The 57,701-nt window shown below is 35.7% G+C and overlaps 1 protein-coding gene across 1 annotated transcript; it reads left to right on the top strand.

The window, feature by feature from the left end:
* The first annotated feature begins 5,844 nt into the window (after window positions 1–5,844).
* Window positions 5,845–54,801, top strand: THOC2 (THO complex subunit 2). Its single transcript, XM_074147156.1, has 38 exons — window positions 5,845–6,036; window positions 12,413–12,471; window positions 14,645–14,736; window positions 15,928–15,979; window positions 18,164–18,234; window positions 18,970–19,091; window positions 19,905–20,038; window positions 21,694–21,860; window positions 22,508–22,600; window positions 25,221–25,376; window positions 27,363–27,535; window positions 27,684–27,879; window positions 30,360–30,401; window positions 31,402–31,532; window positions 31,620–31,721; window positions 32,997–33,081; window positions 34,099–34,192; window positions 34,678–34,758; window positions 35,036–35,132; window positions 36,952–37,069; window positions 37,845–38,024; window positions 38,552–38,716; window positions 39,380–39,655; window positions 40,092–40,233; window positions 41,899–42,056; window positions 43,320–43,448; window positions 43,955–44,086; window positions 44,173–44,357; window positions 45,083–45,267; window positions 45,574–45,676; window positions 46,058–46,494; window positions 47,353–47,411; window positions 48,926–48,961; window positions 53,174–53,311; window positions 53,640–53,709; window positions 53,784–53,941; window positions 54,595–54,671; window positions 54,774–54,801. Exons 1-38 carry the CDS (start codon window positions 5,846–5,848, stop codon window positions 54,799–54,801), a joined length of 4,914 nt encoding a protein of 1,637 aa, XP_074003257.1. The 5' UTR covers window position 5,845.
* Window positions 54,802–57,701: the final 2,900 nt, after the last annotated feature.

The raw sequence follows: 57,701 nt of genomic DNA, 5'->3' as shown, positions 1-57,701 counted from the left end.
CTTTATTCAGGCAGGAAGCACAGTAGGTGACTCAAGACTGCAGTGTGACATACCGTGCCTTTGCAGTCATTCTCATTTTTTCTTCTTTTAAAATTTTTATTTTATCCCAATATTAAAAAAGGTAAATGTCAACCTCTAGAAATAACAGAAGCAAACAAAAAGCCATTCTAGCTTTTAGCGAGGGTCTCTGACTCATTTATGGGAATCTTAGGATGCCCATGACACTTTTAGCACACAAAAGCCTCATGAAAAGATGGAAAATAATTTATAAATGCTGTTTTATAAAACTAAAATATACATCTTACTTTTTAACCTAGCAACTCCTCACAATTCACCTAACACCAGGTAGTACTAAGAAAGATGTCCACCACATAAGCAAGGATAAGACAAAATTAAATATGATTTTATAGACTAGGAGTGAATAGTACTCTGTCAATGATATATGAATCTGAAGAGGAATTGGTACGTGCTTATTTTCAAAATATTTTGCCTAGCCTATAATAACTTATTAAAATGTATGAGTGTCTATGTTTTAGAGGTTATATATTATGCATCTTTATTAAGTAGAGCATATGTTATATAAATCCTATCACAAAATGTTTTCTATAGTGCTATAGAAATATTGTGGAATCAGACTCTTCTCAGAGTAGACACAGGTTGCAGCAAGGAAAATTCTGGTTTGACTCAAGGAAAAAACACTTCAGTGCTCAAACACTGGGACAGTGAAATCACCTCCTTGAAAGTATTCCCAACTGTGAGATAAGGTGCTGAGCAACCTGGCTGAACTTTTTAGGCCCTGCTTCAAGCAGGGCTTTGGAGCAAGTGGCCACCAGAAGTCCCTTCCAACCTAGAAGTACTCTGTGATTCTGTGACTGTAAAAGCCACAAAAAATGTAAATGGCTGATATAAATATATATATATTTATACATAATAGCTAATAGGAAATGTGTAATAGCTAAAATATCTGCAAGAGAATTTCTGAAATATATCTAAAATACATTTTAGCCAAGTGCTAAATAACTACATTTAGATCCTTTATAAAGATCTATATCTGGGTTTTTTCCCCTTCATTTTTATCTTAAACTGTGCCACTAAAGTTAATGGAAAAGTAGCAAGCAAATTGAGTCTAGAATAAATATATCTCTAAAACTCAAGTATTTCATCCATAGTTATTTTTTTATATATGTTTTTCATTCCTTTTTTGTTATGCTGCAGTTCTAAATATGAAATTGGAATTATATAGTCTTTCATTTGATGATAAATTCTGAGGAAAGACTTCACTTCACGTGGACTTATAAGAAAACTCTTTCACTACCTATGCTTATTTAGTATTCTTAATTATTTTTATTTAAAACCTGAAAAGAATAATTTGGAACAGAGACTTGCAATGTGTTGAAAATTGTAAATAATTCTGAGCTACAAACCAATATATTTACATATGAAAAAAATGTAATATATTAGGATATGAGTTTTCAAACCTTTATATAAGAGAAAACTTTACTCATGTCTAGTCTGTGCAAGTCTCAGCAGGTAAAATTACTCACCAGCATAAATGTTCCCAAGAATAGGCTCTAAATGGATTGTAAATAACTTACAAAGTACCTACCACACAAAAGAATTGCAGCATATCAGCGCCCACAGCTAATGCATTTCATTTACTGTAAAAGTTTTACTATTCACCACAATTTCACTGTACCATTTAGTTAGTATAAATGAAATGTACAGACAATATAGAAAATGTAGTAATGCTGACTTGGTAAAATTGTTTGACAATAATTGACTGTACTTCAATCCCAGGCCTAGTTATTCAATAATTATTTAAGTATTTAATAAGCTATTTAATTAATAATCCAACACCTACAATAACAAAATACTCTTTTACTGAGTCACTGCTGAATGGTAGATGTACAACACTTACAGGTTTTCTAAAATTCCTTTTGGTGACATTCACTTTGTGAAGCTTTAGAAACCATGAAACCACTTAAAACTCTCATCCTTTAAAAGCTGTATCATACTTTAATGATATTTTAAGTGCGTATATTCTATGATTCAGACATCCAAATATATTTGTAGGCTCGAAGTTGCAGCTGGTGCCTGTGAGAGAAATGTACAGAAACTGGGTAGTTCTGAGAGACCCACTGAAAGTCATGGAGCCAGGCAGCCGATCTACTTATGAAAAATCTTATTATGGTCCCAACTGCATCTTAAACACCTTTGAAATTCTGTTCTTGTATCATTAATTCCTGTGATTGATAACTAAAATGTGAACATTACAGGATACCACTTCTTTATTAGGGCTACACGGCACTCTACTGCTGTGACAGACCCAGACCACAGGCATTTGCTACAAAAATCCACGGACTTTGAAACAGTAAAAATTGGCATTGCACTGTATTGACATGGTATGAAGTCAACATTTAAAAACATACAAGGTCTTTAAAAAGAAGTCTGTGGCTCTGGCAAAGACAGAAGGAAGGCAGTATTTTTAGTGAAACTGCTCTCGATGATGGTTGAGAGATCTAAGCATTTATTTGCAGAAGCAGTCAGTATTTTGCAAGAAGGTGCAACACTGAACATTTGTCTCTTTTCTACAACTGAGTAACTTATCCACTTGAAAACCAAATTCAATTAAGTAAGCCCATATTTCAGTTTACAATACTGAAAGGTTGTTAGGTTGTTTGACAACAATTGTTAGGCTGTTCCATTAATGAATTACAAAATCCAAATAAAAGAGAAGTTGGGGTTTATGCCGTCATGTTGTTTGCGTTACCATGTGAAGGTACAAGCATCCATGTGTTATAATGAAAAGTTGCTACATTGACCTGAAATTACTTTTCCTACACTTAGACCTCATAAGCAGTGACCTTTATAATGAAGTTATTATCTTCTAGCAAGAAACAGCAAGCAGAAGTACATGCTTCTCATACATTTGATAACTATTATTATTAGGCTATGCTCAATTAGATTTTCAAATTGTTTCTGTCACATATATTTCTACATTGCATGTAATTGTTCTCTTTATCTTCAGTCTGCTCCAGTCTGTACCCAATATACTTCACAAAAGAAGTGGTTTAGTTCTCTTTAACAAACTTGGGATCTATCCTTTTGGGCCTGCTATGACTTGATGGCTTTATTCTCCTGTGTTTCTCCACAAGTGTCTTTACATCCTCATCATGAAGGCAAAATTTCATATGCTCACATTCAGACCTTGCACAGCTCTGTGCCTACATAAGTCTTTGTTCCTAATTCCACTTGCTAGCTTCTTGTTTTCTGTTTATGCGTCTCTAAGGCTTATCTTTTAAATACACCTATTGCACTCTCTTGTAATACCTTCCCATGCTATTCCTTAGGCTTGCCATTCTGTGCCTCTTATCATTCGCGTCTGTTTTAAATATACTGATTTCACAAAACTTTTAAAAATGACCCATCATAAATATATTAGGCACTTTTAAACTGAGCTTATTTTTTATCACACTGCATAATATATGCCTGAAATGTAGTTTGTATGTAATTTAAAAGCTAAGTACTTGAGGCAGAGAATGTGTCTGCTTCTTTATTACTTGTGCCACCGCAGAGCTTAGGGGCTGTAACAGGTCCCTTTGGAGTAGGTGCTGCACATACAGATGAAGAACAGCAGCATTCTCTGTAGTATACAGCTTGCACAAGGACTGGCTGTGAATAGTAATTAAAACAACACTATTGTCTCACTCAGTCAGCAGTTACATGGATCTGCTGAGATTCTACAGACTATCTGATCAGGGCTATTTTCAAAGCAGAATAAGAGTTTTACACAAAGTGCTTGCAAGCTGGATGCTTCTGTCAAATGTGGGGCATACAGCGTGCGGCAGAGAAACCACAGCAGCGCTAGCACTGAAACAAGCACAAGTGCACTTAGGCCTCATCTTTTTTTTTCTTTTTTAATTTCAAATTCTCAATTTTCTTCAGTTTCATCATATTTGTGAAACGATTTACACTTCATTAGAGGAGGAAGCATGTACAAGACTGAGAAGGCAAATGAAATAATGACTTCTTGACAGGCAAGAGGAATTTCTGGAAAGACTGAAAACGTGCTGCCTGACCAAATGAAGTATTTTTTAACTCATATATCCTGATTAGCAACCGAAGGAAATTAAGAACAGCTTGGAGAGACTTAGGGAGATGAGTAACATGTAATAAGTTGGGCACGTGTGTTAGGGATGACAATCAGAAGACATCCTTAGAGTTGTTTGTCATAAGTGTTTATATCAGTAATCAAGAGGATGTACCATCTGCAAAAAGATCAAGTTTCAAACATAGTACAATGTATCACTGATACACTGAATTTCTATTGGAGGCTGTAATAGAATAAATAAAGTGATATAATCAATTAAAGAAATGTGTACTTACAGGTTTAGGGTTCAATACAGTATCTTATTTCATAAAAAATTACCTCACAGAATGTTACATTAGTGTGACCACGTTAAAAATGTCCAAGAAAGGTTAACATGTAATTACAGTTCAGATTTTTCATTACAATTTTTACCTAAACCCTTTCTTTAACAACTTTTATTAAGAGAATTTACCAAATTTACTAAATGCACTAAATTAATAATTTAATAAATAACATAAATTATTAAAATAATACTAACTTGTCAGAGGGTAATGAAAAATGTTTTAATTTTCCAAATATTACCTAAATTGCAATTGAAAAACTAATTTGATAACTTATTGGTAAAAACGCTGTCATAAAAGATGAAAAAAATCTGCTTTTTATTTTGAAAGCTAAAACCTCTCCATCTTGCAACATGGCTCACCAGGGATGCTGAGGCAGTTTGTCATCGTGGACAGGAGTATCTGGATTTTGAACCACCAGTGTTGTATTTTTTGCACTTCCAGGTATTTAGAACAACTGAACACGTGTGTGTGTGCACCCCTGCCTCACACGGTTTTGCTTAATGCTTTCCAAATATGCAAAACTTGAGTAAGGAATAAAATACCCCGAAGGACTACTTGAGGGCCACATGAGCTTCAGGTGGAGGACATTCTGAAAATCATACCATCTCATTTATTTCTCTTGAAAAGGCCTTTCTTTAAATTCCGGTGCATTAGGGGAAGAAGTTGCTTGCATAGGAAGGCAACATCTGAGAAGTTTATGTCTCTTCAGCCTTGCTTCATTAGCGGGGCGGTGGCTCGACAGAGGAGAGGCGCCTGCCATCCCCTCGCCTCCCGGCCAGCTCCCACCCTCGCCTGGGGTCTCCGTGGCCGGGGTGCTCCCCGCAGCCGGCAGTTCTGACGGGGTTTTGGCAAAGCGCCACGAGGTTTTGGGAGAGCACAGAGCTTTGTTCCCATTACAGAATCTGCTTTTTTTTTTCCCCAAAAAACTGTTGCTCTTTGCAAATGCCCATGATGGGATCCGAATTGTGAGCTCAAGATTTTGAAAGTGACAGAACGGTTTTCAACTGTCCGTAACTGTCAATGTCCTTGTAATGGATGAAATAGGATTAATGAAGGATGTTTTGTGTCACACACGCATTAAACACATCTGACACACTCAAGCTACCCCAGTGTGCTGCCTGAACTGTGTTTCTGCGTTTGTGAAACTCCTTGCTTGCAGCATTTTCACAAATTCGGTGAAGTGACCTGCATGACAAGATCACACCCGGCTCTAGGTTCAGTCTCCCGTTATAAATTACGAGCAGGTTGCCCTACTCCACAGGAGTTTTAATCCGCGGGCTGTGCTGACATCACCCCCCCTCCCCGGGGTGACCCACAGGCCTCCCCCGCCAGCCAGCCCCGGAAGTGGCGAGGGCCGGGTCCAGCGGGAGGGCGGGGCTACAGCGAGGGCCAGCGCTACCGCGCAGGCGCGATGGATCGGCGCGCGCCGTCTCCCAGGGTACGGCGCGTCCGCGTCCCGTCGTGCCTCGCGGGCCGTTGCGTCCCCTCTGACCCGGGGCCGTTGCTCCACCATCCGGGCTCTCGGCGCCACACGGGGAAGATGGCGGCGCTGCTCCCTGCCGAGTGGATAAAGAACTGGGAGAAAGGGGGCAAGAACGAGTTGTGAGTGCGGGGTCTTGGCGCGGGAAGGCGATGGGGTGCTGTAGGCCGCCGGCCTGCGGGAGGGAGGGGGGAGCCTGGGCCTCAAGGGTCGAGGAAGGCTAGCGGGGGTGGGGGGGTGGCGAAGAGGTGGGAGCGGGCGGGAAGGACGTCGCTCGGGTCTGCGTCCTTGCTGCTGGGGCTTAAGGACGAAGCCCTGGTCGGGCTAAGGGCCCACGCCGCCTTCCTGTCCGGCTCGGCCTCCCTTGTGGGTTGCTGACGACCTCCACCGAAACTCGGCCCCGGTAGTTGGGCCTAGCTCTCCTGGCGCCCGTTGCCCGTACCCCGAGCGCCCCCTTCCTGCCTCAGGGTCGGGTTTATCGGGTGTTGGGCTCCTCTTTAGCCAGCCCCCCGGGGTAATACGGAGCTCGGAGCCTTCTTGCTGTGTTGACCTTTGTGGCAGAGATCTCAGTACCCGTTCCTACCTTTTTACTTATTCCGAGGTGACTAGCGCTGTATTCCTTGATTCAGGTAAGGTAGGATCAGCTAGTCATTCCTCTTCGTCCTGTAAGGTATACTGAGGGGTCTGGTTCCAACTTTCCAAATCAATCCAGGTGTGCTGGGAGCTTTCCCTTTCAGGGCCTTCTGTGTATGTGTTTTAAGCAATCTTAACTTGGCAGGTTCACAGACTGTGCTGCCCACAGTGTTTCAGGAGCACATCAGTTCAGGGGCTTATTCATCAGTTTGTGCATTTCATGTTACTGTGTCATTTTGGAGAAGGGTGTCCTGTGTACTAACTGTATGTTTTAAAATGCCCTTATTTTAATTCTTCCACGCACTTCTGGTTTTTGTTGTAATTAAAAGAAATCCTGCAGTTTCAAGTATGGGTGTCTGGGGGATGACTTTGAGAAATGCTTCTTGATATTCACTCTTTTTGTTACTGTTTTTTGTTCATCTGTTTAAAAAGGTTGTGCAGCTATGGTAGTGATCTTCCCTGTGCACGAAGAAAAAGGTAGTGGGGTAGAGAATAGAAGGTATAGAGGCTCCTTGCACAAAACGCCATTCTCCCCAGACCCTCCTTTTTGTAGTGAAGTGGCCCCCCCTTTATAGTCATGTCATTTTTGGTTTTGGATTGTGCTAGAACCATTACCACATTAGCATGTAAGTTTAACGTATTTTGATGTGAATGATACAAAGCCAATGAAAATCTCTTCTGTACCTGTGTTGCCAACAATAATAAATGTTCAGGAGCCCCCAGACATTGCTGAGGTTTGCATTGCTTTTTTAATCTCTTGCTTAAGATTTTTATAGAAATAGCTTAATTTGCATCCAGCATGGCAATATTTTTGCGAGAAGCACAGAGACCTTTTTATTGAACTTCAATGTTTAGAAACGTCTATATGCATAAAAAAGAACACAAGGTATATTGATACCTTTCAGAAATGCACAAATGACTATAATAAAACAGATTGCCTTTTTGTACATAACATTATATACATGTAGTTGCACTTGCTAGCTTTTCTGTGATGGTTATTAAGTAATTTTTTGCTTGAAGTAGCCATAGATGACCATGGTTTTTGTAATTTACCCTATTATGATCAGTGAGATTGTATGGAGTTTACATGAGGACAGAAATTTCATAATAGATCATGTAATGGCAACTGTATTGTTTGCATTGAATTCTTGGACCTTTTAGCTGTGTACAAGACAAGTTAGCTTAACTTTTGACCATGATAAAACCTTTTATGATTGACCCCTCCCCCTAAAACATTATGTCTTAACCATGATGGAAGGAAATTTCTAATCTGCTGTTGGATGAACAAAACAAAATGATAGGCTAAATTCCTGGGTTTGTGGCATTTACACTTCATTTGGAATACTGCTTAAATGCAGTTCTGGGCATGATTTAAAGAGTAGGTTGCAAAAGAAGCCATACGTTTTTAAAACAATGTTTTTGGGTAGGTTTTTTTTTTTGTTTTTACTCTACGGAAGCCTGGTCTTATAAAGCCCATGCATGAAGTCAGAACTTTCACTCTTGTATGGAGCACTTTGTTTTGTTTTTAAACAGAGTGGTGGGCTTATTCAGAGTGAGACAAATACCAACTTTATTGAAAAGTGAGGATTACAGGAAAAACATTTACCAGAAAGAAAAGATTAGGTCTTATGGAAAAAAATATTTATTTGCTGGAACATGAAATGGCTTACGTGATCTGACTGGATTAGCCCAAGACAGTATTTTGGCAGTTATTAGTTACTCAAGTAACACCACAACTTTATGTTTTGGGGGAATAAGAAACTGTACTGACAGAAGTAAATGTTTTGGGTTTATTTGGCATTTCAACTTCTACTGTGATTAATAAGGGATGCCGAAGATGATTGCTGTATGTTTTCTTATGTAATCCTGGGTGGTATGGTAATGGTCTGCCTGTGCTTGGAAACATACAGGACTTGTAATATTGCTGCAGTCTGTGGGAGATACTGTTATTGGGGTGGGGGGGAGGGGGAAAAAATTAAAAAAAGAAAAAGTGTGATTGTTTTATAAAGAAAACAAAATATAGGGATGTTTTAAAGAAATTCAATAAGGAAATCAGTTTTAAACTGACCTTTTGCTGTGAAAAATAATGAACCTTATTTTTGTTGATGTGATCAGTTTGTCATGATATAACAGTAATACCCAAAAACCAGAAGGTAAGGATTTTGTATGTCTTAGAGTGTCGTAATGTTAATTAGTAAGGCAGCATCATAGAGCTTAGGTAGCAGTGACCATTCACTTCCTATAAATTGTTCAGAGACCTTGTTCAAAACAGTACATGCTTTGAATTTAATCCAGCTACTAATGTGCAATAATATGTAATACAAATATGTAAATGTCTATCATGTGGTAGTTTCAGGTATTCTTAACTGCCAAAACTATAAATTGGTCAGGATGTGGTCATCTCATCTGTCATTTTCTATTTTGTCCAGACCCTTCTCTGTCTAAATACAGTTTATTAAATTATGTGCATTAGTTTTGTTACTGCCAGATACTGTATAGAGATTGAGTTGGAATCGGTATGTGGCTGCTTATTATGCTGATCAGTCTAGACTCCTCGTAGGCCTATTTGTATGAACTTATACTGTCCTTTGTAGTGAAATTGTATTGTTTTGTGTAGTGTCTTCCACAATAATGTGCTGGTCTATGGCTGTAGACCATATGGACATTTGTAATATGCATACAATGGCAAGCACTTAGTATTAGACTGATACTTTACCTTGTTTTGTTATAGGTTAAACACATCGAGGACCCTCTAGTGGGGAAGTAGAGCTTTAATAATGTGCTTAGCTGGCAGTTTATGCAATATGTTAAGCCTCAAGATAAACTGAAGAAGCTTAACATTCTGTGAATGTGAAGTTTTGAGGCTCGATCTTTCAAGCGCTCCCAATGTGTTTGTTACTTTATTTGCAGGAGGAATGTTACAGTGTTGAGTTAAAGGGCTGAGACTCAGGAAAACAGAGTTTAGTTGTAGTTTTGCCATCCTGACTGCAAAATGCAATTGGCTGTACTTTGTCTCAACTAGAGAACTACCCAGATCAGTTAAGTTATGCGTACACATAAATGTTTGCAGGCACAGGCACTTTGTGGTAATTACTGCCTTATACTATGTGTGGGAGTGGAATTGAGGATATAGGACATTGCATGTGAATTGCGAGGGTTAGGTTCAGTTGCAGGCTCTGCCATGCAAACTTGTTTGATAGGTGCTCAACGCTCCTTTGGAATTTGTTGTTTAAGCAAATCCATCCCATATCAGTCCAAAACAAATTTAATTTTGAAACTTTGGTTTTCAGATGTGATTCTGTGATATTTTATTTAATTATTTTTACTTTCTAGGTCGTCCTATTTTTTTAATTGTATTTTACATGTACTACACAGTTTTATCTTTGGATGAAGGGATGTAGATTTCAGCAGAGTAGGGAAGTCCTCCATCCTAAGCTTGCAGCAGTGAACTATGAAATTACTGTAATAAAATTTCAAATGAACTCTTAACAGACAACAGGCAGTTTGGGTCTGTTGAACTGAAAAGTGGGCCTGATATACAATGCCTAGGACAATGGAAATGTAAGTGGGAAAGTATTTTTGTGGCTTTTTTCTGAATTGATTGATCATACTAATATTGGTGTTTTATTCTTGTGAATGCGCAGGCATTTTGATTTTAATTTATGATGCGCTTAGTTGAGAATAGATGAACTAATCTCACAGCTTGTTGATACTGGAAGGGAGGGCATCTGCCTTGTCTTCATTCACCGGGGCTCTCTTTACTCTGGTGCTTATTTGACCTCCTGGTAAGTTGCTTCAACTTGCAAAGCTGGCAGAAGACTTGTTTTTTGACCAGTTTTCTGCCAGGTTTGTCAGTTTATTTAACTGATATGAAGTCTAGAATTGTGCAGCCAAGAAGGGAAGAAGTATTGGTGAATGTGTCCGTTTCTGCAACAACAAGCCATTAAATCAGCTCAGCTGTACTGCCTGACAGCACCTTCTGAAAAAGTCATCCTTTGGAGATGGAGTTGTTGTGTGAAAGAGTATAAGCATGATTATTAATTTAGATCCAAAGAAAGATACCAGCATCTTCTTTTCTACTGTCAAAACTTACCCGTGTAGGTTTTCACAAAAATAAATTTTTACTTTTTTCCCCCCAAATTGAATAATTCAAGGGGTTTTAATTACAAATGTAAAACAAGCTGGTTTACAGACTGATCTTAAATAGGGTTTCTTGTTATATTGATCAACTAGACTTGTGTCTTAAAGTAAGGTGAAGTTGATAGTACTTATTTTTGCATTGCTGAAAAGGGAATTGGAAGAGGTTAAAACTCTTGTTTTGTATTAAGATGTCCTTAAGTGAACTTTTCAGTCCAAGCAGACAGGGTTGTTGCTCTTGTAACCTGGTTGATGATATCACCTTATGATATAGGGGTCAAAGTGAGCATCTCAGCAGATAACCTTTTGGAATCAGATGTTTCACTTTACTTTTATTTGTATACAGAGTTTAGAAAGTAGGGTAACTTCCTTATGGAGGAGTAGTAATTAAAATTTAAGAAAATCTGACTTGTATCAAATCGATACACTCTTAGGAGATGACTGGTAAAAAAAGAATAATCTATTATTTATTTTTAAAAAGTGCACTTACCACTCATGAAAAACAAAATAAATTGCCTATTCCCCTGTTTCCCTATCTCTGTTCTGGTTATTTCCAAATACATTGTATTCTCTTCAATAGCATTTACAACATCTTAACCATACCTTTGCTTTTTGCTGAGCTTGCATGTTTCTGCTGATTACGTTATATGTGAAACTGCCCTATTTTCAGCTGTCTTTAAAGGGTGAATGTACCTTGTATTTGCTAATTAGAATCCTTTGATTGCTAGAACAGCTGTTTAATGGTGCTAGGGAAGTAATAATCCATACAGGATAGAAATAGAGTGAGTAACGGATTGCTACAGAATCCTTTTTTACTGTTTATTTTTCATGATAAGCCTCTGTAATAATTGTACATACCTGCCTTATTTCAGAACGTGCTTGAAAATCACTCCCACAGGAAATTGTAGTGTTCCCATCTTATGTAGGAATACGATGTAGTGCTGATACCGTCATCAGTTTCTGCGTGTGAAAGACTTTTTGATGAAAAATGTGGTGTGTTTGAAAATTTGCAAGTGTGACGAAAATTCCTAAAATATTCATTGGTGTCTGTTATAATATAGATAAATCACTACCTTTTTAAAAATCTTTTAATTGATTTAAATCTTTTGATTTAAAAATCAGTCTTTACAGTGTTTAGTGTAGTTTATACATATGGCTAATTTGGTTGAGGGACCCTCAGGAGTGACTAAAGACAACATAACAAGGCAGGTCTCTGCATCCTATAGTGGAATCTTTTAGCGACTAGAATAGCTAAAATTCTGTGTTGCCATTGATAAAACATAGCATCAGTAAATCATGCACATAGTTTAATATTAAAAAACTTTTTACAAGCCAGAGTTTGAAAACTATCATAGTCATAGTATTTCTATGAGAAGCGTTTCCTCATTGCTTACAACAGTAGGTTAATGCTAGCACTTCTATGCTTCCTTTCACATATTGAAATTACTTAGTGTTATCCCTGTGTGTAAGCATATGTTAGGAAGAATATTTTTTTTAAGTATATGAGAGATCTATTGGGAGTCTTGCATTTCTTTGCTGCATAACTTTTGTGAATTAGTGTTTAATCTATGAAAATTAAAACGTAGTCAGCCATTTAAAGTGCTCAAATTTAAAGTTATTTTAGCCAGAGCAACAACAAAAGAAGAACCCCAAAGCATTTACGTGTGCATGCGAAGACCTAACTATTTTTATGTTTGTTCAATTTGTTTTATATTTCTTTTATTTCAGTGTGCAACTATGTCGTGTTCTCAGTGAAAACAGAAGCCATGATAATATGGGTTTCAGAGGTAAGTGTGTTTGTGTTTTGGTTGTTTTTAATTTGATTTAAAAAAAAGCCTGGAAACATTTGAACGTGGTACTTCGCATGTATTGACTTGAAACGTTCATATATGGTGACCATTAATGTGTGCTAAAGATCAGTACTACAAATAATAGGGCAGTACAAATGTCCACAACTAGGTTTATCTTCCGATGTCCAGCTGAGATGTCTTTGACAGTAGTAAGTAGTGTTGGGATAGTCCAGTATTTCATCTGTGCTCTAGAAGGTGGAATTCCATTTTAGAAACTCAACATACAACTAGATTTTTTCTAAAAGTTAAACATATGAACACTAATGTGTGCAAGTGTGGTTGTGTACCACAGAAAATAATTACAACAGTATATGAGTTATAGACCTTTTTCTCCTTTGTTAGTGAAAAGCACTGCTGTCTTTAAGTTTTAAATTCTCACTTTAAGAAATCTTTGGTGTTTAAAGAAGAATTATATTTTCATTTGCTTTGCAGAATCTGTTTGGAAAAAAGCTTCTCTATTATTAAGACCACAAATGTGCTGTGCTGCTTTGTGTTTTGGGTTCTTGCTAAAATAGTCATAATGGGCAATTGTAACAGCAGAAAAGATAAACCAAAATATTTCAATGTAAATGATAAGTAATATTACTAAGTAAGAAGAATTTTTTGTTCAACAAAGCAAAATCACTATTTCCCAAAGTTTTTGAAGAAAGGCCACGAGATGTTCTCTGTTTGAGACAGAGGTTGATAATTTCTATATGCTGTTTTCTTTTTCTTTGTTGTTGCTGTGAGGATATAAAAGATACAGTGGGAATGACTACATAGATACATGTAATGGCTGTATTGGGGGAATTAATAGACAGTATAAATAGTTGAAGTCCTTCTGGTGATGGAAAAAACCCTGAAAATAATCTGGAGTGAGGTACAGAGATGCTGACTGCTAAGAATTTGAGTCACATGATCTGGATCCTGTTCTGGAAACTGCACTGGCACTTGCATTTCTGCCTTTTAGTTCCAGAAAGACATATCTTGAAGTCCAATATACCACAAGCTTATGGAGACAGGTCAGATTTGGTGGTGTACCTGTGTAACAAGTTCTCCATAATGTAGAGAGCCACGTGCAGAGGCACGTCTGAGGCTATGCTTAAGGCTGGCTTGGGTTCATAACAAATCATTAAATTGGGTGCTGCACCAAATTGTACTGTTGAATTGGCCTTCAAAGTAGTAGAGTTCTGGTTTACATAGAATTGATGTCTAAATCAATCCTACTATATTCAGGTCTTTAGAGGTGAAGTTAACATGTCCATTTAAAAATATACTTATATTTAAAAAAATAAATCTACTTTGAATGCAGCTACAGTGGTCTGCAGTCACCAAGTTACTGAATACTTGGTTTAAGTCATTAAGATTTGTAACTTGTATACCCATTGCAAATATTGTTTGTTGAGTAAACCACATGGAACCAAGTGCAAGGTGAAAGCATGGAGTTTTATTTTTCATATAGCAACATTATGGTGTATTATCAATTCCTTACAAGTTTACCATAGCTATTTTTGCAACCACCATGCTTAACATTGCAAGATTTTTCTCAAATGCAGTACCTCTGTTCAGTGTTTCAGCTTAATATAAGCTTTTGTAAAACAGCATTCTTCGGTTATGGGAGACTTTCCTAAAAAAGGAAAAAAAAAAAAAAATCCTTGTTAAGCACTTTTTCTCCAATTAAATTTTATGTTCTCCTTTTTGAGAGCATGTCTATGATGAGACATGATGAAAAAAAAAAAGTACTGGAATGTTTTCTATGTATTGTATTCTTATATATGTGTATAATGTGATATTTATGAAAATTATAAGTTAAAGATGTCTTTGTTAAACCAACTGCCAAGACTCAAGTTATTATATACAGGACTATAGTTCTTTACCCCATTTGCTATTACTCTGTAAACTCTCTAGGGAAGGTGGATCATCTCTTACTATCTGCTTGTGTGAAGTCTTAGATGCTGCTCAAATTTTAATCTATCAGCAGTAATAAAGTAATCCCCCTCATTGGTAAGAGAAGCATATCCTTTTTACTTGTTGGGTGTCTGAGGTCTACAGTGTTAGTATAAACATTGCTTTAAAAGTTAGACCAAGGATTACCTAATATGTTCCTTAATCATCTGCTTGCTTTCAACAGATATCCAGCAGGCTTTGTATGAGCTTGCATACCATGTTGTCAGAGGAAACTTAAAGCATGATCAAGCTTCTAATGTTCTCGGTGATGTCATAGTAAGTATATATTTCTAATAATTGCATACTTATTTTTAGTTTGTTATAGAAGTCCAAATAAAAATCAAGCAGAATAATATGCAGCAGACTACTTTTTCTATATCCAAAAAGTCATTGTTGTCAAGTCCTTTTTCTTCAGTTGTGTGTACTTGGAATACATGTAGTCTGTTATGGTTTCGTTTTTTCCCCTACTTTTTGTGGTAAGGAATAGGTATATTCATTTTGGCATAAATTAAAAATGAAATAATTTTTAAGGGCATATGAAGACTGAAGTTTTTAATAAATGCTAAAAATAGATTTCACTTGCTTATGCAGCATGTCTGTAATGCCACCTACTGGTTTTTATAATTTACATCTTTCTTACAGTGTAACTGTGCCTGTCTGCCATTTTACTATTGAGATGTATAAATCCCATGACTGCCTTTAAAATAATGCATTAGGCTTATTTTAGTTTGAAAAGGTGTGTGTTTTTTTTTTTCCTTAAAATACTTTGAATAACTAGGGAAGGTAGGGAAAGGAGTATTTTCCTCTGAACTTCTCAGGTTACCAAATCTTGGTGTTCCTAAAAGACAAAAAATAAATTAAAAAATGCTCTAAAAATTATTTCTTATTCTTTCTAAGTTCTTAGATTGCTGTTTTGACGTGCATCGAACATTAAGAAAAAATACATTTTGCAGTCTATTCCAGGATAAGCTTTTTAGGTTTTCAGACTTATGCATTGGGTTAGAGAGAAGTCACGGCTGACTTTCTGTTCAGGTAGCATGTGATAATGTTTGATCTTTAGTTACTGTAGGAAATTGTAATTTGTTTAGTGCCTGAGAAAGTATAGTCTACTGTACAGGCTGGTACTGCTGTTCAGACTGGGAGTTCCATTGTTCTAGAGAAATGGAGGTAGTAACCAGAGGGTTTTGTCCCTGACCACAAGATACTTTTAAATTACATTAACATTATTTTAATTATTTCATTACATAACAAGAATTAGTACAGCATTTGTTAGTTATTAGTCAATAATTGAGCCTCTTCATTATTAATCAATTATGATGTTAATATAATTGGTATTAATAATCGCATTATTAATTAGTCTGAGCTTACTTTATGATGTAACGTTGGCTGATATAATGGAGTAAGAATTTCCTAAGTCTACATACTGGTATTTCTGTATTCACTAGGTGTGATCTTATTCCTTTTTAGGAATTTCGGGAAGACATGCCTTCCATCCTAGCTGATGTGTTCTGCATATTAGGTGAGTTGGGTTAGCTTCCTTTTCAGCATTGTGACAGACTTGGAGAAATCCATGCTTTGTGCATTTGCTTGTTGACTTCAGGAAATTTCATTAAATCTGTAAAGCATGACTTCTCTTTACGAAATTCGTGTTGATTTTTCCTCAATGTATCTGTGTTTCAGTTATTAATGTCTTTTCGTGCTGCTTTGTTCTGTTGTAATTACCAGAAGTTTACCTGTTAAAGGCAGTGGAAATTGATCTGCAAAGAATAGTTACAGGAGCCAGCTTGTAAGAATGTAGAATGTTAGCTAATGGAATCAGCAATGTAGTGTTGTTATCATTCTTAAAGTATTTTAAATAAAAGTTGACTTACTGGTAGGTAGATCCTCTGTTCCCAGAATGTGTTCTGTAAATATTTTTATCTCTACAGTCACTGTTAGTGAAGTGAAGCTTGTACCAATTGTCCAGAAATATAAAGACAAATGGCATCATTTGCCAAGTTACTGTCTGCCAACTGAGCAGGCTTTATAGATTTGTACTTTCTATTCTGGTAATAACTTCTGGATTTTTAAGTTATAATGTTGATCCAAAGCTGTTTCCCTCATGTTTTTTAACATTTTAATTCTGTATACTTTTTTCCAGATCATAGTTCTATCTGCTTGCAGTTTCAATCTTGTTCTATGTGTCTTTTTTTTCAAAAATTTTCAGCAAATTCTTTTGACAGTCAGCTCATCACAGATCCGGATTTCTTCCGTATACTTGAAGTAGTAGTAGTGTGGCAGCTTCTGTGTTGTGGCTGCCTGTGCAGAGATGCATCTAATTAAGTTTGCATATGCAGCCTCATTTCTGTAACATCTAAATGATGAATTATGACTTTGTTTTATTCATAATGTTTCATTCTGTGTACTTGAATCATTTTTTGGTAATTAGTTTTTATAATGCAGTATTATACTGATACCCTTTTGTTTTTTAAGCTGGGTTAGAAAACTTACATTAGTTGCTTCTTGAACTACTTAGACTAGTTTCAGTTATTCATCTGTATCTGTCTGCCTTTTTTTTTTTTCTTCTTCCCTTCAAGTTAGTACGTTGCCAAATGCCATGCCTCCAGTAGTAAGAGAGAGGTAGTATAGCTAAGGAGCTAGGTTTCAAACTCTAGAACAAAGGACATCTGACAATTTCTTACTTGTTTCTAGTGATTTTCCTCTAACAGTTTTTCCCTCTAACCAGTATTTGCTATTATTGGGATTTTTTTTTTTCCTAATGTCTTCATCTTACAGTTAACATGTTTCAGTATATGAGAATTTGATTTATTCACTTAATCCACTCATCCACATTCCCTGGACTAATGTTTTTGTGCAGATTCTTTGGCTGAGAGGCTTGGCTGCCAGGGTCCAGACTGATCTGGCGAGTCTGTTGCCTCCGCTGCCACCTTCCTACATCATTGATTTTCAGTCTGGGGGCTTCTTTCTCAGACTTTTGTTGTTGATGTTTTCTCTATGGGTCTAGTTTTTCTCTGTGTATGTATGGGGGTGGTTTTCTGGTTGGGTTTTCTTTTGGTAATGTCTGCCTTGCATTCTCTTGTTGAGTTTTCTACTCCTTCTACAGCTCCTCGCTTCCTTTAATGATGTGCTTTAGACAGGTGTGCTTCCTTGGCCATTGTTTTATGGCCTGTCTTCCTACAGGAGTGAATTTATGAATTGCATTCAGTAGTTGACAATGCAAAAGAAAAGAGTGGAAACACAGAATCATAGCTAGTAAAAGACTGCAGACCAGGCAGTAAACAGTAGTTACCCTGAAGATGCAGGGAAAGAGACTAGAACATTAAGACTAGGATCATGCAGTTCTTTTCAGCAATTCATATTTCTCTTCTTTTGTCCATATTACTGATTCTTAATGCTTGCTATAAACCTGATTGCAACAGAGAGAAGGGCAAGAAAAATTATCATGGCATTTCTCTGGTTTCTGTTTTACTTTCTGGTGAGGTTGGTGGATGTTTGAGAATTGTCTTCAAAATATTATGTGGACTGCAAAGTGGATGGGTAGGTGGAAAGTGACAAGAAGCTAGCACGTTAAAAACAAGCTACTTTGTATTGTGTTATCGTTAGCATTTGTCAGAATAGTTATTAAAAGAAGAAACTTACAAATTCAACAAGTAATGATTTCTTTTTTTTTTTTTTCCTTTTTCCCCGTGTTCTTTTTTACTAGATATTGAAACAAGTTGTTTAGAAGAAAAAAGTAAGAGGGATCATTTTACCCAACTGGTATTAGCCTGTTTGGTAAGTTGGACTTGGAAAGTCTTTTAGTAAAAATATATTCCAAAATCTGACAAGAAAAATCAGTGTGTTCTGAAGCTTGCTTTTATGCTTTCTTTTTTTTGAGGGAAAGACTATTGGAATGTCTTAACAAATTCCAAGATACTTTAAAAACGCATTTTCAAAGAGTTAGGGTAGACTAATATAGTTGTCCCTTGAATTCTTTAAAGACGTTTGAGAGAACTTAATTTTTTTTTTTCTCCTGTCAGTTCAACGGAAATTTTGCTTCGGAAGTATGTTTTGAGTTAGGCTTCTCCTTTATGCAACCTCCTCTCTCTTTAGAAGTGGTGTTCCTAACCATATGGAATAAGCTTGGTTTGTAGGAAAATTTATCACGTGAAAATAAGGCTTTACTCCCAGAATATGAGATGATGGGTATAAGCTTTGTAAATACTCGGTTCTTGGTGGTAATGTCCCTAAATGCTGTGCAATGTATGCTTTGTAACCAGCCTAGGGCTTGTTTCTTCAAGGTGTTCCTTGTATGTAAAATCTACCACTGTAAAATTCCAATTTCAGTTAAATTGTTTCTCAGTTCTATCTGCTTCTATGTTGAAGCAGAATGCATTTAGTATCATGCTATATGATGATATTTGAACTTTTTTTTGTAGTCAGACCATGTATGCAGCCTAAAGTAATAATCAGATGGTTTCTAGGTCTTTGTAATTCACAAATTTGATGTGTGTTTTTGGTGTTTTTTAGTATCTTGTATCTGACACGGTCCTAAAGGAGCGTTTAGATCCAGAGACACTGGAGTCATTAGGACTTATCAAGCAGTCTCAGCAGTTCAATCAGAAATCTGTTAAAATAAAGACAAAACTATTGTAAGTTTTGGGGCAAGGGTTGTTTGGGGAGTGGGTGGTGAGGGGCAATGGTAATTAGTCTAGTAAAAATGTTTTTTAACAGTGTGTAATGTTTCTTTTAATAAAAGTATTTTATTTTCTTTAGGAAATGTGTTTCATTGCATTTTAACTTGTCATTGACAAAAGAGCCTCGTTAGCCCTCTTAGTTCTCAAACTCTTGAGAAATGTAAAGACTTCTATGTCATCTATTGCTATGGCTTTTGCTACAGTGATTCCATATGTGCAGATTAAATACTTAATATTTAATTTTATTTGTGAAAAATGTCAAGTTACAAAGTATAAGAAAATGAATTCCTGCAGTTGTATCAGTTAAGCATAGCCATTTATTTTCATAAATAAGAAAATATAGTTATGTTAGTTTTGGCAACACAGGATATACTTTTGTGGTGTATGTTTGCTTTTTGTCTCTGCATCCAATGTTTCTGTCTCAATCTCAAAGAACAGCCCTTGAAACTAGAATAAGTCCTTAAGCATGGACTGTTACACAGCAGTTCTCCAGCACAGTGTGTAAGAACAAGTTTTACTGTTAAGTATAAACATAATCTTGCTTTTAAATGGTCTGCATTTGAAAAAAGAGCTGGATTTGCTTGGAGAATGCTCACTACCTTGCAGGTGTTCATTGTATAATTTTTGCAATAGCTCGGGTAAATTTTAAGTTCTTAAAAATGTGTTCAAAATTAGCATTTTGTATAACCAGTTTTAATATTGATGAGGGCATAAATAAGCTTCACTGTGGACATGTTACACAACTGTGTAACTTCTGTTTATTTGCAGTTATAAGCAACAGAAGTTTAATTTGTTAAGAGAGGAGAATGAAGGTTATGCAAAGCTCATTGCAGAACTTGGGCAAGACTTATCTGGAAATATCACTAGTGATTTAATCCTTGAAAACATCAAATCTTTAATAGGTAAGGAATCTGTTTAAAGAATGTGGGCACTGTTTTTCCTACATGGTCTTATAACTACACAGAGTGACCGCTGTTTGAGATCATCTGTGGATCAAATAATTTGCTGTGCAGGCATGTAGTGTGTGATAGTAACACGTATTGGTAGATCACCTTGGACAGGATTATGACATTTGGAAGTTCCTGTTTCTGTTAATTAGTTAAACTTAATTTAGATACTGAATTTATGGTACAGCCTTAAATATGCATGCTGTGATTTTGATTCATTTCAGCAGTATTTGTTGAGAATGTGCTTGTCATATCTTAGCAGGAAGATCAGAGTGTTACAAAGCAATGTGTTTTGCTATTTTAAGGTACTCAATTCAATGCATGAATATTCTTTTAGTCTTAAAGAAGTTGAACAATTGATTCCTTATGAAGACAAATGAAAAGTAGTAAATGTTCTTGCTTTATCTAGTTCTGTTTGTGATTTGTCCATATTTCTAAGTTAAGAGTCTGCAAGAGTGTCACAAAGTGCAAAATACACTAAAATCAGGAAATATCTATAATTCCCCATGTTTTAAATCTGTAATTTCCCTTTTTGAATAAAGAGTTTTAGACAATATATAGATGTTTGCCCTGTACCTTTTTCATATGGTAGCAGTGCAGTAATGGTCAAAAAGCTATGCTGCTATTTTATAAAAGATAATTTTTCATTTATCACAAAATTTTGCCTGAGACTTTGAAATCCCTGTAATAATACTACTTGTTTTGTTAGAGACCTAGAGAAGATGATGGTTTTGCTAGTTATTACAGTACAAAATACATGCTCAGTTTGAGGAGTTTTGTAACAAGACATTTTTCTGTCTTCTGGAATTTTAGGAATTGCAAATTGCAATAAATTTTCAATTCTTTTAAAGTACTGATTTGCAGTAGGTCCTGGTGTAGTGGAAATGGCTTTTGGGAAGGAAAGACTCATGCAACTATATATCTGCATAGTGGATGTGCCTCGATAAAAATTCTCATGGCACAATAAAGATAATAGTCTAGATGTGGATTCTTTTGATATAAGTAATATTTCTGTCTCGAGCGTGTATTCTGGAGTTTTGGTGGAAAAGGTTATGTAGTAAAATGCAGGCATGATTACAACAATGGCTTAAGCTGATCTATATCTTTAGTCTTCCTCTCCTCAAAATAAACAAACTGTTCTCCCTATTGCTAACAATAATACTGAATTGACAGGAAAATACAACAAACTGGATCAGGGTCTAGCTCAGATGAGATGAATTTTTGGGGTGTAAAATTTGTGCGACTGCATGAATAATGTGTGCTGGCACAAGGGGAGAGGAAGCAGCCCATGCCTTTTGCTGGCACTGTGGTATTAGAGAGGTTGGGTTTTTACTTACTAAATGCCTGCCTTAAAATGGTAATTTCTAGTCTTTCTGTAATCTGAGTTGAAAGTCCTGTTTAGTATCTTTGACTAGTTCAATATTCAACATAAGTCAAAATGATCAATGCTGTATTTACAGATGATGCAGATTATTTTGCTGTAGATAAATCCAGGCTCGGTTTTACCTGAAAAGAAATAGCTTAAAAATATAATGCATTTGTGGTTTAGTAACAGAATGAAGATAAAAAGTAGCTATGTTAAGCGTTTCTTCTCTGTTCTTCTCCACTAGGATGTTTCAACCTTGATCCTAACAGAGTTTTGGATATTATCCTAGAAGTCTATGAGTGCAGGCCTGAGTATGATGACTTCTTTGTACCACTGATAGAGTCTTACATGTACATGTGTGAACCTCAAACTCTATGCCATATCCTTGGGTTCAAATTCAAATTTTATCAGGTAATGTATTTCCATTCTTAATTTTTGGTTTTGGTGGTTGGTTGGTACTCAGTGTTGAACTGCAGTCAATGATAACAGATTTTTGCTGCAAATATTTTGGGTTTTTTACATAAAAATTAATTTCTAAATTGTAAAATTCCAGTATTGAGAGAAATAATTTAACAATTTGAGTGGAAATCTCTGACATATATTAGAGAAGAATGCTTAGCACTCTTCAAGTCAGACAGCTGAAAACAATCCTGATACCTTCCATTTGAACTTGGGTAATTATATAAGGACTGGCATTAAAGAAGAGATTGTACCTTATAAACGAAAGAATTGTCCCCAGGAGTGAATAGCATGTTTGCAAGGGAGTCATGGTTCACATTCGGTAAAATATTAAAGGATTTTTTTTAAATGTATGGTTAGTAATTGCATGCAAGCACCATAAGGTGTAGAGATAATTTAATGTTTTTTTTCTCAGAATCCTGATTGTGTATTGCAGTTAAGTCTAGTGGCTTTGGAGTAATAGCAGTTAGATAACATGGTAACACGAACTGTGGGTTAATATATTTCATCTGAACTTTGAGAAGTTTCTTTTCTGTTTCATGACCTTCTGCAGTGGTCTGTTTGCTTTTTTCTTAAATTTGCAATCTTGTCTCTCTTAGGATCCAAGTGGTGAGACACCTTCCTCCTTATACAGAGTTGCTGCTGTCCTTTTGCAACATAATCTCATAGATTTGGAAGATCTTTATGTTCATGTAAGTGACAGTGCTATTTTGTCAAATACCAAAACTAAAAAAATTTTGAAAAGAAAGCCAGATATTTTACCCTATTCCTAAAGCTTCAGGCTCAGGACATAGTGTGTAATACCTGTATATGTACATGTTTTTATGTCTTTTTAAAATTTCCAGCACTTTCTAATGCCCCATATTCAAATAAACACACACTGAAATGTAAATGCTGTAAGACTTTTTGAATTATCTGTGTAACATCTTCCAGATTGTTTACCTCCTGCCTGAATAGGAAGTAGGAGGCGAATGCCTGAGTATGTGTTAAAATGCCCAAGTAACCTTCCTTAATAAGAACTCAAGCCTTTGAGTGTTTTGCTTTACAAGATCAATTTTTGAAAAAATTGGTAGGACAGCCAGCTCGTAACGTTCTTTCCTTAGTTTAATAGTAGGATTTTTTTTTGTAACTCTTACATATTCCTGAATAGGCCTCTCATTCCATCTACAAGAATTCTGACCATTTGTTAGGTTGAAAGAGGAAAATGGAGTTACATGTTCAGATTTAATCTGAGATTTATCCTCTCTAGTCTGACAGTTTTACCAACCAACATACCAGTTTGGCAGGTGACAAACAGAATGTTGCAGTTACAAAAATATTTTTACATTATACACCAATTTTTAATTTCAGAATATCCAGAGATATTTTAAGACTCTTAACTCTTCCACTGAAATCAAGGAAATGAGCTCTAGTTACAGCTATGGAAGCTTTGGAATGTAGTCCTGCCATTAATTTTTGTGGCAGCTAATAACTTTAGTCATAATCTGACTTATCGATAACTGACTTCATAGGAGTATTTTGGCTAAAAATGTGTCGGATGGAGCAAGAGTAGGAGTGCATGTCTCAGGTAATTGGTGTGGAGGGAGGAATGCATGATAATAATACTAGTTTAAGGAACATCCGTAAGCTTACAAAACAAATGCTCAGACTTGGAATTACAACAGCCCATGCAATCTCAACTCAGACCTGTATAGGTATGGGCATGCTTTCTGAGAGTCTCACAGCTAGAATGGTCCCTGTGTTCATTTAGGCTGTTTAGCTTTGTCATTGTCATGGTTTGGGCTGGACCGACTGCTGAATGAACAACAGATGCTCTCTTTGTCCTCTCTCCCCTTCAGAGAGGAGAAAATGAGAGAGGGATTGAGACTTATGAGTTGAAAAGAAACTATTTTAATGAAATAATAATAAAAAAGATAAGAATATTAATAAGTCTCGTTTGTCTACTTTCATTCCAGAATATCTCTGCCAGTCTGTCTGTCTTTGCATGTTTGGGATGACATTTTGTGCCTCTTTTCAGGCTTAATTTAACTTGCTACGGGAGTTTCAAGAAAATAATTAGTGTGTAGGTGTTGTGTCTTAAGTGGTATATATTGTGCAGCTCCTGTACAAATGATAATCCTGACAGCTGCTATTGTATCAAGAATGTTCTTCCCTGCTTCGCTCCCACTTCCCCTTCCCAGCCTGTAAGAACCGTTCTCTATTTGTGTATATGTACACACAGCCGTACATAATGTGTATCGCATTTTAACAATGCCCCTTAAAATGCCCCTTACCCCTTAAAATTCCACACTAGGTATTTCTTGGCAAATCTTAGTAGCTTACTTGTGTTTTCAAATGAGAAAAGTGTAGCTCTAAACCTTTTACCTTTCCAAGTGGGATTCTTTCTTCCCCAAATTTCTATGAAATTGTGGGATTCTACTATTTTTTCTCTGAAGATGATGATACTTAGACTTTCCTCTTTCTACTGTCAGTTTGGGAGGATTAAAAACAGTAAAAATCTTCCCTTGTTAAAAACAATAGAAGAAAAGATTACTGTATCAAAGAGGTCACGATCCTTCAATATTACTTATTTGCAGTTAAATTTTGAGCATGGAATTAAATTGAAGTTTGGCTTTGTCAGAAAAAGTTTTTCTTCAGTCTCACAGCTTGGCCTTTTAATTTTTTGAGTGTAGGGTTATTTTCCTCACCCTGATGGTTCTTAGTACAAAATCTCTGAGATTTTATCATACTAGATATCTCTTAATATAAGATGGTTTGTAAGGAACAAATGTTACATATATATAACCCACATTACTGATAAACAGGAAATTTGGTAAGCTTTAAATGGTATTCCTTTAAAATAAAGTGCAATCAAAATGTGTATCTGAGTAGGCTAACTGTTTTTCCTTGGTGATTAATTTTTTCCCTTTAGATGAGCCAGTAAAAATTTGTGCTTTTGAATATTCAATTTGTTTTAAAGCACTGAATTTTGTAAATTCAAAGTATTGAAAAGTATGTGTGTAATAGTCACCATATAGCTACAGCTGAATGGTAAATTGAAAGAGGGGAAGGGGAGCTTATATAACTAATGGTTGTGAGGAAGTAGAACACTTATTTCTCAGGAGTCCTTGATTTCAGAATAGTCTGTTAGTAGTACACTTCCTTGTTGGGATGATGGTAGCAAGGAAAAGAATCTTCAAGGGAGTAGGTTTATCTGATTAGGAACAAGGAAGGACAAACTTCTGCTTCAAGCTCAAGTGATCAAAAGTAGCAGTAGGTCAATTTGATTTTCAGATATGATGTTTGTTCTGTTTTTTTTTTTTTTTTTTTTAGCTTCTTCCAGGGGATAATGCCATCATTGAGGAACACAAACGAGAGATAGTAGAAGCTAAGCAAATTGTCAGAAAACTTACAATGGTTGTCTTATCCTCTGAAAAGACTGAGGAAAAGGAGAAGGAAAAAGAAAAAGAAGAGGAGAAAACTGAAAAGGTGTGTGTGAATATTTTCCTTTCCAGGAAAACTGTTTTAAATTATTTTAAAGTAAACATAGTAATTGTTATGAAAACATGTTTAAATTTATTTGAAACATAAACAGGTTTGTACTTCTTAGAAGGCTTGTGTCTATTGTCTGATTGCGCTCCTCTTGTACTGAATGTGCAAGAATGTGTGGTTTGGGGGTTATTCTGGATTTCTGTGGGTTTAGTGTTCTTGGTTCAATGGCTAACTAATTTCTCTCCTGCTTTTATTGTATCATCTCCATTAAGTATGTCCCAGCATTCATATTCTTCACAATCTTTAACATAGATTTTCTAGGATCTGTGATAGTATAATCCTAGTTGATTTCTTAAATATAAGGACATCAGTAAGAGTTCATTTCTTACGTCTCCCAATCAAGAATTGGGACATAAAGAGTTGTTTTATGAATGTTGGTATAATTATCCTGCATTGTAGGAGAAGGTTTTAATTGAACATTTTTAATTGCAACTGTCTGCTTTGCTTTCCATTAGATCTGTATCTTTGTATGTGTAAATGTATACTCTTTATTTAAGGTGCTGTCATGTCATACATTGTTCATGTTGCCCTGGGTCTAATTTGTTTCAGTGTGTCCAAGCCTTACTTTAAAAGCAAAGTTATTTAATCTCTTAGCAGCCTTTCTGTTGTGATCTTCATTTGAGTGTCTTAAGTATTGCTCAAACATCTTGTTTAAAACAAACAAACAAAAAATAAAAAATAAAGTGGAGTGCTGTAGAGGGGGGAGAGATCCATCAATCTTGACAGCTTCTTTTTGTAATTTTCTGTATCCTCCTGGGTTCATTATATCAATCTGCTTTTGTCTACTTACTCCTGTTTCTTCTACCCCACCTTGATTCTGTGCATCTCTTGACTTTCCTTACTCCTTCCAGTTTTCTTGCCTACCTTGAAAAAAAATCTAATTCTTCCTTCAGGCAGCTGACATAGTCACTGCTCTGTGGCGCTCAACTGCAGCCGTATCTGCTGCTTACACTGATTCCTTTCACTAGCTTTAAGTTTCTGACCTCCCTTCCGCTTGTTATTTCAATATCCCTCTGGATTATACCACATTGCTTTGGTCCACCTTCTCTGCAGTCAGATGAGGCTGCCTGCTATTCTCTGAAGTGTGCATGTCATTACGTTCTAATGGAAAACCAAACTCCTGATGGGACGTGGGGAGTGTGTATGTTACAAGTAATGTCAGAAGAATTAAGTCAGTTTTTACAGCTAAGCTTTAGAACTAGGGAATTTTAAGCTCTAGCAGAAACTGCAACATTTTTCAGAAGGATTACAGTGACAAATGAAGTCTGAGCCTGGGTGAGGGAGAATGGAGAGCCGTACTTAACAAAAAAATTTCTGTGAGTCTTTGTACAGTTATGCAATGAATGCTGTTTCTTGAAAAGCTTGTTTCTGTGTTAATGTTTTTGTCTGTGATGAGCTGTGCAATTCATAGCAATTAGTAGAGTAACTACATGTGAAAGCTGTTGACAGTCTAAATTTGAGTACTTTGGATGTTAAAACTGCATACTGGATACAATTTTTGATACAGTACCATGGAATAAATGCCTGGATAAAGAAAATAGTGTTTAAGAGTTACTGACAACTTTTTCTACGCACAACATTCTTAAATGCTTGCATTGTTCTTAAAATGTCATGTAAAGAAATAAGCTGCAATAGATTGTGACATTTTGAAAAGTACCTGATCAGACATAAGTCAGACAACTTTATAAACCTTTGTTTTTAACTTTTTTAATTGATCCATGTGTTAGATTGTACGTGGACTGATTTATTATTGCTTTTGAAGTGTGCTTACTGTCTAGCTGGTTTTTACTTTACATATTTTTTTTTTAGCACATAGTTGAAATACTAGTTTTTTCTGTGGATTACAGCTGCATACTACTTAAGGAGAAATAATAATAAGACTTTATGAATACACTTTCTCATTAATTGTTTGTTATTTTGCAGCCTCCTGATAATCAAAAGCTTGGTTTGTTGGAAGCTTTATTAAAAATTGGTGATTGGCAGCATGCACAAAGTATTATGGATCAGATGCCTCCGTTTTATGCTACTTCACACAAGCCTATTGCAATTGCCCTTTGCCAGCTTGTGCATGTGACAATTGAACCACTGTACCGCAGGTAAAGTGAAAAGTAGAATTCTGTTGCTACATAGGGGAAAACTGCTTTTTATTTATAAGTATGAATTCAATAATAGGCCTAACTGTATTGACACTTTTCTAAAATTTTAATTTCTATCTCGTGAAATGCTGTACATCTTATTTTTCAGAGTTGGTGTACCTAAAGGAGCTAAAGGGTCACCAATTTCTTCTTTGCCAAACAAGAGAGCACCAAAACAAGCAGACAGCTTTGAGGACTTGAGAAAGGAAGTGTTCAACATGCTTTGTTACCTTGGTCCTCATCTCTCCCATGATCCCATTTTATTTGCGAAAGTGGTGCGCCTTGGAAAAGCATTTATGAAAGAGGTCGGTATGACAGAACAGCTTGTCAAAACTTGAAAAATACCAGTTCCTCTGATGTAAAAAAAATTCTCAAGTCTTACTAATTGTGAATATATTGAAATACTAAAACATAAAAAGTTCTTTGACTAAGGACAAATTTGGAGAATCTTATTTTAATTCTTAATTATTTTTATGATCAATAGACATAGTGTTTTTATGAGCAACTTAAGGCACTTTAGGTTTATAACCAGGAATACTTAGTGATAACTAATTTCTCGTTATAGTCATCTTTTAAAACATTATCTGTGTATGAATATATTTTTAAAAACACAGACATGTGATACTAATTGCATAGAAGCTTTATTATTACCAGATACACATTATCAGAGTGACAGCGTAGACAATGGAGAGCAATAACCTAATACACGTCCAGTACTTAAAATAGTGCTTTCTCTTCCATCTGTTACGTTACTTGTGAAGTGGGGGATGTTACGTATTTTTAATTAGTGGGGTGTCCCCTTGTTCTGCCAGTTAAAATGCTGCTATTCCTGAACTTGTCAGTGACAAATCTCTGGATGCCACTAAGGATGAGTTCAATGTGGAGATCTAAAACACCCTATAAATCTTCAGGTAGCCAACTTTAGAAATAAAATGGCCTCTTGATGTTTGTTTTTGTCTTTTGGCTGTATCTACCACGTATATATTGAAATACTGGTAGTATGACCTGTTTTAAAAGGCTGCAAGTTGAACTTCTATTATGAACTCCCTTTGAATGTACTCAGTAGCTCAGACTGAGGCTAGTGATTTCTTTTGTTGCTTTTCTGGGAATTTGCTATTTGACTAGCAGTTTTGGTTTTATTTTCAAGTCAACAATGGAGGGGGTTTAATTTTTTCTTTAAAATAACAGCTCAGAGAAACTTTGGAATTCATTGTCTTTGAATTTTTTTTTTAAATTATTAAAAGAAAACACACACCACGACTGCCTCCAACTTCAAAATCAATATTTTTGTTACCTAGCTTTTTATTTTAACTTATAACTGAAAGTTGGAGAGGTTGGTTGATCTGAATGGTACCAGAGGGGAGATTTTCAGTTTCAGAACTTTTTTTTCTTGCAAGTATTTTTTTGTTTCAACTACAACTAACAAATATTGGAATGTTCAAAATCTATGTACCACCTGAGGGGAAGCTTTCATGTCCAGCTGTGCTTGATGGTGCAGAGCTAAGAACACAGATAATTCTTGGGACTGAAGATTTTTTTGTCTTAACAGTCTTTTGGCAAGAGAACTTGCTCTCATCGGGTTCCAAGATGCAAAGATAGGGTGACAGAAGTTGCGCTAAGTTTGGATTCCGAGTAGTCTTTGTAATAAAATCATGGTAACTTATTTCCATCTTCCCTTGCTTCCATATCTGTGTAGGAGGTATAATTTCTCAATGTTTTCTCATCCAGAATGTTAAGCTTCCCAAAGGTTAATACTTTTGCTTTGTAGCATCCTTATTTCTTGCTGGCCTGTGAGAAGATTGATATTTGAGTGTTGCACTGACAGTGCAGTTAATTTGGAAATTACAATTTCAAGGGAGTACTTCATTTTACTGCTGTCAGCAGACTATTAGGACTACTCTGTAATTAGGTTCAAGTACTGAAGGTTTGTGAGAAAGCCCTTCTTTCTTTGTAGATATGTACAGTAGAATGCAGATCATTCGGTTATAGCAATCTCTCATGCAGTTTTACTATAAATATATGAATATAATAGTTGAATGTGTTTCTGACAAGAATGAGCAACATTTTAGCTATTTGCTTTAGGTTGGAACTATGAAGAAATTCGTCAGTGACAGAGTGGTTAAGGTAACATAGGGAAAGTTATTTTTACTGCACTATTGCCATCAGCATGTTCTAGTCATGAAACTACATTTAACACACAGTAGAAATACTTATAACTGGAGGTGATTTGACTGTAAGTTAACCCATACAGTAGTTTAAAAGTTAGACTACTAACATTGCACTGCAGCTTTCATGCTCAAGTGTACCTTTAATTGTGCACTTACTGGTGTGATTTAGCTTAATATGCTTTTCATGGTGAGTGGAACAAGAAGAGACAAAAGAAAGTAATTTAATAATGAAGACTAAAAGCTCAAGAGGGTATTATTGCGAGAGAAAGATGGGGAAAATAATCTGTGGCTGTTAATAAATGGGGTTGGAAGTCCTGGGTCTTTTTGTAGGTAGAAGGTGGATGCTTAGGGCATTTTTTTTCCTCTCAAGTTTCCTTGATATTTTCGTTATTACCTCTTTTTGAACAAAATTGTAGAAAGCCCTGATGTAATGCATTTCATCTCTGCATTTGAATTTCTGTTTAAAAAAAATATTTTAATGCTGACAAATCTGGAAAATTAAACATCTACTAGGCATGTGGCTCTTCAGGTTTATGCTTTTGCTGAGGTATCCTTGTTCTGAAGCTGTAACCATTACATTAATTATTCTACAATTAACATGATTATCTGTGTTACAGTTTCAATCTGATGGAAGCAAACAAGAAGATAAAGAGAAAATGGTGAGTTTATTTTGGAGGAAGGTGTTTTTATGTGAGATTGGTATAGAGACCAAATGTTTAATAACTGTACAACTCTTATTTCTCTGTAGAGTTTTATGCTTTATCAAGTATATGTTACAGACTTGTCTTGATTTTTTATAGGCAATTTTGAGCCAGTCATAGGTGGGGTGTTTTTGTATTCCTGTCCTTTTTTTTGGTCTTCTGCATTCCTCAAATCTAATCTTGTTCTTTTAATCCAATGCATTCTATTTCTTACTTGCTCAGAATCAGTTGGAATACCTTCAGCTAATTATTCTATAAATACATTTTTCATGGTGCCACCTTGTATCTGAAAGAATTTAGTAGGGAAAAGCATAGAGAAAAGGAAAAATTAGAAGTAGTGGAGATGTTTAATAGTAGGATGGCTAAGTTTTCTTTCTTGGCTAATTTTTTTCTTTCTCAATTTTCTAATTTATTGAATTATCGAGATCAGTCACAATGAAACCCAAGGAATGTTTAAGAAGGGGGGAGGATAGGATACTGAAAATATGGAAGTTGGTACTGTGCCTTGGGAACATGTATAAAGCCTTCAGGTTTTAATGTGGAATTTTGAAAATGGAAATAGTGGCAAGGAATACATGAATCCATTGGTAAGCAGTTGCCAAAATCTATTTTCTCTTGTTGCATTTCATGCGAGTCCACAGTATATCTTTTAAAATGATCTGAAAATATGAGTGCAACTTGCTGAAAACTTCAGCAACTTTGCTCAAATATCTTATATAGGCAAATGAAATAGTGACAGTATATATACGGTCCATAAATTTTATAATAAAATACTGATGATGGGAGATACTTTAAAAAACCTAAAGAGGACTTGAAAGTATTTTTAGTATTAATCTTGTGGCAAACTTGTATTTTATCAGTCTACTCAAATGTGCGTTTTGTGCGTATCTGCATAGCGTTGCTTTTGATGTTAGTACTTGATGGTCACCTTGATATTTTTTTTTTGTCTTCATCTCAGGAGATACTGTTTAGCTGTTTGTTGAGTATTACTGATCAAGTTTTACTTCCATCTCTTTCTTTGATGGACTGCAATGCATGCATGTCTGAGGAATTATGGGGAATGTTCAAAACTTTTCCATACCAGTACCGGTGAGTAGAATAATTTGTTTCCATTCTTTGGAAGTGGTCTTTTGAATTGTCAGTACTAAAAGTAGTTTTCCTTTATAATCTTTCAAGGTACCGTCTCTATGGGCAATGGAAGAATGAAACATACAATAGTCACCCACTTCTAGTGAAAGTTAAAGCTCAGACCATAGACCGAGCCAAATATATCATGAAGTAAGTTGTCTAATTCCATAAATAATTATCAGCTGGGATACAATCAATGTATTGCATGTTACCAACAGGAAAAAAAAAACTTGACAAATACAGTCCCTTTCTAATGACTCAGTAATTTCACTGATAATCCTTGTTCATGAAGTATTTTATGTACTGTGATTAAAAACTGTCAAATAAGTAAGGATTCAGACAAATTTGTCACCAACAATGGTATTTCATCTGTGGAAAATATCCCCTTAAATTATTTAAAACCTTTTCCATGGATATGCTGTTGCTTGATAAATTGCTTTGCTTATGGAAATATCGGAGTGCAACATATTTCCTCTAGGTATGGAGACTCTTTAATCTGAAGAGTCTCAAAAATCTTATTGCAATTTCTGTGGGTTTGAAAGTAGGGCAGGAGGTTGAATCGAATGAAATAATTCGTTCTCATCTTCAAGCGGGCCCACGAAAATTTCAGATTTACCTCAAATTTAACATCTCTGGCATCATTGTCAGTGATTTGGGTTCTTCATTTGTTGTTGCCAAAAGCAAATGCTATATTTTTATAGTGTGGGTAATTAGAACCTTTCTGTATAGGCAAGACAGAATAATTGTTACTGGGTAAAAGACTTTGGACTTGCAGCTGTGAAACCTACAAACAATGATTTTGATTCTTTCCTGACTTGCTCCATAGCTAGCATAGACCATAAAATTTTTCATCCCTTTTCTAGTTTGTACAGTGGATTTCAGTTGTGCAGCTGGGCCACAGTGCTGTCAGCTGTTGTGATTGTGTGTATGATTTACTTGTGTATCGACTTCAGGTTTCATGTTAAGCTCATATCTTCAGTAGGGAATGCTGTGGAAGTGTACCACAATGAAATTAACTTTGTTTTTCAATGAACAGAATGCAACAAATGCAAAATGACTAATCTGTGGCTAAATTAGGTTTGCAGGAGTGATTAACAGCATCACGTGTTATTTTTAGATGTGGTATAGGTCCCATTGACAACTTCCAAATGCAAAGTGCTCAAAGTTGAAACTAGAATACAGTGCATAGTAACATAGGGACAACTGGTTTGTTTGTACACTCTGCACATTATAGGTTTATAAATTTCAGATTCCCAGAGAAGTAATACTTCTATGCTTAGATTTCTTAAAAAAGTATCTGCTAGTGAGAATTTAATGTCTGCAAATAATAAAGGTGTTTCTTCACCTTTCAACAGCAGGAACTAACCTGCTGTTTCAGTATTCTTTTAGCTTGTCTGTTGGAATAAAATATGTTCTCTTTTACAGGCGTTTAACTAAGGAAAATGTGAAACCCTCTGGAAGACAAATTGGGAAGCTCAGCCACAGCAATCCTACAATTTTATTTGATTATGTATGTAGTTACATGTATTTCAGTATTATTTCATCCAAACAACAAATATTAAAGTATTGGAAGGGACCTGATGTCTTAGTCGGAGGGCAGTTCTAATTGCATTATTTTTTACTTTTGATGCAAATTTTAAAATATGGTAATTTGCTAGTAGTGCACAGGTCTGAGATTAACTATGACAATAGCTCTTTAATAACCACAACTGCACAGAAAATTATGTCCACTTACTTACAGGAGTAAAGTATTTAGTTTGAGATAGCTGAGGTGGGTCTCAGAGGCACAAGGATGTGGTGACCAGGTTATGCAAAATGCAAATTAGAGTTAGGTTGCTCTGGGCAGTTGTACATGTGTGTGGTGAAGATATGTCAGGGTTATTTAGAAGAAAATAAAGCTTTGAAGTCTGAAATACACCTACAAAGTCGGGGAGGATTTTTAAGATTACTTGATGCTACAGGGTGCTTGAGAGGTGTGAAAGTATATAGATGGACCTTCACCTTACTCACAAATGTGACTTGTGATTATTGATCTACCAGTTTTTAGATTTTACTTGAAGACATTAATACTGCAATAGACACGCACACACGCATGCATCATGTACCAAAGAACATTCTAAAATTTTGTTATTACAGTTTACTTACATTCTTTCATGACCTAGGTTCATTTTTTTAATAGTCTTATTATAAGCAGTAAGTTTCTGTTGCTACTAAGGTTTAGGATTCTTAAGAAATTTTAGAAAAAAAGTGAAATGTGTTTGCAGTTTTATTTTCTGATAATTGAAAAAAATAGTAATTATACAGCATTGATGTTAGAGGCATGTTTCATTGTTATCTCTAAGGCATTAGATAAATTAATGAGATATACTTATTACTTTGGAAGTGGTTTAGGACCTTCTGAAAAATTAATTCCAAAGGATGTTTTGTCTAGGTTTGAAGATGAACATTGTTAAAATGGTTTACATTTGTTATGTGAAAGACAAGGAATACTGTTCCTGTTCATCTGACTGTCTTTTGTCACTTCCAGATTTTATCACAAATACAAAAATATGATAACTTAATAACTCCGGTTGTTGATTCACTGAAATACCTCACTTCGCTGAACTATGATGTCTTGGCGTGTATCCTTTTATGTAAATCAATATGTCTAGTTACTGGTAAATTGCAGTTGTAGCCAGATTAAATCTGGGTTTTTTTGAGTAAATGCTATCTTCTACTGATTCCTATTCTTGCTGCTTTCTGCTGGAAGTTTTAGTGAAGTTTGCAAATACCTTTGCACTCTCTGTGGGTTACAGAATCCTCTCCGTTCTTTCACACTATGAAAATTATACTTCATTTTTAAGGAGTTTTTTTCCTACTTTCATTCTGTTCTTGGAGGCACAGTGGACCTGTAAGTAGTGAGGTAAATACTGCTTTTTAAGTTATCATTTCTCTCATGATACTATTTTTTTTTTTATACCAAGCTGTTAGTGGATTCCCTATATCATGGTTGCTATACTTACATATCATGCTTATAAACTGCAAGTTGTGGACCTGGAAAAATAGCTCTGTGTAACTTTTGTTTTTACAAATTGAGGAAAAAATATTATCTTTAACACTACTAAAGACTGTATTATTGAAGCTCTGGCAAACCCCGAGAAGGAGAGAATGAAGCATGATGACACTACAATCTCAAGCTGGCTGCAGAGTTAGTATTCTTTTTTTATTTACTACATTAATGTTTAAAATACTTCACCTTCCCTATGATCTACTAGACTATTGATCATTATGATCAATATTTCACTTGGATCTACCAGCTAATTTTTTAAAATAGAGAACTGGCAAGTTTAATCAATAGGAAAATATTTTTGTCTTTGTATTACAAAAATACATCTATTGCTAACATTCCATGTGTACTTTGTTAATACTTATTTAATGATTAGTATCTCATGAGGTGCAGTCACAGCTGTTTCTACTCGCTTTAGGTCTGGCTAGCTTCTGTGGCGCAGTTTTCCGAAAATACCCAATTGAACTTGCTGGTCTACTTCAATATGTAGCCAACCAACTGAAAGCTGGGAAAAGGCAAGTCTTGCACAACTGACCTTTATAAATTTAATTTTAATAATGTATTATTTGGATGTTTGCTGATACATGAGTGCTCAATGTAGTACCTACTCTAGTGGTGGTGAAACTCCATTAGTAATACCAGGAAGGTTAAGCAATTGAAATAGCAGAAAGAGTAATATCCCCTGTAGTACGTTATTTTTCCTCTAATTGTATAAGTGTGACACATTATTTTTGAAGTACTGATTTTTTCATTTGTAACTTACTTCAATACAGTTTTCTTAACAACTAACCAGACAGGGAACGAACTCTGCTGGTCTGTAATACTTTCATAAAAATTATTGTATGTTATTTAAAACATAAGCACCTGTGATGTAAAACAGTGTGACTGTGACAGTTTTAGTTTTTTCTTTCTCATAATCTCTTTTCTGCAGGGATGGCTCTAACACTTTAATGTTGTTTTAAACACTTTGTCCAATTTATTTAATGGGAGTTGAATTGCTTCTCGGTATGTTACTGTTAATTATAACTCAAAATTTTTTTAAACAAGGTTTCCAGTTTGAAATTTTCTTTTCCTTTTGTCCTTCCGTCGTCATTTAGTAGTATTGTTTCATTTATTTATACAATTTTAATGTGTTATTTTTATCACGTAGGTGAGTATCAACTTTTTTCTATTGTGAATCCAAATATGCTCACTGAAAGACAGCTTACCAGTGGAGATAACGCAGCATGTTATTTTAGGGTATTTACATTGAGAAATCTAGTTTTTTCCGTTCCCTGCAATGTAGACACTCAGTCTCATGTGCTCCCCTGTCCCCAATTTGTTTTGTATTCTGATGATGGTACAATCACATTGAGCTACAGAAGAAGGGTAAGTAATGTTTCTTGTCTTTCTCCAGAATTAAGACTTTAAGTATTTTGGAAAAAAAAAAAAAATTATTTTTAACATTCAGTCAAGTATTGACATTGGAGAAATAAAATGGATTTACAACTACGACCAGTTCCACAGGGCTGGAGTATTCCAAGTATTTGAACTGGAGTATATGGTGGTATTCCCATATATGCTGGTTCCTAGACAGAAAACATACTTATGTCTGGAAAAGCAAACAAATACAAAAAATAGCAATATAAAACCTTGTTTTGGAGGGCAAGGATCAATACTTTTTATAAGTAGGTCACAAAAATTTCAGAAGTTACTGGAAAATATTGCTGATTTAAATAATCATGATACAATTTACAATTCTTCTGTTGATTAAGACATTGTCCTTACAGAATTCAGAGCTGGAAGTACAGCCTACTCTCTGGACAGGATGATTATTGGAGTGTTTTATATATTCTGTGTTTTAAGTAAAAAATGTTTTCCAGGTTCCAAATACCCTCTTGAAACTAATTTTGCCGGTAAATTTCTAAGGCTGTGTACTATTCTAGAAATTTTTAATAAAATTTAAAGTATTCCATGTGCATGAAATAACTGTATAGATACATTATGAAGCATGTTAAACAACAAAGGGGAGCAATAAACTTTATTATTAATTTGTTGATACTTAAAAGTTAATAGCACCACACTCACTATTATTTTCAAAAACCATGAAATTGTTCTGAAGGGATGTTCTGAAATCCAGCTGTTGAATTCCTGCATTGCTTTTAAGTACTAATGGTTTACTTGCAGTAAAGAAATCCTTGTGCGCTGAGCATATTAGTTTTTTCTTCAAAAAGGAATTAAAATGTTGTTTTAATGTGCGTCATAGTGTTGCTTTGTACTGTATATTGAATGTCATAGCTTCCATTTCTAAACAAATTTTCTTGTTTTTACTCCACTTTTTTGTTTTCTGTGCAGCTTTGATTTGCTTATTTTAAAAGAGGTAGTGCAGAAGATGGCAGGGATAGAAATTACAGAAGAAATGACAATGGAACAATTAGAAGCCATGACTGGTGGAGAACAACTAAAAGCTGAGGTGTGTTCCTGTTAAATTTAATTAATAATAGCAGTTGCTTATTAATGGTGGTTCTAAAGACTCTGATTCATGAACTGGCAGCGTAGATGAGAAAGGTGTTACTGCTTTCATCGAGAGCTTCCCACTCTGTTGAGCTTACAAGCCTTGCAGACAGGCAGCCAAGGCAATGTATACATGAGCCTTAATTGTTGTGCTTCACAGCATCTCTTATTAACGAGAGCAGCCTTCATTACTCAGTGGTATATGACAGACCTGCGAATTATAGCAGCCAATGAGCTAGTATGTTGTGTGGTCCTGCTGTTTTAACCCTGCTCTGAGGGCAGCAGCTCCCTATTGAGTGGAGTTATATCTTAAACTATTTTAACAATTAAAACTGTTGCAGCCTTTGTGTCAAAGACCTAGTTAAGTCTGACCTAGACTCCCCAGGGAATTGAGTAGCTGTAGTGGGAACTAAAATCTGAAATTACTGTATTGAAAAGAGAAGAGACTTTGAGCAGATCACAGCAGACCTAGGGATAAAATGCAGTGCCATGATGCTTGAGCTGAAATGTCACTCTTCATTTACTGTGTAAAAGAATAATTAATAGCATGCAAGACAGTTTGTTTCTGATTCTTTTGTACATACAATGCAACACAGGATCCAGAGAGAGTTTATTGACAGACAGGAAACTGTATCAATGTTAATTCATCAGTATTTCTGCAGTCAGAAGCACACATGGTTTCCATTTGTGATGCACTATTTCCAAACTTGGGCAAATTTTTCTGTACTACACAGGGTGGATACTTTGGCCAAATCAGAAATACAAAGAAATCTTCTCAGAGATTGAAAGATGCGTTATTGGACCATGATCTTGCCCTTCCACTGTGCCTGCTTATGGCTCAACAGAGAAACGGTGTGATCTTTCAAGAAGGAGGGGAAAAACATCTGAAGCTGGTGGGAAAACTGTATGATCAGGCAAGTAAAACCACTTGCATTTATAAGAACTCGTCCTTTTCTCTGGTAACTTCTAGTGTATTAGCACAATATATAACAATTCAGCACATAAATAAGAATATATAAGAATTTTCAAAATTTGTTGCAATGATCTCATTAAAATATATGGGTGTATTAAATATATATTATATTGACAAGTTACTTCCGAGTGAAAGATTAAAATATCCTTTGTCATAAAAAATGAAGTTCTTATTTCTTAAGTTAGCTCTTATGTTTTTCTGATCTTACTTTGTTAGAAAAAATGTCTGGTTTTTTTTTTTTTAAAGCAGCAGCCTGAATTCTTTTGCTGCCTTAGGCAGTAGGAGGTAGTTTCATTTCATTCTGGTAGAACAGAATGCTCTTACAGTTCTGCTGGCTTTTTTAGGGCTTGCTATGCTATGTGTTGTAAGCTTTTTTTAGAAAGAGGAAAAAAAAAGAAGCTTTAAAGCTCTCCCTAACTTCACTTTTAAACAGAATAATAACTTTTGCTAACTTTCTTTTACATGTAGTGCCATGACACCCTGGTACAATTTGGTGGGTTTTTAGCATCTAATTTAAGCACAGAGGATTACATTAAGCGAGTGCCTTCTATTGATGTTCTCTGTAATGAGTTTCACACACCTCATGATGCTGCATTTTTCCTCTCGAGACCCATGTATGCGCACCATATTTCAGTAAGTAGAACTTTTCTGTTTGCCTGCTGTTAGTGCTGCGGTATTACACATTACCATTATGTGTTTGGTTCCGGCTAAAGTTTAATTTGCTAAATAAAACTTGTAGAAGCTTTGAGTTGAGAAGGAGAAGCTGTGGGCTGGAATAGGTAGTTCTTTATTTTCATAGAAAATATAGCCCATGTATCAGCTCTCACACAGCTGACAAGTTCTAGTTAATGAAGTCATCTCTTTTGATGTGGATGATCAGTAGGAATTCTCTCCCTCCACGTTCCCCCAAATGTGTAAGTTCTTCTGCAGATGCTTTAGATGGATTTTTTTTTTTTTTTTCTGGAGGAAAATGTAGCAGCTGCCAAAAGGTGTGATATCTCAGGAAGTGTCAGAAATGAATTTGTCCCTGCATCTAAAATGTTAAATATTGAGAGCAATTTTTACTTGGTGTAGTATAATATGGTACTATAACAACAAGTAGCAGCATTGGTGATAAATCCTTCCAGTATGGATGAATACTAAAAGTTCTGTACAGTGTTCTGCAGTGCTTTATGTACATAAACATTTACACACGTAAAATGTCACTTATGTAGAAAGGTTTTGGAGAAAGTTAAATTATATTGTTTGTGTACAAAGATTACAAACTTTTCATATTTTGTTTTTTTTTACCCACAGTCGAAGTATGATGAACTAAAAAAAGCTGAGAAGGGAAATAAACAGCAGCACAAAGTTCACAAATACATCACATCGTGTGAACTGGTGATGGCTCCCGTTCATGATGCTGTGATTTCTTTGCACCTTCCCAAGGTTTGGGATGACATCAGTCCTCAGTTTTATGCTACGTTCTGGTCTTTGACAATGTATGACCTTGCCGTCCCACATAGTAGCTATGACAGAGAAGTCAATAAACTTAAAGTCCAGATGAAAGCCATAGATGACAATCAGGAAATGGTAAGTTTATATAATTTTATGGTCCAGTTTAAACTTTCTGACCTTGAAAGATTTTTTTTTTAATGAAATCTTATATTAAGGTCATTTAGACCTGGGAGGTTTTATGTCACCTGATTTGTCACATTCACATAATTTAGATTGGCTCTTCCTTGTAATTCCCACATTAAAAGTACCAGTGATTTAACTAAGTGAAAATTTTTGGGAAAATCTGTGTTTCAGAAAGCAATCTTTGACACCTGAGTCTGTGGTTTAGCTGTTCACTTTTGTCTTAACTTTAGTCAGCAGTATTCATAAAATCAGTTGATTACTAGAGGAGAACATTATTTAGTGAATGAGAAAGCTTTTCAAATATTCTTTAGTGTTATAAGGAATTTAATTGCTCTATCTATAGCAAGTGTTAGTATAATACTAAATAAGTTGCATTGACATTTTATAGCCTCCAAATAAAAAGAAAAAAGAAAAGGAACGTTGCACAGCGCTTCAGGACAAGCTCCTTGAAGAGGAGAAGAAACAGTTGGAGCATGTGCAGAGGGTTCTTCAGAGACTGAAACTAGAGAAGGATAACTGGCTCCTCGCAAGTAAGTGTGTGTAGGGGAAACACTCTGGATGTTTTTACAGTCATCACTGTCCCCAGAAGTAAAAGTTCAGCTTGCACTAATACTCTTAATGTTGATTTTAAAATTTGATCTCTTTACTGTGCTAACAGACCTCAACATACAAACTATTAATTAGAATGTAATGTGTCTTTGCTGCAAATGCTGAGTAGTTGGTTTGCAGGGAGATGTTTTGTTTGTTTCTTGCAATGTCAAGGCCTTTTAAATATTGCACTAATTTAGAAAATAGGAGATTGACCAATTGAGTGGAAAGTTCTAATTGCAAGGTGGCTTGCACTTATTTACTGCAGTTATAATGCTGCTAAGTTGGGATAATTGCTACATTGCAAGAAATAGGTGTGTAAACTCTTGATGAGTGGTTTGAGTTAACTTACTTTTGAGTCCTGTGATTAGGAGCGATATGCCAGTATTTGGGCAGTAACACAAACCCTGTTCCACTGACAAGATAAGTACTGTGTCAGCCTAAAAGCACCACGAAGTGAAGCGGCATGCAAATGTTTTATACGGCAGATATGCAGGAGGCAGAACAAACTGTTTTCTCTGACAAAGCCTCTGTAATGTTTCATGTGAACACTACTAGTATGGTTAATCTGAAATGTTTTTCTCTGGTCAGTTTTCTTCTCTGGAAGATCTTTCAGTTTGTAACTGGAAATAGTTGTTCGTCTGTCCCAAGGAACGTAGCATAATCCAGTGGAAAAGCGTTTTATTGTCCGACTCATGTAAGACACACCCAACTGACTTAATGAAGAAACATTGACAGTTAAATCAAGAAAGTTTATTCCCTATAAATATTTAATGTACTGGTACAGACAGCTAATTAACTACATGAAATTACTGGTTGAAAAATTACTGCATGGCTGAAGCTTGGTCTAGAGCTGACTGATAGATTTGTCTAAGGAAGGACCCAAAAGCAGATATAAAATTGTGTAGATATGATCTGTATGTAAACATGTACTTTTAATACAGGCATTTGTGGGGTATGTAGAATAGCTTATTGTTGGCTCTTGAGTCCCCGGGGTTCAGCTGCAAGAGGTTTCCCAGCATGGCATCCGGAGACGAATGTAACTTTTTCAACAGTTTCCCCATTGAAAGAAATTATCTGTAATTGTGCTATATTAAGCAATTGAACAGCACATCCGCTGTAGTAGTATTTTAATTATTATTTTAGAAAAACATTAGTATTTATTTTTTTAAAAAGTCTGGCTTCTTGTGTAGATATGTCTGATAGAGTGGTTATGTCATTATATCTAGAAAGGAGAAAACAAGTATTCTAGGGAAAGAGCAGATGGTGTTCCCTTCACTAATGTGCAGAATTTGAGCAGCTGGAGAAATGTACAAACGAATTTTCTGAGCCTGTATTTCCCCACATGGTGTAATAGAAAAATTTTCCCAATAAGACACAAAGATATTGCTATAGTCACCCTCCTACCCTCCCCTCTGTCCTCAAACAGTTAATCTTATTTTGACTTTTTCTTAGCAGTGCCAAAGAAGTCGGGAGTACAAGTGGCCTAATGTACAAACTTGAGAATATGCATGTGTGGTACTGAACTTCTTGGGAAGAGAGTAGTTGAGTGTTAAACCGTTAATTAATTAACTTTCTTTTTTCTCTGAACCTCTTTGTTTTTGAAGAGTCTACCAAAAATGAGACTATCACAAAATTTTTGCAGTTATGTATATTTCCTCGATGCATTTTTTCGGCAATCGATGCAGTTTATTGCGCTCACTTTGTAGAACTGGTGCATCAGCAGAAAACACCTAACTTCTCCACTCTTCTGTGCTATGACCGAGTAAGTAGCTAGAACTGTGTGTATGTACTTAATTACTATTAATGAGTGTGTGAAACTAGTATCCCTCCTACCTCCCAAAGGAGGTAAACAAAATCATTACCTATGTTTAATTCCGGAATCTATGACAATCAAAAGTTGCCTTGTGTACTTCAGATTCTACAAACCAACATTTCCTAGAGCTTCAGAGGATTATTTTAAAGAAATTTTGGGTTTGGTTTATCCTAATGGGACTAAAGTTTTGGAGCAAAGTCATTAGGGTCATAGGAGTTGCGTTCAGGTTTTGCAGTCTTCCAGTGGTCTGCATTTCTATGGCCTCATCTAACCCTCCCATTTTATCTCTGTGTGCCCTACTGCTGTAGCATCAACTTTTTTATACTGGCCCGCCTCCCCAGGCAGCATCCTTAGGACCCTTCTGACCCTGGAATGGTACTGCAGATAGTAGACTAACTTGTGTCATTGTTGAGACAAGGGAAGGGATTCCCATGGTGACATGGGAAGTACTTCTGATAACAGTAGCAGCCTGACTTTATGAGTCAAAGGCATTTGCTTTTCTCACTGCTCGTATGGCCGTTCTTTTTCTCCTGTGGAGGAAAAAGGTGTAGAACTTAGATGGAGAAATCTTGCAGGATGCATTCAGCTGCAACATTCTGGCCCTTACTGCTATAAGAAGTCAAATTATTATTATTTCTGTTCTAACAGATTTGACTATGAGCTTTGATTAAAAGGATGTGTATGGGGTTATGTTGTAAAAAGTTATGGTGAAGATTTGTTTTCATGTGAACTAAGATTGTCTCAATTCCTTTGAGATGAGACATTTGAAGTATGAAATCAAAGCAGATACCTGACTCCAGAAGAGCATTCTTACTCAAATTCCTTCCGTGTTCTAGGTAACAAAGTAAGCAACTGCATGAGCCCTGTCTGATGAACCTGTGCAGGCCAAGAAAAGAGTCCTTTTGCATCAGCTTGGTTAGGTGTTTACTTCCACCTGCTCAAATAAATTATTAATTTGAAAATTAATTTGAAAATAAAACAGTTACATGCCAATGAAGGCACCCTTTAATATGGAAAAACTGCATGTGTGAAGGACCAGTAGTTAGGTTAAAAAGTCTTGGAAAAAAGTGCAAATATTTTATAAGAGGTCTCCTTTATATTTAGAAACCAGATTAACAGTGGTTTAGGTGAGAGAAATTTGAAAATCTTGTTGTTTCTTTTACTTTTTGTAATTCAGTAAAGTCACTAACTTTTTATTACTGCTCTTCACAGGTTTTCTCTGATATTATATATACAGTTGCAAGTTGCACTGAAAATGAAGCTAGTAGATACGGCAGGTTTTTATGCTGTATGCTGGAGACTGTGACTAGATGGCACAGTGACAGAGTTATATATGAAAAGGTATGTGAAGTTACTAAAATGTGTTGGCTCATGAGAATAAAATGGCCACTTGTGTAATTCAGCCCAATAAAAATGGATTTAGTGAAATGATTAAATTCAAAAACACAGTGATTGAATTTTTCTGATGGTGTAATATTAACATTGAGTTTCTGTAATTCATGTAGTTTTAACAGAAGTAATTTTGTGTAGTGGCAAAAAATATAGTGACTAAAAAAATCTTATATATCTGTTTTTTCATAGCATGTCTTGAAGATAATTTAGGGAGCGTATGGAAACTCTTGTAATACTCTTTGCAAAAGCTAGTTAAATTGCAGATAATCTTTTCTCTCACCCACAACTAAGATTTCAACATAAACTTTTAAAAATGTATGTGTGTAAGTCTTGTGAAGTGTTATTGCATCTTAGTCTTTAGCAGAATCAGTGGAAAAGTGCTTCAGTTAGCATGTTAACTTTTTTGGGGAAGAATATAAACAGTAATTCTGCAATTTTTTCTTATGCTTATGTAGGAATGTGGCAACTATCCAGGCTTCCTGACTATATTACGGGCAACTGGATTTGATGGTGGAAATAAAGCTGATCAATTGGATTACGAGAATTTTAGACATGTGGTACACAAATGGCACTATAAATTAACTAAGGTAAACAAAGATGCAAAAAAACTTACGGTTTTGGAAGCTTTAATAAAAAAAAAACCCAACTTCATTAGATTTAATTTGTGTTCTAGGCTTCTGTGCACTGCCTTGAAACAGGTGAATATACACATATCAGAAATATCCTGATTGTGCTGACCAAAATCCTTCCGTGGTACCCAAAAGTGCTGAACCTGGGCCAAGCCTTGGAAAGAAGAGTACATAAGATATGTCAGGAAGAGAAAGAGAAGAGACCTGATCTATATGCATTGGCTATGGGGTAACAACACCTTACTTTAAGAAAGTGGTTAAAAGTGGATCATGAAAGGCTTCTAAAGACTCGGAACTGTTACAGTCCTAACGTTTGATTTTTACCTTATCACAGAAGATTTCACTATCCTGCGTCTCAGGGCTGGCAGTGTGAATGAAAACTTTCATTTTGTGCTGGATGATCACTAATTTCATTTACAAGACTCTAGTAAAACACTTTAATAGTAAAGGTTTCCACTCACAAGAGCATATCTTAATTTTAGAGAAATAGCATAGCAGCAAGTAGATAGGAGGGAGAGTAAAATGAAGAAAGCCAAGGGCTATTGAAGCAAGACTGCTTAGTTTTTGGAATTTTGTATGATTCTAAAAGACTAAAGTGCTTAGTTATGGTTTACATCTTTCTGTGATGAATGAATGCAAAGTCATGCACGTATGCTTGAGGGGCATTTCAGGGTGCCCTAACAGTTTTAAGTTTTGTCAGTAGTCTTTCTTCTGCTTGTTTGGCAGGGGTGCGTGTGTGGTGGTGGTGAAGAGGGTGTGGAGGTAGGGCTTCTGTGTATAGTGGTTTGGTTTTTTTTCTTTTCTTTTGAGCTCATCGATAAAGGGGGAAGACACTGCATATCAGTTGGGAAAAACTGTGAAATAAATAACAGATGAACTGTTAGAATAGATCCTCATTTAAAATTCAACCCATGTTTTACTTTGTGCATATTTAACAATCTGTGCGACTTGCAGCTATTCTGGGCAGTTGAAAAGTAGGAAGCCTTTCATGATACCTGAAAATGAATTCCACCACAAAGACCCACCTGCCAGGAATGCTGTAGCTGCAACAGTACAAAATGGGCCAGGTGGTGCTGGGATGCCTACATCTCTCACAATAAATACAGTTCGACTGGAAGAAGGCACTACTGAGGAGGCTGGTAAACAAACCTATGATTATTATTTACTTATTTTTTAGTAGAATTCTTCTGACGTTACAAGCTACTCTCTGAAAATTTGGTGCATTTAAACTAAAAAGAAAAAAAAATCTAAATATGCCAAATAGGGTCAGTGTATGTTCCTTATTTTTAGTTGGTTTCATGAGAGGGTGTTCTGCATTTAATTACCTATTTTAACTGTTAGCTACACATGATCTTACATGAATATACCTAGCTTCTTGTTTTATTTTAACCAGTAGGATGTATTTTAACTGTGTTGAAATAAAGCTGTTCTCTTTTTTTAAACAGATAAACTAAAGGAGAAGTCTCAGGGTGTGGTGAAAGTTATTAATAAAGCCGTCAACGCTACACCGAAGGTGACAACAAGCAATGGAAACAGTGCTTCTAATAGGTGAGAAAAACTGCTCTTTGACATTCTCTATTTGATTCCTTCGAAACCATAGAATTGTTCTTGAAACTGACCTACCTTTTCTTTTTTACTTTTGAGTTCTATATAAATTGTTTCCATTTCCTCAAAATTTAATAAATGAGATTTTCTTCCAAAATACATAGCTGTACTGATCTGACACTTGTTAAATGCATTCCATTTTAGCTAATTAAAGATAAAACGATAACATTTGCTTGTTTCTGTTCTGGTAAAGAGACAGCAAATCTGAAATCTGACAGTAGCTGCTTCAGGACGTTTTGTCAAACCATCAGAAATAAAATTTTTGTGATAAAACTAGAGCTAGTTTTATATGCATGCTAATTGGCCTTTCTATTTTTGATGCAGCAAAATTATTAAAGAGAAAGATGATAAAGAAAAAAGCGGGAAGGAAAAAGATAAAGAAAAAAAAGACAAGACTCCAGCTGCCACTCCAGAGATGAAGGCACTTGGGAAGGATGGGAAAGATAAACCAAAGGAAGAACGGGCAAACAAAGAGGATAAAGCAAGAGAGATCAAGGAGAAAACGCCAAAATCAGACAAAGAGAAGGAAAAAGTCAAGAAAGAAGAAAAAGCTTCAAAAGAAGAAAAATCCAAGACAGTTGTTACCATCGTTGAGTCAAAGTCAACTGCAGAAAAGGAGAGAGAAAAGGAGCCATCCAGAGAAAGAGATGTAGCAAAGGAAATAAAATCCAAGGAAAATGCTAAAGGAGGAGAAAAGATGCCAGTAGCTGGGTCCTTGAAGTCACCTGTTCCCCGATCAGAAACATCAGAATCTGAGAGGGGTAAGTTTGCATATTTAATTTCTGTTCTTGTCTAGAAAAATGGAATGTGTCACTGGAAAATCACTTGATGTCAAAAATGCTAGAGATGGTGAGAAACAATTGCCACATAATACCTAGTATTTGGGCATTGGCTTTCAAATACAGTTAGGGCCTAAAGTAGCTAGTCAGGATACCTTCAGAAGGCAAACCGTGAACTTGTGAACTTTGCATGAGCACTCATTTTCATAAAGCCTAAAATTTTTTGTATAAGTCTATATGGTCTTTTATTGAAATGTATTTGTTAATTGTGTCCTTGCAAGTTTTGCAAAAATTGAACACAAAACCCTCAAGTATACTCTGAGAGTTTCACGATAACCTTTCAACTGAAAGAAAACAGGGGATGTAGAAGATGCAGGCTTTTGTCCATAACAAGGGCACAGTAAGCTTAATTAGTTCCTCCTTATATTAAGGATTAACAAATCCTTAATGTTAATATTTTAAGTTCTTATAATCTGAGGCTGATGTTGAGTTTTTACTTGCACTGCTTAAGACAAACCAAGTAAAGGAGGGTTGTAATGCTTTACATTGGGTTCACCTTTTCAGGGGCAACTCTGAAATTCAGATATAGACTTAATTTCAAAATTGCATTTTTTTCTAGCATAACTTTGCAGCAGTTTGTTCACATTACACTTTTCCTGCAAACTTTCATAAAGAGTGTCAAGGCATGCTGGTAACTCTAGATAGCTTAAGAAAAACAAAGTTTACATAGTGGTAAAACTTAGAATTCTAGCTTAAATTATTTTGGTAGCTCAGCCGTATTATTAGATAATCCTCTTTTAATGGTGTTTTAATATTGCTGTTGTTCTTTTTTTTCCTCAGAACAAAAACGCCGCAAAGTTGATACACATTCTTCTCCATCACATTCCTCAACAGTAAAGGTTAGTATAGCCTGAGGAAGGCAGCACCCATGTTAGGCTCACGAGTTTGGGATGCCAATGTTCGACTTCCTTCAAGTTTTGTGCCAAGTATACACTGGAACCACTGGAGGTTTTATGTTGCATTAGAAAATGCATTCCTTTTCTTTATTGGCGGACTGTCTTTTTTTTCTGTAAAAATATTTTTAATTAACCAAAATAATGCTTCAAGGACCTAGCACAAATTTTGTAAATAGTGTTTGGAGATTGCAAGAGAATTTTTACACAGAAGTGCCTCATTGTTTTAAGCAGTCAGTTTTTTTGGAGTGCAATGGTAGCTACAAGCAAATGAGTCTTTGCAGCAGAGTGGAGCATATTTTTCTGCACTTCTATTGAAGAATCTATAGCACTGAAGATTCCTGGATGATACGGAATGTACGATACCTCTGAATTCATCAGGCTTCTTGATGAGCATCATGCCGATGTGTGCCTTCTAAGGAGGAGTCTTGAAAGGAGTTCCATTTTAAAGTCTCCTTGGTGATCAGTTCTCCTGTAGTTGTGTATATTCAGTGCGCATGCAGCTTCTGTTGTACCTTCCCTTCAAGGTTTGTTTATTTCCAATGGGTTCCCACCATGTTGAGCCCTGCGTTACGATAAAACCAGATGTGGCAACCAAGCCTACTACCCAGCAAAGAGAAACCCCAAGCATTCAAGCGCAGCACAAAACCATGGGCGTAGCCTACTTGAAGACTCAGGGTAGCCATTCCTTGCTCCATATTTATTTTATTTCTAAACCATCTATGTTCATGGAATCTTTGAATTTGCAGTACGTTGAACATTGAAAACTGTAAGTTACCAATACTTCATGAAGAGCACTGTGATGGATTATGTGGGCCTTTAAACTTCACCATCTTACCACCTTTAGAACAAGCTTTTCTTTTTTTTCTGTTTTTTTCAAAGAGTACATCTTTTTCTATGTAAGATTTACTTGAAAGATTTAGGCTAATTTTGGAAAAATCAAATAGCTGTTACTAGTTTTGAGGAAGCAGGTGACAGTGGTAACTATTCAAAATGACAGTTTTTCTTGCCTCTTTTTGTAAATGGCAACGTAGAGTTATTCTAGAGTGACTTCTACCACATTTAACTGAAAGTGGAGAAGATACAGGTTTAAAAACATTTTAAACCTGTTTCAGTTTCAGCTGTATTTAAAGTTTAGGCTTTTTTTACCTTTATAATTTGTCTTGGCGGGAGAGTTTTTTCACTGTTTTATGAGGAATTAGATATAATCACGTTTTGTAGTTTACTTAATAATTGGGTGTAGAGAATAGATATGACTGTATCTCTTTTTTTTCTTCTCCTTCTTTCTTTTTAAAAAATATTTTAGTTCCTAGCTTTATTGAGTGTACAGTATTAACATAAGATTTATTCCAGAAGGAGTAGCTGTTTTTTGTTTCAAGGGCACAGCCATGCTTCCCAAAGTTCCTCTGGTTTCTGAAAACTATTCCAGCTTACGTGTCATCTCCATTCATTTTCTACAGGACAACATCAACGAACTCAAGGACTCTTCAGCAAAGGTTTGAATCTTTTAGACAACACCACAGTTTTCTTTCATGTTTTGTTGCAGAGAGAACTTAACTTTTGATCTTGTGGCAAACCCCATCAGAAAATTCACATTCTATCCCTATAAATGCTAGTGTAGCAACAGGGATTTTTTCAGTCTTCTATATAGAACCTCTGTGTAGGAGAGAGGGATAGTTATTTGGAAGCAACATAATGAATTTACCATTCTGTCAGTATTTTTAAGGTATTTTATGGGTCAGTATATTTTCTGGTCCTCTCTGAAACTTGTAAATTTATAGAAATGTCCCTCTGATCACAGCATTTATTTGGCTGAAGAGGTAATAGAACAGTTAAAATAGTTCTTAGAATAGTTTTGTTTGGATACCAATTAAAAAAGAGTAATTATTTAAAACAAAAAGTATTTGAGACACATCTCTGGAAATAACAATACTCTTTCCTCCTACTACTGTTGTATTTATGTTTTAGTGCTATAGTACTATATTTCTAAGCATCACAGATGACTTCCTAAGTGATCATCTTTGTGTGTTTGCTTCCTGTAAATGCACTTCAGATTCATATCTTATGAGAATGTGTGCTAAGGAATGCTTTCAAGAGTTCATAGAATCATAGAATATCAGGTGAGGGCTCAAGGATCATCTGGTCCAACCTTTCTTGGCAAAAGCACAGTCTGGACAAGATGGCCCAGGTCCCTGCCCAGCTGAATCTTAAGTGTCCAGTGTTGGCGAATCCACCACTTCCCTGGGGAGTTTATTCCAATGGCTGATTGTTCTCATTGTGAGAAAATTTTCCAATCAGACTGTCCCCAGGAGTATCTTGTGCCCATTACCCCTTGTCTTTTCCATGTGACTCCTTGTAAAAAGGGAGTCTCCATCTTCTTTGTAGCCACCCTTTAAATACTGGAACATGGTGATAAGGTTTCCCCTAAGCCTTCTTTTCTCAAGGCTGAACAAACCCAGTTCTCTCAGCTTTTTGTCATATGACAGGCTTCCTAGTCCTTTGATCATCTTGGTGACCCTTCTCTGGACCCTGTCCAGCCTGTCCACATGTATTTTGTATAGTGGGGATCAGAACTGAACACCATATTCCAGGTGCGGCCTGACAAGCGCTGAGTAGAGTGGCATATGAGTTGAAAGACACTTTGGAATATTGTATTTTAGACAGATTCTGCAACTATTCATTTGCTTTTTTAAAACTACACTTGCATAGTAACAGTCACAAATACTGTAAACTTGCTAATATATTAGGGTGTGTGGCTAATAGGAAATGCATCATATCTTCTAAAGTTACTATTAAAATTTTTGATTACACAGTATCAGTGTGTAACTAAATAGCACAAATGTTTAGCACTTGGAAAATGTTGACCGTTTGGACTTTCTAGGTAACTTATGGATTTCCCTAGGATTACTTATATTCACTTCATTTAAAAATGCATAATTGATTATCACTACTTATTCTCTATTTGCACTGCTGTTTTACTTGTAGCTCTCTGTAAACAAAGTGTTCAGAACACTTCGTGTTTTAAATGAAAATAGCTCTGACTTTATAATGGACACTTGCTGATTTTTTTTTCAGTTGAATCTTGCCAGTGCCGACTATGCCTACTTATAGGGAGAGTATATATAGGAAGCATCCTTTCATTCTCACAGTTGATGAAGTTATAGTATCTACAGATTGAATCCATATACTTTCAAAAAAGCTTTATAAATCATTATTGTGATATCTTGTATATTTAAGGTTTTTGAAAATAGAAAACTAGAATATTTGTCCTAAGCTCACATCGATCTGGAGTGTGGTGTATGGTAGTCTACATAATCTTGCTTTTCCCTCCCTTACTGTATTAGTTAAGGTTCAGCTGGTTAATTGAAACTTCACTCAAGTTTTCACTAGTTATATAGTTTTAAATAAAAAAATAATTTTACTTATTAACACATTGATGTGGTAATCAAGTAGACAGTGGAGCTATTTGTAATTAAATTATCAATGAACAGCTTTATTTTCTAGTCAATTTGAACAGTTAAGTTTTAAAATGAACTAAAGTGTTTGTGGAGAACTTAGATGGAAGTGGATTGCAATTGTGTGACTTTCATGGATTTATTCAGTGCTCTGAGGATGGGGAGTGTCCAACCCTTTCCTTCCTCTTTTAAATGCTATTTTCTATTCTTTCTCCCTTAATGAACTAATTTTCATTCTTCAGTGCCATTCTAACAGTCTTAAGGCACTTTTTGACAATGTTCCATATACATGGTGTAGGACAAGTCGAAAGCTCTTATTATTCCATGTACTTTTTTACGAAAGTATGGGACAGAAAGGACAAGATATTCAGAAGCCTGTTAGATTTGAGTTCAGCTTCCACTGAAAGTTAGTAGAAATCTAGTGCTGTTGTATACTTACAGGCTTTCTTTATTCCTGACTTTGCCCAGTTTCTGGGGCCAGACCATTGAAATGTTGGTTTACATTGCAGATTATGAAATAAATGGCACCAGTCTTGGGTTAGGTTTGTGTTTACTCTGGCATTTGCCCAAGTTATACAACATACAACAGTGCCCAAAATTTAATGTAGTTTCAATTAGCAGCATTTCTAGAAGCAAGTTGATGAAGTCTGAGCTAAATTCAGCCTTTTCAAAAACTCTGCCTTGGGTAGAAGAGCAGTGGAACATCATGAACAACCATGTGAACTTCAGAAATGGAGCAGGAGAAAGCAGAGCTACCTACATGTTTGCTTTTTCACATGGAAAGTGTCTCTGGGGGGGCTGAATGGGGCTGTGTAGAAAAAAGAAAAAAAATCAAGTCACTGTTAAAAAATGGACATCAAAAAAGGGAGCAAGGATAAATTTAATTGTGGAATGGCACTGTAGGAAATGAAACGAAACAAGAAAAGAGTGAGGGAAAAGAGCAGAAGGAAAAGTATCTGGTGAAAGGAGTATGGAAGGTTCAGCCTCTGGCATAGGAGGATAATAAAATTCCAGTTAAGTTTGTTCCAGTTAAACAAAAGGAAGAGAGCTATCATTGTCAGTGTGACTCTTAACATAGGACCAATAACATCCAGTTTTAGTAAATTAAACATTTACTAGAACTGGAAAAGAACAAGATTAATTTAATTAAAAGAATAAAAATATTTGAACTAATGTTCAGTTTGGTTCAAGTGATTTCTAGATTGTTCTAAGCTGATATTCCACATACCTCTTTCTTTGGTGTCCTTTTAAATAAGATGTTTATTTCAAAAGAAATGCAGAGAACATTTTAATTAAAAGATACTGTTTTTTTCCCCAGAATAAAATTGATAGCTTATGGAACTGGGGAAAGATTAAAATATACTGATTTAACTTTGTGTTACTGAAACTTAAATGTATAAAATACCAAAGAAGGATATTTTTAATTTAAAATGTGCTTTTCTTGGTATTCTATGAAAAATATTTCTTAGAAACATCTAACTATATGGTTGTTTTTAAAAAAAAAAAACAATTAGTTACTGTCATGCATTGGTATCTATATAATACATGTGCTACCATATATATATATATATAAATGCTACTCTGTGTATATAAACTTCAGCAGGTGTTGTACTTGACATTACTGTGACTTATTTTCTATTCTCCCCTACAACCCCAGTTTATATTAAAAATATTCAGCTTTGTGAAACTAGTATGTTTCACAGAGCTTATCAAAATGGGTTAGAAGAGAGAGCGGAATAATAATCTAGAACACGTTACAGAGCAAACCTAATTCTTTTCTATGTTCGGCTGCTCTTATCATTGGAAGTTTAGGCTTAAGGTGGAGTTTTGTATTACTTTAGATGGAAAAAACATAGTTGAAGTATTGGCTTAAATAGTTTAGTGATTAAGATTATTCTTTAAAAATTAATTAGAACCGGTTTAAGCAGTCCAGGAATCTGCGTATCCTGTTTCAATAGTACTGCTGTCTGATTTGCTTTGATGTATCAAACAATAGTGGTGAACAATGTTGAATGTATTTAAGTGTTTCAGTTATGAGAAAGTCGTCTTGAATTCCCAGTGTTGAGAAAACAAAGCTATAGGTTAAATTATAGATGACAAGTTTTGAAACTATCTTCAATCACTTTTTTTCTAGAAAAGTATTAATGTTTAATTTTACTCTTTGAGCTAGATCTGTGATGTTAGAGTAAGACTTTTTATTTACACATCTAGGAATACATATTAATATTTGGTGATATTGCCTTAATTTAACAGCACTACATTAACCACACTACTCCAACACTGTCCAAGAGTAAGGAGAGAGAAGTGGACAAGAAAGATTTGGACAAGTCAAGGGAAAGATCCAGAGAGAGAGAGAAGAAAGATGAAAAGGACAGGAAAGATCGAAAAAGGGTTGGTGATGTTTTTATGAACTAGTTTAGAAAGTTGATATATACTTGGAAAGCTTTCTGTTCAAAGTTCTGGGAGTAATAATTGGTTGTACAGCCTATTCAAGCAGAAGTGATCAGGGGTGGTGTTCTTTTTGTTCTGTTACTTCTTCAAAGGTCGGTTCACAGTAATGTGTTCAAAACTGATCTTGAGAGACTTTACATAATATGTAATAACTCAGTTACATTTTAAGTATTCAAAAACTAGTTCTACAAAAGAACGTTATAAGCAGGTGCTGCTTCAGCAGTATGTTTTAATCTGCTAATATCTGCATAATTGTATTTGGTGCCAGGATCATTCAAACAGTGACCGAGAGGTACCACAGGATTCAACTAAACGACGCAAAGAAGAAAATGGGACAAGTACGTATTCTATTTTGCATATGTATATTAGGCTTTTACTTATTGTGAGTTAAAACTTTCTGTTGTGTTTTTAGCTGGTTCTTCAAAACATAGTAAAAGTGAAAGTCCTTCTGATTCCCCTCGCTTAAATGAAAAGGAGAAGGAGAAGAACAAATCTAAGTCTTCAGGAAAAGAGAAAGGTGATTCAATTAAAGCAGAAAAGATGGAGAAAAGTTCCTCTGGTAGCAAAAAGGTAAAATAAGTTCTCATTTTGTTATCTGGGTTGTTTTTTGTGGTGGTGGTGGTGGCAGAACAAGCCGATTCTTTTTTTTCTTAAATTTTATTGCTGCTTTATGGCCTAAATTAAAAAGATATGCAGTGAATGTGTAAGAAAAGGCTCCTGGAAATTCTGGTATATTGAGACTCTAAATATTTCGGCAGTCACTCCTGCCGGGATAAATTGGAGGAGTAGTTCATTTTAGCAATAGCCAGGAAATTTCAGAATTTATACTTTAGGTTTTGAATAGGCTAGAATACTTGCAGGCTGGTTTTGTAAGCAAATATGTGAAAGCAGGATTAATTTACATACAGACTAGCCTGGCTGTATTCAGATTTTCAAATGCATGTGTCAGCACAGCTTTTTTTGGTGAAAACAGGCAAGTTAGTCATATTTGTAAAACACCAAATAATAGTTCCCAGTTGTTGTAACTCTTTAATGATAGTGGTTATCATAGAACTGTAAGACAAAGTTAGAATAATCTCAGAAATCATAGAAGCTGATTGCTGTCATTCTGACTGATCATTTTTTTTTTAGCTGTGGCCAATTATAACTGTAAATACGTATAATCCTTCTGATCAGACTGTACAATGTACACTAAAAATATTTCCATGTGTATCTTTTTAAAGGAATCAAGACATGATAAAGAAAAAACAGAAAAGAAAGAAAAACGAGACAGTACTGGAGGGAAGGAAGAAAAGAAACAATATCCTTTTGCACATTAACATTTCAGAAAAATACAGAAAATGAGCTTCCTTTTATATTATGTAGTAAAATATATTCTTTTTTTCCTTAACGTTCAGTCCACTCATAAATCTTCAGACAAGCACAGATAATGAAGATTGTGCCAGTCAAGGTAAAAATTCTTAGGTTGACTCTGTTTGACTTGGTATCTCCCTTGGCTCCTTTTGACTGGTAAAGGATATACAAACAAAACAGCCCGAGGGTGAAAGGGGCGTGAGTGGGTTTTTCAGTTTTTTGGTTGTTTTGCAGGGATTTTTGGGGGGCAGTTGGGTGTGGTGGTGGTGGTGGTTGGTTTGGGGTTTTTTTTTGTTTTTAATTCTATCCCAGGAAAAAAAACAAACCAAAAAACAAAAAAACCCTTTTCCTATCATCAGTATAGAGATTGTATAGATACTCAAATTTTTCTTGGCCAAAAAAACCGAGAAAGGCTGGGTTGGTGTATTTGTATGTTTGTTTAAATTGTACTTCTGGAAAAAAAAAGGCAATCTTGGCAGATGAAGTTTACTACTGAGGACTTGCAGCTTCTTCAATAATAAAATGTGAAGTTTTATCTTGACCAGAAATTCAATATAAAGTGAGGATTGTCATCAATTAAAAAAGCACAACTGTGTTCTTATGCCTATGTCATGATTTAAACAACAAGTGCTTAGGTAATGCCAGTTGCACAATAAAATTCACAGCCAGTGTGTAATGGGCTAAACTGGAGCATCTGGCCTAGAATACAGACAACACCACATAGTTTGCATAGTGAAGTATATAAAAATACTTTTTATAGTAATACGGTTGTGGCATCTAATCCTGTGCTCCTGTTCTGTTAAATCTTTTGTAACATTCCTCCTAATGTACAATGTCTGACTGCATTTATTTCTTGCCTAATTTTGAGATTAGTAACATTTTGAGGGGGTTGTACTTTTAAAACAGTGTTTACCTTCACAAGTGACTACTTGTTTCTTATTTGTATCTTCAAATTAGTGTTTCACGGCTTACAATGCAGTGCTCGCATTAATATACTTCTTGCTGTGGATTAAACCTCAGTTAGGGAGTGAATGACTGATGGAAATAGTTTTATTCCCCCTCGTTCTTTGAGTTGTGAATGGAATAAAATGCTAAGTTGTGAGATCAGTATTCATTTGAATAACACCTAATTCCAATTGTGTGTGGCTTCGTTGCAGGTGAGATTGAAATGGGAAGATATCCAGCTGTGACCAGATATGTATTTTCCAGAGTATAGATTGCACAGAAATTTGTGAATGAAGAGGACCCATCTGCATCTCCTTAAATTATTCAGTTCTCTGCTTTATTTCCCCACGCTGAGGATTTAATTGTTGAGTTGTACATTACTGTATTTTAACTTGTTGCTTAGTTTCTTACACATTTATTTTCAGTACCTGGCTGAAAGTGTTACCTTTTCCATATTTTAGCACAATGTGCTGCAAACAAACAGTTGCCATAGTGCAAATGAGGTTTCATGTGTACAGAGTTCCACTTTAGGTTGTCGAAAATACTGCCTGAGTTTAGTAATTCTTTCGACCTGAAATGCATTCTTTTAGATGTTTGAAAACCACAAATAAACAGTTATTGAACCTTTTTGGATTTACCTCATTTAAACTCAGTTTTTATTTATTACTTGGCCTGTTTTTAATATCAGTGACTAAAAAAAAGTCAAGTGGGAGCACTGTTTTCATGCGATGCTTAGGGATTATTTGTATATTGTGTACAACGTTGACTTGTTTAAAGAAACAAAGAATGAACCCTGTCCCTTCCATCCCAACCTAAACCTGTGCTCAGTTGTCCCTTGCCACACCTTTTGTTTGTCATGTTGTTTTTAGATTGATTGGAAATGCTCTCTTCAAAACTGAAATAAATTAAGTTTCAATTACAGCTACAGGAGCTTTGTATTGCTGAACTTTAGTCTGAGAAGTTTCACAATGACATTTTTAAAAAAAAAAAAAAAAATTTTTTTATCTGCTGAATTCTACCAGTGTAACCTTTTTTCTAAATAAACAATAGTTTTCTCAATGGGTCGTAAATCGTTCTCTGTGTGGTCACTTCATTGCTTTATGTATTGTTATGAAAATACAATATTGGAATTTTGGGAGGGTGTTTCCTGTCTCCGCTTACATACCCACTTGCCCATCAGAGGGAAGGGTTAGTTGTGCGGTGCCTGCTGTGAGGTGACAGACGTGTTACATGTCCCCAGTACTTTCGAGAAGCTCAGGGTTTTGTAAATTAGGCAAATCTACATCTTCAGGCATTTGTCCCTCATCCAAAGCTCATTAAAATCTCTGGCACGTTTTTCCCCCCATTTCCTAATTTAGTCAAATTAGATTGACCTAGAGTGTCTTAAAAATGTCTTGGTTTAGTTTAACCAGTTCAGTTTAATGCCTGACAGAAAAGGGGCTCTGCCTGGACACCGCCATCTCAGATGTTCACCTGGGTAAGGAATCTTCAGGTCTGGAAGTCTGTAGGTCACATTCATGACTAATTTTTCCCCTCCGTCCCTGGGTGTGAATTCAGTAAAAAATTATCACTAGTTTGTTGAAACTAGAAAACATGGGTTATGAAAGAACATCTGTTTATTCATTGGAGGAGGGGAGATTCCAATGTCTTGTCTAGAGGCTTGGTTCACTATTTAGTGTTCAAAAAAGTATAATTGGAAGCTGGATTTTTTTGGCCTGGGTACAGCAGTTCAAATACCCACTGAATTCACTAAAAAGCAGGAGCTGTTGTCACAGCTAGGTTCTCGTTAAGTTTTGGAGATGGTGCATCTCTTGGGCTCTTTCTCTACAGCCAGTTCTCGCTCTGGGGACTGCAGGACTGATAGAAACTTCCAGTGCGTTTCCTCCTTCAGTTGCTGGGAGTCGTGTGAGACAGGGCTTTCTGTAACCCCAGCTACGTCCTCCTTTGGCTCTGCAACCAACAGGTCCGACAGAAGAAGTGGTGACGGGAAGGGGGAGAGACAATGTCCCCTTTTGGTGCCATTTGCACATCA

Source organism: Numenius arquata, chromosome 5 (assembly GCF_964106895.1).
Source record: "Numenius arquata chromosome 5, bNumArq3.hap1.1, whole genome shotgun sequence".
In the NCBI taxonomy this organism is placed as follows: domain Eukaryota; kingdom Metazoa; phylum Chordata; class Aves; order Charadriiformes; family Scolopacidae; genus Numenius; species Numenius arquata.
The sequence above is the reverse complement of the archived record's forward strand: the minus strand, read 5'-3'. Positions and strand labels throughout refer to the sequence as shown.

What these genes read in the sequence shown, in the direction of transcription:
- THOC2 (XM_074147156.1), top strand. Translation starts at nt 5,846, where the DNA reads ATGGATCGGCGCGCGCCGTCTCCCAGGGTACGGCGCGTCCGCGTCCCG. An exon ending in AACTGGTATTAGCCTGTTTG is followed by an intron (nt 18,235 to 18,969) that starts GTAAGTTGGACT and finishes GGTGTTTTTTAG; the next exon opens with TATCTTGTATCTGACACGGT. An exon ending in ATTGAACCACTGTACCGCAG is followed by an intron (nt 27,536 to 27,683) that starts GTAAAGTGAAAA and finishes CTTATTTTTCAG; the next exon opens with AGTTGGTGTACCTAAAGGAG.